The sequence below is a fragment of the Theobroma cacao genome, chromosome 8 (assembly GCF_053813885.1).
Source record: "Theobroma cacao isolate CCN51 chromosome 8, ASM5381388v1, whole genome shotgun sequence".
NCBI lineage: Eukaryota > Viridiplantae > Streptophyta > Magnoliopsida > Malvales > Malvaceae > Theobroma > Theobroma cacao.
The window spans coordinates 29,665,816-29,737,904 of record NC_142646.1 but is presented as its reverse complement, the minus strand read 5'-3'; the positions used below and the strand labels follow the sequence as shown (position 1 = coordinate 29,737,904).

The 72,089-nt window shown below is 31.9% G+C and overlaps 2 protein-coding genes across 2 annotated transcripts in view; both read right to left on the bottom strand.

Moving 5' to 3' along the window:
- The window catches only part of SMU1 (transducin family protein / WD-40 repeat family protein), a 22,319-nt gene extending 19,094 nt beyond the window's left edge, over positions 1-3,225 (bottom strand). Inside the window, exons 1-3 of the mRNA XM_018126056.2 lie at positions 3,058-3,225; positions 2,695-2,905; positions 824-976 (exon numbers count right to left, since the gene is read on the bottom strand). Coding sequence (XP_017981545.2) covers positions 824-976; positions 2,695-2,905; positions 3,058-3,083 — 390 coding nt within the window. The 5' untranslated portion in view covers positions 3,084-3,225. The remainder of the gene's footprint in view (positions 1-823; positions 977-2,694; positions 2,906-3,057) is intronic.
- A 37,118-nt stretch (positions 3,226-40,343) lies between these two features.
- Positions 40,344-54,233, bottom strand: AGL12 (AGAMOUS-like 12). Its single transcript, XM_018125434.2, has 7 exons — positions 53,910-54,233; positions 53,609-53,687; positions 47,323-47,384; positions 44,682-44,781; positions 44,544-44,585; positions 40,737-40,778; positions 40,344-40,660 (listed from the first exon to the last, which is right to left on the bottom strand). The coding sequence occupies exons 1-7, from the start codon at positions 54,089-54,091 to the stop codon at positions 40,574-40,576; spliced, it is 594 nt and encodes a 197-aa protein (XP_017980923.2). The 5' UTR covers positions 54,092-54,233; the 3' UTR covers positions 40,344-40,573.
- Between the last annotated feature and the right edge of the window lie 17,856 nt (positions 54,234-72,089).

The window sequence follows — 72,089 nt, the reverse complement described above, 5'->3', positions numbered from 1 at the left end:
AAAAGGGGATATACAAAAAGAACCAAAAGGAGTATTATCTTTCACTATACACAAATATAAGAATATAAAATTTTTCATACATAAATCTTTAAATAATAACAATGTTATTACAGAAAAAATTAAGATTCAAAAAACAAAAAGAAAATATTCAATGTAAAAACATTCCTTTACAATTATTACAATGAGTTTTCATATTTTGAAACTATTGTATATTGTTGCTTCATTATCAACATTTATCGAATACATCTTTTTCAATATTTCTAATCAAACAACTATGCCTCAAACTATCTCCCATTCGATTCAACTATAGATTCCGTATTATTTTGTACTCACAATTGGCAAAATCAAGACTAGTCTTAGTAGAAAAAAAACTAACAGATAATTAATTCTTCTTTGTAGGCACTAAATTTTTTGGCTAGCTCCTTTCGAAACAAAAGCCAAATATGCGGTCTCTTTCTCACTAACTATAAATCGATCCCTAAATTTCTTTTATATTATAAATGACCCTTAATTTTCTTTTTTAGTGGGGTCAAGTCAAAATTTACTTAAACTTATAAAAATATTATAAAGGAATTTAAAATTTTAGTAGGGTCAAGGGACCCTAATCCTCAAGCTGTAGCTATGCCCCTGCTCTTGGCAAGCATTGAGGTATAAATAACTTAAAAGAAAAAAAAGAAGTGGCAATCATGAATAAATGGTAATTTTTATATATATTTATTTTGACAGCAAACCACACTGCATGTACCAAAAACAAAAGTGAAGCATATCATCATAAAACAAACAATGAAACAGTAAAAAAGGACATCAAAAGTAGGTTTCTTACCTCATTTGGATCAAAATAAGTTCTGACAAGGAGATGCTCTAGCCTCAAGTATCTTTCAGGTTGCTCTTGCTTCATAACCCCCATTGCCTGGGTTTGCCTCAAAATAGCACGTGCAGTGTCCAACTCTCTCAGTTCAATCATTTCTAATACAATCTGCAGAACCCAACACAAAAATGAGGAAATATAATGTGGGTGGTAAATAAAAAGCAATGGAAACAGGATTACCACAAAATGAAGATAGCAGACATGGCCTAATAATTTAAAGGATAGGCATCTCAATTATGACAAAGATTCATCATGCTGAGCTCAAGTTCAAGGTACAGGAGGACTACGAAGGACCTTGAGGAGGTGAAACAATCAAACTTTTATAAGCATGGACAATACATCAAGGACCTATTCTTCTTTTGACATTACACGACACCCATGGGATCCCAGATGCAAGGAGCAAAACTAAAGAGAAAAAAATGTGCTGTTCGTAGGTTGTTGTCTAAGATGATGTAATGGTGGTAGAAGAAAGCAGGAGACCATCTAATTTTTGGAGGTAGGGCTTGGAGGCCCTCTTATTGATTAAGATGTCATAAGTTATTTTTACATGTATGATATATATTTATACATATTGTATCTATATATTTGATAGATACATTGACATATAGATGTTTGTCTATCTATATTTTGCACCTTGCATTGACTTTGCATTTAATAATAAAAGACTCAACTTCTTATTGATCAAATTAATCAAACCTCTATACTATTGCAAGAAACTCCACAAAAAGGTAAGGAAATTCATTTGCGAATATAAAGAGGGAAGTAAAAGAACCATACAACACTAAATTTAAGAATAGGGTAACCACACAACCAAGCTAAGGACTATTATGACAGGGCAGCACAAAATTAAGGAACTCCAAAAACAGATTAAACTATGAAGATCCTCTTAAAGAATGGAAGAAAGTGATATGCTATAGACCAACAACTTTCAAATCAGAGATCTGACAAAAGTATATATTATAAACCCCTGGAAACATCACATTCAAAAGGAAAGAAAGAGTAATCAACATGTCGGTTAGACATCACCTTACTCACAAGCAATCTCTGCAAAGTGCAAACTACAGCTCAAGATTCCTTTTACTAATAAAATAACATAAAGTAAAAGGCTCAATCTCAAGTAAAACACAAGTAATCACATATAACCATGACGGACATAAAGCTTCTTTGGTAATTTGTAATACCACAAGATTAGTTCTTAGCCTCTGTAAACAATATTCTCCCCCTAATCACACTGCACTGCAGCATCACAAACTCCTCATTCTAATCCTAAATGATTATCAGTAATTATTCAAATTCCCCTACTACACTGCACCATGGGAGCTCAAAAGGCATTTGATTTCTACAAAATAATTACAGGTAAATTCCAACCATTACTTTTGCCACACATTTTGTTACTTACTTGTTACCTGCTAAAAAGGTACTGTAAGGCTACAAAATAGTAAGAGCTCAGCTTGACTGTTGATATTGATACTTGATTTTTGCTATATACATTTTACTTGCTAAAATGTTGTTATAACTTATAAAGCAAAAGCACCAATAGATATCAAAATCACTTGAATTGATTAAAATGCAACACAAATTCTTACGTAATTGTCCTATATAGAAAAAACAATCATGCATATTGTTATTCAAAAAAAAAAATTAACTCTTCAAAACTATTTTTTGCTTTTCAATCAATACACACTTTTTTTTCTCATTACTTCTGGAAGCAAAAAAGCCAGTAGCAAAGAAAACAGCCAAATACCACCCTCTATTTATATGCTTATAAAGAATTACACAGTAATGGGTATCCAAAACTAGTTAAAGTTGTCTGATAGAGTCCAAACCTGCTCATACAAATCTTCTAATTTATTCCTTGGGAGCTTAAGTTGAGCCACCTGAGGCAATATGGCATCCCACCTCCCACTGTTAACATCAGCAACAAACGTTTCGATGCTGTCTACAGTATTCAGAGACACCTGACACTCATTTTGTAGAGTTTGAAACGTTTGGTGCAAGGAATTTTCTTTGCAAAATTGGAGCACAATCTTAATAACGCTGGAAAGGACAAAAGAAATGTGAAATAACCAAAACGAAAGTTAGAATTTCTCTCAATTTACAGGGCATTTTACCCAAAAGCAGAAAGCGGGGAAAACAGCATGATTACTGCAAATTTCGTGAAGAGAAAATGTATAGAGAAGGGAACGTACTCTCGAGCTTCGATTTCCAGAGTCATGTTGGTTGTCGCAGAGTTAACAGGGGAACAAAGCGGCCGGAGGGAAAGAGGGGAAACAGTGTTACTCAACGTTTATTAGAATTTAGAAAGGAAGGCCCTCCTCGGTTTTGCTATTTTTGTTTGGACCAGGTTCTCTAGGAGCTAGGGTTCAGTCTGTTCGGGGGGTTTTGGGTTTGGGTTAGACACTGCCTAGTTTCTGAGTCCATGCTCCCATTTTTGGCCGGTAGAGAAAGCATAATATATAAAAAAATTATTTACCTTGCATGTCATGTATAAAAATATTATTATATATTATATTAAAATAAAAATTATTATATGTTATATTAAAAAAAGTTATTATATGTCATATTAAAAAAAATTATAATACGTCATATTTAAAAAAAATTATTACACATCACGTTCAAAAAATATTACAGTCATCTCCTAAAGCTCTACAAACAATAGAGAATATCTTTCCAACAAAACTCTTAAAAATTTTTTTACGAAATCATTAGGAAATGACATAAAATTTTGCAATTCATCAACAAAATCATATGAGAAGGGTGTTTTTTAAATTTTTTTATGAAATTTTATCATATAAAAAAATAGATAGAAGTAACTAAAACACAAAAACCGTTTTCTTCCCTACAGTTCTTTTCATCTTCTTCTTCTTTCTTTTTTTCCACTTTCTCTTTATTTCAATTTTACACTAAATTTGAAAAAATTGAAACCTTTTGTTTATTTCAAGATGGATGAAAAATCTTGAACCATTCTTTTCCTTTCTTTTGTAACCAAAACGCAAAAACCGTTTTCTTCACTACAGTTCATTTTCACCCTCTTTTTCTTTCTTTTTTTCTACTTTCTCTTTATTTCAATTTTGCACCGAATTTGAAAAAATTGAAGTCTATTGTTTATTTCTAGACTATGAAAAATCTTGAACCATTCTTTTCTTTTCCTTTGTTTAAATTCTTTTTATTATTAAGATTTTTGGAAGGAAAAATAAGTAAACCAAAAACATCATTTTTGCACCCAAGCATTTGTTTCATTAGTTGGTGCATAATCCCCCTGCCTAAAGAGTAGGATTCGAATCCCTCATCTCACAATCATAAAAAAAAAAAATCATTTTGAATGGTTTAAAAGACATGAGAGAGCTGAGAAAGCTGAATGGGCATTGTTTTGGATGGTGTGAGAGAGAAATCGAGAGTTTTTAATTTGTTTGAAAGGGTTTTAAGGTCATTTTCGTCAAGCCATAGCATAAGTTAAGTAAAAACAATTAATTTTATATCTACGGTTATTTTTGAAATGAGCTTATGAGATTAGTTATTTCTCACAATTAGCTTTCAATTGTTGTTAATCAAATCGGCACTTGTTATTTCACATAATGATGACGTGATATGCTGATTTGCCGTAGTGGATGATGATATAACTATAGACATTTTCACCCTTAAACGTAAAATAATAAACGGTATTTTGACTAATAACCGGTAATTATAAAAACTTATTTGATCTAAAATAAAAATATAGAAATTTAATTAAATGTAATAAAAAATAAAGACTTATTTAAATTTTTTTAAATAATGTAAGAGCATTTTAAGTATTATGCCTTTTAGGAAAAAACAAAAAGTTGGTTATAAAGGTCAAATTTATTCTTTACTTTATTTTTTTTTCTTTTTATTTTTATTGCAACTTTTACAATGAAACCACAATTTTTACCGCAATTTAGGTCGCCATAATTTTTTGTTCTTTACAAGTGACATGGAAAAAAGTTGAAATAATTAGATTTTTTCTTAAAAAATACCAATTGAGAATTGAAATTATTTTTAAGAAAATAATTCCACCTAAACTAACTAATATGATCATTGAAGTAACGTAAAATGCCATTAAAACACTACAAAAAAACACAGTATTTCCGACGAAAATCAAACAAAAAATTTTAATGTTATTTTCAATGAAAAAATTCTGTTAGAAATTCGTTGGAAAATTTGTTTTAGGGAAAAAAAATTGTCGGACCAAAATTTTCAATGGATTTCCAACGGAAAATTTTTCGTTGGAAATCCGTTGGAAATTTGAAGAACAAAAAAATTTGAAAGCTTTCCAACATATTTGAAACGAATTTCCAACGAAATTTGAATAAACAATAAACTAATTTTCCGATGGATTTCCAACGAAAATTTTCCAATGGAATATTTCAATTGGAAATCCTTTAGAAAATTTGTTTCCCAGGGAAAAAAAAACTCCCACCAAAATTTCCAACAAAATTTTCAACGGATTTCCAACGAAAAATTTTTCGTTAGAAATTCGTTGGAAAATTGGAAGGAAAAAAATTTATGAAAGCTTTCCAACGGATTTTCAACGGAATTTGAATAAAAACAAAACTAATTTTTCAGACGGATTTCCAACGAATTTGCAACGGAAATTTTCCAACAGAATATTTCCGTTAGAAAATTTGTTAGCGAAAAAAAAAAATTCTCGGACCAAAATTTGCAACGGAATTTTCCAACGAAAAATTTTTTGTTGGAAATCTATTGGAAATCTGAAGAAGGAAAAAAATTTGAAATCTTTCCAACGAAATTTGAAAAAAAAATTCAAATAATTTTTTCGATGGATTTCCAACTGAAAAATTCCGTTGAACATCCGTTGGAAAATTATTTTCTAATCAAAAAAATTTTAGCCATCACCATTTCCGACGGAATTTTCAACGAAATTCTGTTGGAAATCGGTCGAAAAGTTAAAGCCCTAAAAAAATTAATGGGGCCTGCAAACTTTCCAACGGAATTTTTCGTTGGAAAATTCCGTTGGTAATAGTAATATTTTAATTTTGTTCCTTAAAATATTTTAGACTTTTTATAAATTTTATTAATATTTTATAAAAAAATATTAATAAAAGCAAATACATACATAATGAAGGTATAATATTTAAAAGTTTAAGTTTGTTTTCCTTTGATTAATTTTGTACATTTTTTTAAAAGTTTATTGAATTATACATTATAAATTAATAGTTCCAAATTCATTAATTTTATAACATTAAAAAATTTATGAAAAGAATAAAATAAATTTGTTAAATTTATAAAAATACATGATAATATATAATAATAAATTAAACAAAAAATATTAATACTTTATGTACGTTTTAATTGTAATTAGTTAATATATATAAAAATTAATAAGATATATTTATAATAAACGTAGTAATATAATATATTTAAACTATATTAATTAATTATATCTATGTGTACAAATTATAATCATAGCTATAGAATATATATATATATATAGCTAAACTTGCAGTATTCATAAAAAAATCTATATATATAACCTATTGTAAATTTATAAAAGTACAAGTTATATTCTTTAATTGATATAACTTTATAATTAAGTTAATATATATGTATGTATATGTTTACATACATATATGTATGCATACAACTTTTGTATATGAGTTAATATATATGTTTACATACATGTATATGAGTTAATACATATATGTTTACATACAACTTTATATAACTTTATAACTAAGTTAATATATATATATGTATGTATATGTTAAATACATATATGTATGCATACAACTTGATGTATATGAGTTAATATATATGTTTACATACATGTATATGAGTTAATACATATATGTTTACATACAACTTTATATAACTTTATAATTAAGTTAATATATATATGTATGCATTATTCACAAAAAAAACTATATATATATATATATATATATATATATAACCTATTGTATTAATATGTATGTATATGAGATATTAAAATTAATATATATATATATTAATTTATTTTATATATAAGCTTCTAGTAAATTTCATTTATATGATTACAGTTATTAATTTTATTAGTTATATATTATCATACTTGTTATAAAATTATATTGATAATTAATTATACAAATATTGTAATATATATCAAATAAGTATAACATATAATTTGGAAATAAAATATATGTATATAATTAATTTTGTAATATAACATTAAGTTTCAAGGTAAGTAATATTAATAAAAATAAAAATATTCACATTTGTGTCATTGTGAAGACTTGAACCTCTAACTACATGTTAAATGAAATAGACTTTAACCAATTCTACCACCTGCTTACAGTGTTTTAACTCACAATCGGCTCCTAAATATCCCATGTCCGCTGCTTAGTTAAGCCAAAAGCCCAAAACGACGCCATTTGATGGAGTTGGGAGGGATTTGGTAAGTCACAAAATGACGTCATTTTGTAACCTCCAAACCCTAAGTATAAAATGAAAATTTTCTTCTCTCTCCCTCATTTCCCTCTTCCATTTTCTATCTCTACCGGCTGGCGCTTTCAGCTCTCTCTAAAAGTCGGTCATTTTGCTGAGCTCTCCCACCCAGCGCTCTCACATCTCTCTAACATTCGGTCATTTTGCTAAGCTCTCTTGTGCCGCCGGCGTCTCTTCCTTCCAGACGACCCTCATTTCTTTTTTTTTTCTTTTCCTTCCTTCTCTTTTGGTCAGCTTTCTCCCTTACCGGCGGTAGCTCTCTTGTTCGGCATTCTCACCTTTCTATTCCACATCATTTAAGGTGCCAGATGTTTATGGTGTTTTTCAGTTCAAGGTTGAGTACCAAAAGCTTGGGTACACAAGTTTATCCCTTTCAAAGCAGGTATCTAATTTTGTTTTTCATGGTTCATGATATTGTCTATCAAATTTCTTGCTTGAGACCCAACTCTCATACTAGTAATCTGATTTTATTTTATGGAAACTTGTAATGGAAGTTAAAATTCATAAAAGATCGATAATGGCTTTTGTGGATATTTACTTCTTAATTAATTGGCCTTTGTGGATCCAATGCTTTTGAGGGTATTTCTATTCATGGAATTTCTTATTTTGCAAATTTGATTTCTGATTTTGTTGTGCCATTTATCAATACATTTTGATACATTGCATTGTAGATTCTAGTAAGGCCATATAGACACAATGAATATGAAAGATTCATACCAACTGCTTACCCCTACTATGGAGCTGCATTTTCTATGGTATGACTATCCTGCACTGTCTCCCTGTCTTGTTAACTTTATATAAGCAAATTGTTCATCTCCCATTGCAAGAACAAATCCTATGGATTAGAGGTTTTAAAGGGATAACTGTTTGAAATAACTGTCAAAAGTGTTTACTGCAAGTTATTTTTGTAGATAAAATTATCATCATCACTATCATTAATGTGCCTTTGTTTCTTTGAGAAGTGCATATAATAGTATTGTTAACTTTTGATATGGTTTTTTGATGCAGATGGCAGGATTCTTAATCTTCACCTTTGTCCATCTATACAGCAAGTAGACTGCAACATTCCTAGCATGCAGGCTCCGGACTGTTGGATTCGAAATTTTTGAGTGAACAATGATATGATGCAAATGTTTAGAGTTTTGATGCATTATGTTGTTGAGTTGTTAGAGAAGATGCCTTGACAAATATCATTGTCCCTGCATAACAAATTTTCAGATATGATTTTATATGATTCCCAAAGTGATTCCACTTATCTAGTTAGAAAGTTGTTTTTGGTAAAACCTACATGACAACAGTAGCATACTTAATTGGTGGATAAGCTGAAAACACCTAGAAGAATTGGTTTTCCAAATTTAGAGGCAATTGATCAATACGTGCATTAGAAAATGATTTAATTCTCCCGAAAAAAAAAATAAAAGCATGTGACATTTTTTGTCAATTAAATATAAAATACCGTTGGAAATTTTATAGGTTTTTCAGTTGGAAAAACATTTCCAACGAAAAAATTATCAACGGAATTTTTCCCCCTGAATCCTCTTTTCCAACGAAAATTACGTTGGAAATTTCCAACGGAATTTTTATCTGCAGTGTTTTCCAACAGATTTTCTTTCTGCATTGTATTCCAATTGAATTTTCGTTGAAAATCTATTGAAAATTTCTAACAAATTTTTAATGTGAAAGATGACACAAAGCAAATTTTTCCAACGAAATTTTTCAACGAAAATTTCCAATAGATTTCCAACGGAAAGTATTACTGACGAAGTTTCCAACGAATTTTTTCGTTGAAAATCTGAAATGCCCCATACTTTGATATGGTGATAAATAAAGTTGGTCGGATGCGAATTGAGGCATAATAAAGAACTTTGGGAACCAAAGGGACAAGATAAAATTTTTAGAATAAAATAATATTTTATTAATAAAATAATATTAAAATATTAATATTTAGTCGGATGTCGAAATCAGTCATGAAGAAGGATCATATGGTTGATCCAAGTGAGGGAGAAGATGTCAAGTCTGACTCTGTAAAATATTTGTCATGACATACATGTGATGGATAGCATGTTAGCATGCTAGGAGAGTCCCAAAAAAATTTATAAAAGTCGGTATTGTACCTAGAGGTACAACAAAGTTGATTTAAACCTCGAACTAGATCAAATAGAAAATTTAAGATGAAATTAAGAATTTTAAAGTCCCAGAATGGTTTAATATGGTGATTTGGAGTTCGAAGATCAATTTGGAGTCAAACTGAAAATTTCACTATCTAGGGGTAAAATGGTAATTTTGCCACTCGAGGATAAAATGGAAATTTTTTTTTTAAGATTTTGATCATATTTGACTTATTGGAGTATGATTTGAGGTTGAAAAGTGAAAAAAAGGTTATCTCCGTATTTTTCAGAGTATAGGGGTAAAATGGTAATTTTGTCACTTCAAGGGCAAAATTGTAATTTTCCACCACCAGAACACTTGTCTAGCACATGAATTTTACCCAATTTTATCATGGATAATTGAAGGAATTTATATGGTGGAGAGAGAAAGCTTAATAGTTAAAAAATAAAAATGGATCAATGAAATGGTGACACATGGCATATTTATAACCATTAAATATTTAGCTTTAAAATTTACACAAAATCAGCCCATTTCTCATTCATATGGCTGGCCAAAGAAGAACAAAGGAGGAAAGGAAAAAAAACAAGAACCCTAGGTGGGAAAATTGAAGAAAAAGTGTGGGATTTCAAGGGATTAAGCTAATAAAGGTAAAATTTCTTGATTTTGACTTGTGATTTACACCATGCTTTCTTTTTCATTTTCCATGGTTAGATTTCATATTTTCATGGTGAATTCATGGCTGGTTGGAATGGGTATGGAGAGAGAATGAAGTTGGATTGATTTGATTCTAAGTTATGTTAGTGTTTTCAGTTAGTTTAGCATATTTAGAAACAAAACAACAAGAAAAAGAATTCATTTTTCCCATCAACCATCATTGGCCGAATTTTCTAGGGAGGATATTGTGGCTGAAATTGATGATATTTCATGATATTTTGGTGATATTTGATGTTTGGTGAGGCTAGAAATTAAATGGGAAATTTTGGTGTGAAAATCTGAATTTTTGCTTAACGTATAGACATGTGTGATTATTGACCCGGGACTAATAAATTAAATCTCATTCATAGTCACTGAGGTAATTTAGGTATAATTGGAGTGTAGAAAGTGAGAAGAATTGATTTGGACTTAAATTGGAGATTTTAGCCGATTAGACTGAGTATAGTGTGACTTAGATTGAATATCACATTTAAGTGATTAATCGGACATGTTGCATCCCATCGCATGCATTCATTTAGATTTAGAGAGAACCTGAAATAGTTTATGATAAATTGACACAATTTATTGAAATTCGTGTCACGTATGATGTATAGGTGGTGAGCCCTCTTACAAGGGTAAAGAAATTGTGCCCGAAGATTGAGAGTATGAGTATATCGAACTCCTAGTACTGTGAGTAATCTTATCATCATTTTAATTATCTAAAGTATGATGGGTTTAGCTTGCTGCAGTAGGCGGATTCTGTGGATCAGCCTATTAGAGGGGCACGAAATCCGGATATTTATATATTTTACCTCGGTTGGAGAGGCGAGTAGGGTAACTCTCGAGGTATGACTTTAGAGTTCACTTCACGCTAAACCACCACGTGAGGGGGAACTGGGCCAACGCAAAGGAACGACTATATTTTCAAAATGAAAACATGTTTTATGCGTACATAACTTTTTAATAGCCTTGACGGACTCGGTTTGGGATAGCCCTCGGCCAAGGTATCCCTGATAATTGAGTATGATAATGGTTTCTGGCACTAGCCAAGCTTTTAAGGTACTCATAAGCCATATTAATGTTTTTAAATTAAATGAATATTTGTGTTCTGAAAAACATATTTGGATGAAATGTTTTACTAGTCTCCTGTTACTCGCCTTTAGATATTTTAAATGATATTTGTTTACTCACTGGGATTTTGTAATATCACCATCCTCCTTTCCACCCCTTTCAAGCATCAAGATAGTCAGTAAATAGCTCATTTCATCGAGGACTACAATTGGATTGGCATCCTCAAAATATGTAGGTTCAATTCTTTTGACACTTTTAGTCGTTCGTGGGCCCACGTGTCACTGCAAATTTAATTTTATACTTTGGTTATCTATATTACAATATATATGAATTTATTTTGCTTTTTTGCTGTAAAAATTATTTACGCAATGTTCTAAAAATATTGTTTTATGAAAAAATTGAATATTTTATTCTATATCTTTATTATATTCAAATAGTTATAATTTCATTTTAAATGAAAGTTTTAGACATTTAAATTTGTTTTTGATTATGAATTATGTGTTTTATACTTGCATACTACATTTTAACTAGTTTCGAAACTTTTGAGGAAAAATGACCAAAATGCCCCTGTGAGAAAGAAATCATCGTTTTTATTCATTTCAGTTGGAAAGAGTTTAAAATCTCTTAGAACGTGATATTTGGCAACGGTTACTCACAGGGGAAATGAGAAGCTGATATTAAAGCCTTGCGGGGTTTCGGTTGACATTTCGGGTAATAAATGTCGATTGAGACGTCGCGACAGTTGTCACGGGGTCGATGGGAGTTCCGGGTCGTGACAAAATCCGTTAGAAATAGACATTTCTAACAGAAATTTGTACATTTCCAATGAAAAATTTTCTATTTCCAACGAAAAATTTCGTTGGAAATAGGCTTTTTTTTTGTAGTGAAATTTACAAGGTATAATATTAAAAAAATCCCTAAACTATTTAAGAATATTCAAATAAACCCTTATTCTTTTATTGTGTTCAATTAAGCTCTTATACTTTTATTTTGAATCAAATAAACCATTATAACTAATGATTTACTAATTGTCATTAATCAAAATGTCACTTGTCATTTTATGTACACATGACACTAACATGGTATTTATGTAGATGGTGAAAAAGGTCACATAGTCATGTTATTTTGCCAAATTAGCATATCATGTTATTATCAATTATGATATATCAGTATGTCAATCATCATTAATTATGATACGTTAATATAACATGTTAGCATCACGCGACATGGAATGGCAAAATAGGATTCTGACTAAATCATTATTTATAAAGAGTTATTTGACTCAAAATAAAAGTATGAGAGTTTGATTAATTGCAATAAAAGTATAAGGGCTTATTTGAAATTTTTGAAAATAATTTAAGAGCTTTTTTAGATATTATTCCAATTTACAAAAATGTTAAACCATTTGTGGTAGAAAAATATCAAAAAATAAATTCTTTCTCATTTTTTTTCTTCATTTTCTCTCCTTTGGTGCTTTCATCCATTTTCCTTTTCCCCTTTATTTGACATTGGAAGGAATACCTTCATCAGAAATTAGAGAAAAAAAAGTATCAACCACTCAACCATGTTTAACTTATAATTTTAAGGTAACATCATCATAGCAATATTCACCTAAATCTTCGTTATAATTAGAACCAACACCATAAAAAGCATCTTGATTTCTTCTATACTATGGGTATGGGAATGGGAATGCACACTAAAGCAAGGCCTACCTAACTCATTAAGATCATATGAGTCAAAATCATCAATCATATGTACTTTATGCAATTCATTAACGAAAACAATGTAGTCATTAAAGCTAGACGAAGTTTTCTTATTTTCAAAAGGAGCAAGATTACCCTTGGACTTGCATAGAGACTTTTAATCATTGTTTGAAGAAAGGTAGTAAGGTAAAGTGTGAAACAAATGGAGAAGAGATGGAAGCTCAAAGGAAAAGAACTAGTAGAAAAATCATATGAACCTTTAACAAGTAATTCAGGTTTCATTGTTTGAGGGAGAATACACCTAGTGACCATCCAAAAAAGAGTCAACTTTAACACTATTCATGTTAATAGAGGAGTTTCTAGGACTAGAAGTTTCAATAGAAACATCATCCTTTTGCCTTCAAGAATCCTTGACAACCTCAGCATAAGTTCTATACCTATAAATAGCTTTAACACCAGACCCATTTACATCACTACGAGAGCTCTTATTAGAGGTTCTAAAATGTCATTTAACTTTGTAGAATTTGAGTTTGAATCCACCAATCCAAATCTAATTAAAAGAGCTTAACAAATTTTCAAGATTGATTGAATCAATGAATCACACAAAGCCAAATTTTTTACCTTTGAAATTTCTTTTAGTGGGGATATAAATATCAATAATTTTACCATAAGATTGAAAATATCCCAAAAATTATAGGCTCTCTAAAAGTTTTGGAAAATTAGTGAAGCAATATGAAATTGAAGCCAAATGAGATTCTAAGCCATGACAAGTAAAGGGATGTCTAAGCCTTGAAGAACCAAAAGCATATGGAGAAGGAGTGGAGCACTACTCAACGTTGATAGTGTTAGACATACGCCCTTAAAAACCAATTTTCTTTTTATTTATTAGATAAAAAAATTGCTACATCAATTATTATTTTCATATATGTTAGCTTTACAATTGATCTTAGTTTTGAAATAACATAATAAATTATAAAAATTGCTAAGTAACAGTCTTTAAAGAATGTTTGACAAAGCCTAAAACCCCCTTAAAACATAAAAAGTAAATGACTAAGGTGGCGTTTGGTAGATGGTTAGTGAGTGACATTCCCTATAATTAAATTACAAGGAAGCACATTGCAAGGTTTAGTTGATGTTTTGGGGATGGGAAAGCAATCCCTTAGCAATGTGATTGCAATGCCATTCCTTCCTTTCCTGGAGGGAAAGTTACTTTCCCTTCGCAAATGGCAAGTAAAAAAATTTTTATTCCCCAACTTAACCTCCCGACTAATCTCTTATCCTTTCCATCTTCTTCACTTTCTTCCTTATTGCCTTTTTCTCCTTCTTCCTTCCTACCTTTTTCTCATTCTTCTCACCTTGTCTTCTTTTCCTTCTTCTCACTGTCTGTAATAAAGGTAACTCGTCACCAGCACATTTGGGTCAAATTTCACCACAAAATCTGAAAATTGGTCAAATTAGTATTTAGGAGTAAAAATATCGATACATGGGCTAGCAATATTGATACATTCAAGACAAAACAGGGAATTGTATCTAAATTCTTGCTAATTACTAAAATTTGGCACCCTAAACTTATCCAAGTAAATCTAATTTGAAATTAATTAAAACTAAAATTAAAGTAACACAGCTAAGCTAATGAATTAATGCTAAGAAATTTCTAAAGGCTTAGATAGAGCTTAGGATTGTGAAATTGCTCTACTTTCCATTTGGATTGAACTTCACTCCTTATACTTATATCAATCGATTGGTTGTTAGCCTAGAGTTTAAATTTATCTACAAATCTCCGTGGAGATATTGTAAACATACCTATCATAATTAATTTTTCATATGTCTATGTAAATTAATTAAGGTAGGTTCACTAAGATTATGCTCTAAATTTGGTTGCATATGATATTTAGGTATATTTATATCCTAAATACTAATTAAATCACCTAAGCTCTAAGTGAAATGAACACATGCTATTCAAATCCTTAATCTATTCTAAATTCCCGTTATGAAGTTGTATCTAGAGACCCAACTCAATCTAATTGTTAATCAAGCAATTAGAAGCAAAAAGCATAGATTTGAAATAAATAACACAATACTCACTAATATTAAGTAAAAGAGAGTTAAAATATTCAAACTACAAGTAAGAGATTAACAATATTAGAAAAAGCTATTTAGTTCATCATATTCTCAACAAACATCACCTACAAGAATGAAACCATAAATACAACAAAAAAAAGTGAGAGAAAAACAAATCTAGAGAGATAAACTAATTTTTGCAGCTCTTTGACCCTTGATCTTTTTTTCTTTCTCTTCCTTTCTTCTTTTGTTTTCTGTTCTTTTTCCTCTGAAGAGCTGCTCTAACCTCCCCTCTATTGAAAACCCATTTAAAATGGCCTATATATACCTCATTTAAAGCCCTAGAGTCAAAAATTGAGAGTTAAAGATTTTAAAAACCTCGTGCTGGTGTTGCTGAGCTAGGTGACTAACGCTGCAGTGCCCAACTCTCTGTTTTGTGTGGGGGACATGTCTTCTTGGCTCTTCAAGCTGCCTAACACAAAACTGTTATGGTCTAGCTACTTTTAATGTGATTTTGACCATGTTCCGACTAGAAATGGATAAAGTGTAACAAGTAAGTTGTAGCCTATTTTCTTAGCCTTCTAATGGTCTAAGAATTACGTTGATTGGACTTTTGTAGCTTGAGTTATGTCTAAAATATCATAGCATGTTTGGTAAAGCTTGCACTTGGCTAACTTGTACAATTCATTGCCACTTGACCCATTTTTTTTTGAAGACCTTAAACACATAGAAACTAAATCAACCATAGCTAAAAATAGGCATTTTTACCACATAAATGAACTAAAATAACTTGAAGCAAGCTAGCTTAATTGTGCATTAACTAATTAAAGAAAAACGAAAAAAACTTCTTGAAATTTTGCCTAAACTCAAAGACTTTGCCATTTTATCATTCAAAATATGGCAAGGTAACTCTATACAATAGAGTTATCAATGATCGTTGGGCACCATATGTAAGCAACTAATAGCTATATTTTGCATTTAATGCTCATAACCGCTTCAAAATGCTCTAACATATATATAGAGGCTTCCCACCACATTTATGAATTAAAAACCTTTGGAATGAAATCAAAACAAGATAGCAAAACTTTAAGCATTAAAATCACTTTTCATTCTCTCTTGAGCATTTGTTGTCTTCATTATTGAGCTTGACTTCTTTATTCATCATTCGTAGCTTACTCAATACTTGTACTTACCTTGCTTACTAGCCTTAAAAAGGCATCTTAACTCTTTCATTTTCTCATTATTGTAATCATTATTGGTTATACCGTAATCATTTTAAAAGTAGTTATATTGGTTATATCTTAACCATTGAAAAGGTAGAGGGATTAAACCTTATCTTTGAAAATGTTTTTGTGAAGGTTATGCTTGCACCTTCAAAAAACGTTTATACTTAGTAGATTTAAGAACTCCTTAGCAAGTTAAAGTAGAAGGCTTAGGTAAGAGGTTGAACCTCTATAAAAACCCATTTGCAAGCTTTTCTCCTTACTCTTTAATTTGTGTTTTGACTAGTCTTAATCTCTGAAAAGAGTATTGTGTACAAGTTAATATATGGAATTTAGTTCTAAACTCATTTCCTACTCTCAAAGTCAACTTTTGCAAAAGGTTTCAATTATTTCCAATTTGCCCCCTTCTTGGAAACATTTTATAAAATGAGCTTTTACTCTAACAATATATATTATATTTTATTAGGTATTTTATTTATTTATGACATATATGATATGATTATAAATTATTTGGTAACATTGTAGAAAACCTATACTACTAGTTGATGAACTATTAAGCAAGGAGTTATAGTTATTTATTTCCTTATTTGCCAAAATTGTTCTAAGTTAAATGTGACAAAATGTTTAAAGCCTACACTTGTTATGCTTCTATGCAAAACATAAAATGTTTTAACTCCATCATTGGGGTAGTGTGATAATTCTATGAAATAGAATTATTTTTATCTCAAATTATTTTTAAAAGTTAGCTAAGTTAATGAATTTAGGTTAAAATTTAGTTATTTTTTATTTAGTTTATTTTTATTAAGTTAATTTAATTTTATGTTTATTTATCTTAATTTAGTTACTATTTATTCATTTTTATATTTTTGTAGGATTCAAGAAGAATACTACTTAATTGAGTGAAAAAAGGTGTTTAAGAAGTTCAGATCTTTTTCATCTATATCATGGTATTTTGAGTATAACTCTAGCTCCTGATGTCTAAGTGATACGATTTTTAGAGCATTAGGAAGCTAAGAGATAGAGCTACAACTTTTATGAAGATCACTTTGTTCAATTTTACCTTAAAGATGGAGAAAATCGCAATCAAAGTTGATGGAGTGTAGTAGTTGATAAGAAGAAGACATGAAGCAAAGGGAACGCTGCGGCTTAGATAGGGTGTACTACGGCCTCGGGCTGGAAAACTTGAAGAAACAAGGTGAAAAGGAGTAGGATACGAGTCAACTTAAGACTATTGGGCTCTACACTTATTCTAAGCCTAAATTAAGAGTTTTTAGGCTAAAATAATTTAGTTTAAGTAGAATTAGGTTAGGTTATAATAGTTAATTTATGGAAAAGTTAACCACACATGCATACACACACATATACAGGGGTAGAGCTAGCTAGTTTTTAATGAGGGGGCCAAAGACAAAGAGAAATAAAGATTAAAAATTTTGAAAACTAATATTTTGAACTTAACCAATAATCAAAATATTCATAATAGACAATAATTTTATATAACATGTAAATGAAAAGGAAGAGGAAAAGAAATACTTAGAATAGTTTTTTATGAAAATAGTGCTCGATAATATTTTTTAAATTCAAATTTATCAATTATTGACTTTGTACTGAAAAAGTTAACAATGCCTTTTTCAATATAGATAACTAAATTATTTATAAAAAATATATCATTTAATTTGTTTCAAAATCTTATTTTCACAACTTTTATTGTTGAAATGACTAACTCTGTAGTTGCTATAGAAACCGAAAAAGTCAAACCATGACAAATTAATATATCAATCAAAAATAATTTCTTGACTTTCCTATTTTTGCTAATCTCTTGCACAATTCGTATTCTTATAATAATGATATGAATTAATGTTTTAAATATATAATATATAAAATATTTTAAATTTTGGGGATTAAATATTTTCCTTATATATTCTCATAATGATGGTATTAATTAATGTTTTAAATGTATAATACATAAAATATTTAAAAAATTTTTGAAGCTAAATATTTTCCTTATCTATAATGATACGAATTAAGGTTACTTTTAAAAAAAAATTGGTATGAATTAATGTTATACATATATAATATATAAAATATTTTAAAAATTTTGGGGGGGCCATAACAACCCCACCCTCCTTCCTTCAACATATATACATATATAGACACATTGAGGAAAAATCTTAAGAGAGATTCAAGAAGCTAAAAGTTGAGGCTGATGATTGAAGGTCAAGGTTGCAAAAATATTTATTTATTTTCTTCCTTTGCTTTTATTATTCTTGTTACTCTTGATGGCTAAACTTCATATGTTTTTATTTACGTTTGCAATAATGTCTAGCTAAATTTATTTTTCTAGGATTGCAATTGAACTCACATGTAGTTTAAATTTTTAATCTCTTTCTTACTTATTTCAATAGAATTTGAATCGTCTATTCTAATTTTTTTAATGTTTTTAATTACCTGATCACTAATTAAATTGATTTAGGAATCTAAACAAACTTGGGAAAGGGAGTTTAGCTAGACTAAAATTGGAATAGCATACGATCATATTTATTTGATTGAATGAATAAATTGATTTGCGTATAAGATAGAGATATATCTACATATGGTATGCAGCCAGATTAGAGTTTAAACTTAATGAGTCTATTTTAATGTCAATTTACATAAAATATAGTGTTTTGGTTAAAGTAGATATTTTCATAAGAGACTCGGGAGAGCATTATTGTAAAACTCGACCCTATAAATACATGTCATGACATACATGCACTGAATAATATGTTATTACGCTAGGAAAATCCCTAAGAATAGACAAAACTCGTTATTGTACTTAAGGTACACTTGAGATGATTTAACTTCGAACTAGTACAAATAGGAATCGTAGGATAAAATTTAATATTTTATAGTCTAGGAATAACTAAAAAGGATTCTTTGGAGTTCGAAGGTTCATTTGGGGAAATTTGAAAATTTTGATGTTCAGGGGTAAAATCGTAATTTTTCCACTCGCAGACAAAATTTGAGATTTTGAGAGAATTTAGATCACATTTGACAAATTGGAGAAAGGTATGAGTATAAGGGATGAAAATATATGTCTATGGGCAATTTTTCAATTTTTTGGGCAAAAATGTAATTTTTCACTTTAACGGGGGCAAAAGTGTAAATTTCAAAAATTACTCCACCGAGACTTTGGATAAGTCTGAGAATTTTATCTAAGCTATGGATATGTGGGGTAAATGTATGGTGAAAATTTGGAAACAAATGGATGAAATTTTAAAAATGGGCCAATGGGAAAGTGACACGTGATATTTTTTTAATGATATAATATTATTTTAATGAAAAGTCAGCCCATTTAAATCCCATTTTAAGTGCTGGCTGGCCATAAGGGAGAACAAGAGAGAAAATAGAGAGGAAAGGAAGAAAAAAAGAAAAACCAAAGAGAAACAAGAAAATTCAAAAGGAAATTCACGTTTTTCGCCTGTTTATGCGTCTAACGGTAAGATTTTTTGATTTTAGCTTGATTTCTACCTTTCCTATGCCTTTATTTCCATTTAGCATGCTTGAGGAGAGAGATCTAAAAGTGACATCAAGGGCTGGATGAAATTCTAGGGGAGAGATTTTGAAATTTTTAGGTTTTGATTTTTAGTTAAATTGGTAGTTTTAGTTAGTTAAATGTATTTAGAAATTAAATTGGGCAAGAAAGCATTAAATTTTCACAATACCCACCCTTGGCCGAATCTGCAATGAGGTACAATGATGATGATCTGATTTTTATTCTAAGAGAAAAGAAGAGAAAATGATAAAAAATGGTTAAATGTGATAGAAAAACAAAGTAAAAAATTTACCGAGTTAATATCCCATTTTTGGCCGAATTTTCCAAGGAAGAGAGTGAGCTGATTTTGGTGATTTTAAAGGAATATTGGCTGATAATTAATGGTTAGAAAGGTTGGAGAGAGAATGGGACAATTTAGAGCTAAAATGGAGAGCGTTAGCAATTTATCGGGTAAAGTGTCAAAAATAGGTTAATATCGCGTTTAAGCCATTTTTGGCTATTGCATTTCATACCATGCATTAGTATAGGATTTAAGTAAAATATATAGTGATTTAGCATTAATGTGATGAATTGAGTAAATTTTTGCAATGTGTCTAAGAGGAGAGCCTTCCGGTAAAGGCAAGGAAATCGTACCCGACGAGTAGTTATCGGGGCACCTAGAAAGCTTTTAGTTTGTACAAACGGTGAGTAAACCTATTATTATTGTAAATTATCTAGAGTTTATTTTTAAATGCTCTTTATGTATTTTATGAAACGAAAATGAGATTAAAACGAGATTTTTGATGTTTTAGAAATAAATGTGACAAATAAAAATATATAGTGTTAATTATGAAATTGAGTAATTGGAGGCTGTTAACTGTCTTGAAAATTATATATTTTCTTATGAATGGCTTATGATATATGAGTATATGTGGCTATATTTTGTAAGTGCATTGGGAAATTTATGTAAGTTGTTTTTACTATGCAGGTTGGATAAATAAATAAAAGTCACGTTATACTGTCAAAATTTTATTAAAATTGGTGGGTTAGTCACTGCAGTGACGGGTTTTCGTGGACTGCCTATTAGAGGAGCACGGTAAACTTGGTTATATAGTTACTCCGGTTGTAAAGGCGAGGAGGGTAACTCCCGAGGTAGTATTAGAGCTCACTTCACGTTGAACCCCCGCGTGAATGTGTAACTCGGCCAACGCCAATGAACGGCTTGTTTTAAAAATAAAAATGTGTTTCACGTGTGAATATCTTAACAACCTTAGCGGACTCGGTTAGATGCCTCGGCCAAGGTATCCCCGAAGATTAGTTTTGGCTTGAGCCTTGTTTTTAATAAAAGACATAAGCCTTAACAACTATTTTGGTAAATTATAATTATTTTCTGGTTTATGGAATAAATTAAAAACCTTATGAAATGGTTTATAAATTGTTGTTTAAACTTGCCTCCATGTAACTCGCCTTTAGATATTTATGATAATGTCTGTTTACTCATTGGGATTGTAAAATCTCACCCACTTCCTTTCCAAACATTTCAGGCCTGTGGTAGCTTGTAGATACCCTATTTTGTTGAGAATTCCAGTTGACATCTCTACCACACAGACAGTAGGTTTCTAGCACCAACATTGGGTGTATTTTGGGCCACTTGTCATTGTAACCATTATTGTACATTATAACTTTGTAAATTTTTGTATGTATGAATTTATTTTACTTACACGTTACAAAAGATTTCTTACACGTGTTTCTATAAGTATTGTTTTATATAAAAATTCTATATTTTAATCAATATTTTGAATAGTGATATTTGTCTATAAATTTTTTTTTTTTAAAAAAATTGTCTTTTGATTTATTTGAGCTGGAAACGATCAGTAATTGTTTAAAATGGAATGTTTAACAACGATTGCTCACAGGAACGGAAAGAAACTGATATGTAAGCCTTGCAGGGTTCCGGTTGGTATTTCGGGTAATGAGTGTCAATCGGGACGTCGCAGCGGTTGTCATGGGCCCGAGGAAGGTTCCGGGTCGTGACAATTCAGTTGGTATCAGAGTTTTTGGTTTAAAAGCTTATGGTTTTGAAAGAAGTTTTTGATTTTTAAAGTTATTTTTTAAAAATAATTTACAATGTCAATGTGACCCAGTTAAGATTAGTTAGTTGTATGTAGTTGCATATAGAGTCTTAAGTTGTCTAAACCAATTTCGTTCTTTTTGTAGATCATTATGCCTCCTTGACGTGAGCTACCACCTATTACTAGATCTACCGGTAGGGGAAGAGGTCGCCTCAGACAGAGTCGGTCGGATTCCATAGAAGAGGAGTCGGCTACGTCTTCTTTTAGAGTAGTTCCTACTGCTGAGTCTATGGACATTCTTGTACCTCCTTCACCACCTGTTGCTATTCCTGACGTACTTGCCATGACACTCGAGGCAACTCAGTCATTAGCGGTTTTTCTCGCTGCTCTTGCAGGCCAGGCTCAGGCTGGTCCAGTTCCACCCGCTGGTTCCCCTGTAACAGCCCCAGTACCACCACCTTCTATTCCACCCTGGACACCGGACGTCTCCATTTCTAAGAAGTTGAAGGAAGCTAGATAGTTGGGTTGCGTCTCGTTTACTGGTGAGTTGGATGCGACCGTAGCTAAGGATTGGGTTAATCTAGTTTCGGAGACTCTTTTTGATATGAGATTAGATGACGATATGAAGCTAATGGTGGCTATTAGATTGCTAGAGAAGAAGGCTCGTACTTGGTGGAATTCGGTGAAGTCCCGTTCCACTATTCCTTAAACATGGTCTGACTTCCTCAAAGAATTTAATGGTCAGTATTTTACTTACTTTCATCAGAAAGAAAAGAAAAGAGAATTTATGAGCTTGAAACAAGAAAATCTAACTGTAAAGGAGTACGGGACTCGTTTTAACGAGTTGATGTTATATGTGCCGGATCTGGTGAAATCTGAGCAGGCTTAGGCAAATTATTCGAGGAAGGGCTTCGTAATGAGATTAGGGAACGGATGACAGTGACTAGTAGGGAGCCACATAAGAAAGTTGTGCAGATGGCCTTACGGGCTGAGAAGATCGCCATTGAGAATAGACGGATCTGAGCTGAGTTCGCAAAGAGTAGGAATTTGCCTATGTTCCTGGGTCAGTCTTCAATGAAAGGTATAGATTCGACATCTATTGCAGGAAGTACTACCTCAGCGTCTGTGGCATCCACTAGACCTCCATCTCAGCAGTCACAACTGAGATCTTCAAGATTTGATCGGCCAGTGATGAGTAGTCAGGGGAGGACTTTAGGAGGATTGGACAGATGCTGTAATTACGGAGGATTTCATGTTGGGTCATGTAGACAGCCTGTGAAGTGTTTTCAATGCGGCCAACAGGGGCATATCAGGAGAGATTGTCCTCAGTTGAGACGGGGTACAATAACTACTTCTACTCCTCCAACTCGTCCTAGTATACCGCGGAGAGACACTTCGGGATCACAGTCCAGACAGGGCCCAGTGATAAGGTCAGGCATGGGGAGTAATACCCCAGAGCAGCCATTTTCCAAACCGCAGCCCCAGATTTCGACCAGGGTCTTTGCAGTGACTGAGGATGAAGCTCGAGTTTGACCTAGCACAGTGACAGGTACTATGATTGTGTTTGATAGAGATGCACATGTTTTGATAGATTCAAGCTCCGATAGATCATACGTGAGCATATCATTTGCATCATTCTCAAATAGGAACCTGTCACCATTAGAGGAAGAGATTATAGTGCATACTCCTCTAGGCGAGCGGTTAGTAAGAAATACATATTATAGAGACTGTAGTATTAAAGTTGGGGAAGAAGAATTTATGGGTGATTTAATCCCTTTAGAGATTCGGGACTTTGATTTGATCTTGGGTATGGATTGATTGTCCACTCATCGAGTAAAGGTGGATTGTTTTAAGAAAGAAGTGATTCTCCAGAGTTTAGAGGAGCAGAAGTTGTATTTACGGGGGAGCGTCGAGTATTACCATTTTGTGTAATCTCGACCCTCAAAGCTTTGAAATTGGTGCGAAAAGGATATCCGACATACTTGGCTCACGTGATTGATATATCGAGGGAGGAACCTAAGTTAGAGAATATCCCTATAGTAAGTGAGTTCCCTGATGTATTTCTTGATGAATTACCAGGACTTCCTCCCGATCGTGAGTTCGAATTCACTATTGATTTACTTCCGGGTACCGCACCTGTCTCTATTCCTCCATATAGAATGGCTCCGGCAGAGTTGAAAGAGTTGAAAGTACAATTGCAAGAGTTGGTGGACAAGGGTTTTATACGCCCTAGTATATCTCCGTGGGGAGCACCGATTTTATTTGTGAAAAAGAAAGACGGTACACTTTGGTTATGTATCGATTACTGACAGCTTAACAGAATGACTATTAAGAACAAGTATCCGTTACCGAGGATTGATGATCTTTTCGATCAATTACAGGGAGCTACAGTGTTTTCTAAGGTTGATCTAAGATCTGGGTATCATCAGTTAAAGATTAAAGAACAGGATGTACCCAAGACAGCGTTTAGGACTCGGTACGGTCATTATGAGTTCTTGGTCATGCCTTTCGGGTTAACTAACGCACCGTCAGCTTTTATGGATCTCATGAACAAGGTGTTTCACCCTTACTTGGGCAAGTTTGTTATTGTGTTCATTGATGATATCCTGATTTACTTGAGAGATAATGATGAGCATGCTAACCACTTGTGTATAGTATTATAGACTTTGCGAGAAAGATAGTTGTATGCAAAGTTTTTGAAGTGTGAGTTTTGGTTATAGGAAGTGGTATTCTTGGGACACGTAGTATCGGGAGCTGGAATATATGTTGATTCCAAGAAGATAGAGGCAATTTTACAATGGGAGCAACCTAAGACAGTGACGGAGATTTGTAGTTTCCTCGGATTAGCCGGTTATTATCAGAGGTTTGTTCAGGGATTTTCCTTAATAGCAGCTCCTTTGACCCGTCTAACTCGTAAAGGAGTTAAGTTTGAGTGGGATGATGTTTGTGAGAATCGATTTCAGGAGCTAAAGAACTGGTTAACCTCAACTCCCGTTTTAACACTTCTTGTGAGTGGTAAGGGATTTGTGGTGTACAGTGATGCATCTAAGTTGGGGTTAGAGTGTGTGCTGATGCAGAATGAAAAAGTTGTGGCTTATGCTTCTAGACAGCTAAAGAAGCATGAAACAAATTACCCTACCCACGATTTAGAGTTAGCAGCAGTGGTGTTTGCTTTAAAAATCTGGAGGCATTACTTGTATGGTGAACATTGTCGGATATTTACGGATCACAAAAGTTTAAAATATTTGCTCACCCAAAAGGAGCTTAATTTGAGGCAAAGGCGATGGTTGGAGTTGATAAAAGATTATGACTTGGTGATAGACTATCATCCAGGAAAGGCGAACGTTGTAGCTGATGCCTTAAGTCGTAAGTCTTCATCGTCTTTAGCAGCACTTCAGAGTTATTATTTTCCAGCATTAATAGAGATGAAATCTCTAGGGGTCCAGTTGAGAAATGGTGAGGATGGATCCTTATTGGCAAGCTTCATTGTGCGACCTTCGTTACTTAATCAGATCAAGGACATTCAAAGATCTGATGATGAGTTAAGAAAAGAAATTCAAAAAATGACCGATGAGGGAGTTAGTGAGTTCATATTTGGAAAGGATAACGTCTTGATGTTTAGAGACCGAGTTTGTGTTCCTGAGGAAAACCAGTTGAGACAGGCAATCATGGAAGAAGCTCATTCATCTGCCTATGCATTACATCCCGGAAGCACCAAGATGTATAAGACTATCAGAGAGAATTATTGGTGGCCGGGTATGAAGCGAGATGTAGCAGAATTCGTAGCAAAATGTCTCGTATGTCAGCAAGTTAAGGTGGAGCATCAGAGGCTAGCAGGTACACTTCAGTCTTTACCTGTTCCGAGTGGAAATGTGAGCATGTAACTATGGATTTTGTTTTGGGACTGTCGCGAACACAGAGGGGAAAGGATGCGATCTAGGTGATCGTAGATCGGTTGACTAAGTCCGCTCACTTTTGAGCTGTCCATAGTACATACTCTATTGAGAAGCTAGCTCAGCTTTATATAGATGAGATTGTGAAGCTACATGAAGTTCCCATTTCTATAGTGTCAGACCGAGATCCTCGATTCACTTCTCGATTTTGGCCAACATTCCAAGAAGCTCTCGGAACTAAGTTGAGATTTAGTACTGCTTTTCACCCACAGACGGATGGTCAATCCGAAAGGACAATTCAGACTTTGGAGGATATGCTACGGGCTTGTGTCATTGACTTTACTGGGAGTTGGGATAGACATTTGCCGTTAGTCGAGTTTGCTTACGATAACAACTTCCAGTCTAGCATTGGTATGGCACCATATGAAGCTTTATATGGAAGGAAATGTCGTACTCCACTTTGTTGGGATGAAGTGGGTGAAAAAAAGTTAGTTAGTGTGGAATTGATCGATTTAACTAATGACAAAATCAAGGTTATATGCGAGAGGCTAAAAGTAGCCTAGGATAGGCAGAAGAGCTATGCAGATAAACAGAGAAAAGACTTGGAGTTTGAGATCGATGATAAAGTTTTTCTTAAGGTTTCTCCTTGGAAAGGTAATAATTTGAATACTTTGAAGTATTAAATCTTATTGATTATACTATCATGATAAATTATGATGTTTTATTGGATAATGAAAGGTGTGATTCGATTTGCGAAAAAAGGAAAGCTAAACTCGAGATATATTGGACCCTTTCGTATCATTGAAAGGATTAGGCCAGTGGCTTACAGACTTGAATTACCCCCGGAGTTAGATCGGATCCATAATGTCTTCCACGTCTCGATGTTGAAAAAGTATGTTCCCGATCCTTCCCACATTCTAGAGACACCACCAATTGAACTGCATGAAGATTTAAAGTTTGAGGTGCAGCCGATACGTATTCTAGATCGAAAGGATCGAGTGCTGAGGAACAAGAGCATTCCAATGGTGAAAGTATTGTGGAAGAATGCTCGAATGGAAGAAATGACATGGGAAGTAGAGCATCAGATGAGGAGCCAATACCCGCATCTATTTGTCGAATCTGGTAAGTAAAATTTTGAGGTCAAAATTTATTTTAAGGGGGGTAGAATTGTAAAACCCGACCCTATAAATACATGTCATGGCATACATACACTGAATAGCATGTTATTAAGTTAGGAAAGTCCCTAAGAATAGACGAAACCCGGTATTGTACCTAACGGTATACTTGAAATGATTTAACCTTGAACTAGTTCAAATGGGAATCGTAGGATGAAATTTAATATTTTATAGTCTAGGAATGACTAAAAAGGATTGTTTGGAGTTCGAGAGTTCATTTGGGGAAAATTGAAAATTTTGATGTTCAAGGGTAAAATCGTAATTTTTCCATCCGCGGACAAAATTTGAGATTTTGAGAGAATTTAGATCACATTTGACAAATTGGAGAATTGTATGAGTATAAGGGATGAAAAATATGTCTATGGGCAATTTTTCAATTTTTTGGGCAAAAATGTAATTTTCACTTTTACGGGGGCAAAAGTGTAAATTTCAAAAATTACTCCACCGAGACTTTGGATAAGTCTGAGAATTTTATCTAAGCTATGGATATGTGGGACAAGTGTATGGTGAAAATTTGAAAACAAATGGATGAAATTTTAAAAATGGGCCAATGGGAAAGTGCACGTAGCATTTTTGAATGATATAGTATTATTTTAATGAAAAGTTAGCCCATTTAAACCCCATTTTAAGTGCTGGCCGGCCATAAGGGAGAACAAGAGAGAAAATAGAGAGGAAAGGAAGAAAAAAAGAAAAACCAAAGAGAAACAAGAAAATTCAAAGGGGAATTTGCGTTTTTCGTCCGTTTACGCGTCTACCGGTAAGATTTTTCGATTTTAGCTTGATTTCTACCTTTCCTATGCCTTTATTTCCATTTAGCATGCTTGAGGAGAGAGATCTAAAAGTGACATCAAGGGCTGGATGAAATTTTAGGGGAGAGTTTTGAAATTTTTAGGTTTTGATTTTTAGTTAAATTGGTAGTTTTAGTTAGTTAAATGTATTTAGAAATTAAATTGGACAAGAAAGCATTAAATTTTCACAATACCACCCTTGGCCGAATCTGCAATGAGGTACAATGATGATGATCTGATTTTTATTCTAAGAGAAATGAAGAGAAAATGATGAAAAATGGTTCAATGTGATAGAAAAACAAAGTAGAAAATTTACCGAGTTAATGTCCCATTTTTGACCGAATTTTCCAAGGAAGAGAGTGAGCTGATTTTGGTGATTTAAAAGAATATTGGCTGATAATTAATGGTTAGAAAGGTTGGAGAGAGAATGAGACAATTTAGAGCTAAAATGGAGAACGTTAGCAATTTATCGGCTAAAGTGCCAAAAATAGGTTAATACCGCGTTTAAGCCATTTTTGGCTATTGCATTTCATACCATGCATTAGTATAGGATTTAAGTAAAATATATAGTGATTTAGCATTAATGTGATGAATTGAGTAAATTTTTGCAATGTGTCTAAGAGGAGAGCCTTCCAGTAAAGGTAAGAAAATCGTACCCGACGAGTAGTTATCGGGGCACCTAGAAAGCTTTTAGTTTGTACAAACGGTGAGTAAACCTATTATTATTGTAAATTATCTAGAGTTTATTTTTAAATGCTCTTTATGTATTTTATGAAACGAAAATGAGATTAAAACGGGATTTTTGATGTTTTAGAAATAAATGTGACAAATAAAAATATATAGTGTTAATTATGAAATTGAGTAATTGGAGGCTGTTAACTGTCTTGAAAATTATATATTTTCCTATGAATGGCTTATGATATATGAGTATATGTGGCTATATTTTGTAAGTGCATTGGGAAATTTATGTAAGTTGTTTTTACTATGCAGGCTAGATAAATAAATAAAAGCCACGTTATAGTGTCAAAATTTTATTAAAATTGGTGGGTTAGTCACTACAGTGACGGGTTTTCGTGGACTGCTTATTAAAGGGGCACGGTAAACTCGGTTATATAGTTACTCCGGTTGTAGAGGCGAGGAGGGTAACTCCTGGGGTAGTATTAGAGCTACTTCATGTCGAACCCCCACGTGAATATGTAACTCGACCAACGCCAAGGAATGACTTGTTTTAAAAATAAAAATGTGTTTCACGTGTGAATATCTTAACAACCTTGGCAGACTTGATTAGATGCCTCGGTCAAGGTATCCCCGAGGATTAGTTTTGGCTTGAGCCTTGTTTTTAATAAAAGACATAAGCTTTAACAATAATTTTGGTAAATTATAAATATTTTATGGTTTATGGAATAAATTAAAAACCTTATGAAATGGTTTATAAATTGTTGTTTAAACTTGCCTCCATATTACTCGCCTTTAGATATTTATGATAATGTCTGTTTACTCATTGGAATTGCAAAATCTCACCCACCTCTTTTCCAAACATTTCAGGCCTGTGGTAGCTTGTAGATACCCTATTTTGTCGAGGAATCCAGTTGACATCTCTACCACACAGATAGTAGGTTTTTAGCACCAACACTGGGTGTATTTTGGGCCACTTGTCTTTGTAACCATTATTGTACATTATAACTTTGTAAATTTTTGTATGTATGAATTTATTTTACTTACACGTTACAAAAGATTTCTTACACGTGTTTCTATAAATATTATTTTATATAAAAATGCTGAAATACCCCATATTTTGATATAGTGATAAATAAAGTTGAGCGAATGCAAATTGAGGTCAATTAAAATGTTTAAAAGTGATAAGAGACGAAAGGAGTAGTTTAGGATAAAATATTTCGCAAGTGAGAAAATAATAATAAAATAATAATAATTTTATCGGAGGAGAATTGGTGAGATAAAAGGCGATTCGGAAGTCAAGTGAGGCATAATAAGGTATTTAAGGTACTAAGGAGAGAAGATAAAATTTTTAAAATATTAATATTTAGCCAGATGTCGAAATCAGTCATGAAGAAAGATCATATGGTTGATCCAAGTGGGGGAGAAGATGACAAGCTCGACTGTATAAAAATATTTGTCATGACATACATGTGATGGATAACATGTTTGCATGCTAAGAGAGTCTCGAAAAAAAAATTTACAAAAGTCGATATTGTACCTAGAGATACAATAAAGTTGATTTAAACCTCGAACTAGATCAAATAGAGAATTTATAGTGAAATTAAGAATTTTAATGTCCCAGAATGGTTTAATATGGTAATTCGGAGTTCGAGGATCAATTTGGAGTCAAATCAAAATTTTCGCTATCTAGAGGCAAAATGGTCATTTGTCACTTGAGGACAAAATGGGAAATTTTAGAAAAGATTTTTGGCCCCATTTGACTTATTGGAGTAAGATTTGAGGTTTAGAAGTGAAAAATTTTAATTTCGATATAATTTGGAGTAAAAGGGTAAAATGGTAATTTTGCCACCCGGAATCAAAAATTTAATTTTTGAAAGGATTTTGATCAAATTTAATTATTTGGAGTGTGAAATGAGTATGAGGAGTGAAAATTATGCATTATGGCAAATTTTCAATTTTTGGGGTAAAAATGTAATTTTTGAAAAGTTCAGGGGCAAAAGTGTAATTTTGAAAAATTTGCTCCACCAAAACTTTGAAAAAATCTGGAAATTTCACTTAAGACTTGGATAAGTCAAAAGGAATGCATGGTGAGAAAAAAAAAGTAGGACAAGTGGATGGTTAGAAAAAAAAATGAATTAATAAAATATTCAAAATATGAATAAAATAATATTATTCATTAAACTAATAAAAAAAAGGCATAACAAAATCAGCCCATAACCCATTCTTCTTTTTCAACATTCGGCCAAGCAAGAAACAAGAGAGAGAAAGGAGAAAATAAAACCCTAGCCAAGAAATTTAAAGGGAAAATAGGTGGATATTCAAAAATCAAGTGAAAAAAGGTAACATTTCTTAAATTTGTCTTTTGCTTTACCTTTCCCATGCATTTCCCATCATTTTCCATGGTTGAATCATGTGATTTGAGGATGATTTCAATTCTGGTCATATAGGTTTAGAGAGAGAAAGTTGTTAGATAAATTTGATTTTGAGCTATGTTAGTGTTTAGTGTTAGTTTAGCATGTTTATGAGTAAAACAACAAGAAAAATATTTATCTTCTCCATGAATTTTCCTAGGCCGAATCTAGCCAATGGTATGTGAGGATGAGGTTGACTTTATTTTAAGAGAATTGGGTGGAAAAATGATGAATTATGAGGTTGGAAATTAAATGGAAATTTTTGGTGCAATAAATTGAAATTTTTACCCACTAGGGGTAAAAGCCTAATTTATAGTCCGAACTGATAAATTGGACCAAATTCACAGTAATTGAGGTATTGTGGATATAATTGGATAATTGAAATTGAAATGGATGGAATTGGAGTCGAATTGGGGATTTTAGGAATTTACACCGTGTATAGGCGAGTTAGGTCGGACACCGCAATTAAGCGATTGTTTTGACATTTCAAATCTTATCTAGTGCATACGCATGGATAAAAGCCTGAAATAATTTATGATAAATTGACACAATTTACTGAATTTTGTGTCATGGATTATGGATAGGTGGTGAGTCAATTGGTTCAGGTAAGAGACTGCACCCGAGGGCGGAAGATAGGAGTATTTCTACTCCTAATACTGTGAGTAAACTTATTATCGTCTTAATTATCTATAGTAGTTTTATACAATTGTGTGATTTTATAGAAAATGGGTTTAAATGGTAAATTGCTATGTTTTAAGAGAAATTTTGATTTTATAAATTTTCTGGAAAATCGAATATTGGTTTTAGAAATAGAGTAATTGGAGACTGTCTGCTTGTGTTGTAAATTTATGGTTTTAAATTGAATGGCTTATGACAATATATGAGCATGAATGGCTAAACTGATTTTGGTGTCAGAATTATTTATATTGTGTATTCAGCCTTAAGAGGCTAGATTGCGATAAATTGCCATGCCATGCTAGAATGAATTTTATTGAATTGGTGGAGTATATATTAATTATTTACTGCAGAGGGGGTTCTGTGGACCAGCCTATTAGAGGGGCACGGTAAACTCCATTATATTATTACCTCGAACGGAGAGGCGCGTAAGGTATCTCTTGGGGTAAAGCTTAGGGTTCACTTCACGCCAAACCACCACGTGAAGGGGAACTCAGCCAACGCCAAGGAACGATTGTATTTTTCTCAAACTAAAAATATATTTTAAGTGTATACAAAATTTTAACAGCCTTGACGGATTCGGTTGGATGCCCTGCGCAAGGTATCACCGAGTATGAGTTTTAGCATGAGCCAAAGTTTTAAGAAATTCATAAGCCAAGTTGATTACTCGATTTATATGGATTGATTTTATTTAGTTGAAATGAACTGAAAGGTAATGAAATTACGGTATGATGACTTATTTTAATTGTCTTCATTTACTCGGCTTTAGATACTTTAGATGGTATCTGTTTACTCACTGGGATTATAAAATCTCACCCCTTCTTCCTATACATTTTTCAGGCTCAAGACAGTTTGTAGATAGTCAAGTAGGACGAGAACTAAGCTCGGAACTGCATTATAGAAAGTAAGAGTTCACAATCTTACATCCTCTTAGTCAATTGGGGCCCACGTGTCATTGCAGATCAAAACTTATATTTTGGTTATCTGTATTTCTATTCATACAATTTTTACTTTACTTTCATGTGCGAAAAATTATTTACGAATATTTCTATAAAAATTTATTTTATGAGAAAATAGAATATTTTATTTATTATTTTTGAATAGTACTAGTTGTCAACAATTTGCTTTCAAATGAACGTTTTAGATACTTAATTGTTTTTAAATCATTAAATATATATTTTCTGCTTACCTACTACATTTTTAGCAAGTTTTGAGATTTTTGACGAAAAATTACGAAAATACCCCTGTGAGCCAGAAAATAATATTTTATTGTTCTTATTTGAAAATGACTTATGATTTTTTTGAAATGCGAGATTTAATAACTGTTGCTCACCGGGGAGATGCGAAAGTTGATGCTAAGCCTTGCGGGGTTTCAATCGACATTCGGGGTGAAGAATGTCTGTCGAGGCCTTACGGCTGTTGTCACGGGCTCGATGGGGAGTTCCGAGTAGTGACAAATGCTATATTTTAATCAATATTTTGAATAGTGATATTTGTCTATAAATCCTTTTAAAAAAAATTATCTTTTGATTTATTTGAGCCGAAAACGACCGCTAATTGTTTAAAATGGAATGTTTAACAACGATTGCTCACAAGAAAGGAAAGAAACTGATATGTAAGCCTTGCAGGGTTCCGGTTGGCATTCAAGATAATGAGTGTCAATCGGGACGTCGCGACGGTTGTCATGGGCCCGAGGGAGGTTCCGGGTCGTGAGAATTATAAATAATTGAGAACTCTAGGTTAGTAATTCAATCCATTGGAATAAATTAAGGAAGAAAAGTAAGATTTAAATGAAGTGTGTGAGGGATATTGTAATTCTAGGCTTGTTTAATTTGATTTTTATTTAATTATTTTCTTGCTTTTATTTTTAATTATTGGTTGGTTAGTTTTGGTTAATTAATTTCTAGCTTAATTAGATATCTGCGTTTGATTATTTGGATAAGATTAAATTGTTTTAATTTTAATACTTAAGGCCTAAACCCTAAACCCTAAACCTTAAATCCTAGTTTAATTAGATCTCTACGTTTGATTGTTTTGTCTTGAGGCATTAGGCTTAATGAATAGGCCCAAAGTCTAGGCCTGTTAATAAAAATAGAGCCACATGGTCAAAATGAGACTAAAATGGATTAAACTAATCAAATGAGACTAAACTTAACAAGCTAGGATTAAAACTAACTAAATTGAAGAACATTATGGAAAATGGAATAAGTATGAGAAAATAGAATTTTTTTTTTAAAAAAAAGGGAGTAACAAAAAGCCAGTTGGGCACAGGACAAACCCATGCCCAGCTCAACACGATGCGTTTGCACCTTGCTAGGCACGATTGTGCCTTACTAAATGCGAGAAATCCGTGTCTGGCGAGATTGCTCAGCAAGGTGTTGGGGGGAGGCACAAGTGGCACCCCTAGCACCCAAAAGGGCAACTATAAAAAGCTGCCTTCTTCCTAAATCGAAAATGGAGTCGATTTTGAAGAAACCTGAAAAATTCCTAGAAAGAAAAACCTAGAATCAACATAAAATTCCTAGCTTTTCCTTCTTGCTAGCCAGTGAGATACCACAACCAAATCAAAAATTCAAAACCAAAAAATATACCAAAAAATACAACAAAAATAATATATAGAAAACAGAGGGAAGTATAATAGAGGGGAGGTTTCTTTTCTATTTCTCATAGGATTTAGGGATTTTAGGGTTGTGACGATTTTTTTCGATCGAGGGAGAGAAAAAAGAGGGGATTTAGAAAAAGTGAGGAAAAGAGTAGTTTTTGAGGCTAAGTCGGCAGTGATAATGGCAGTGTTGGGAAGAAAAAGCAAGGTGAAGGTTTAGAGAGAAAGGAAGTAGGGTTTTGGTTAAAGAGAAGAGGGAGAAATTATGGCTAGAAAGAGAAGGGAAAGGAGGAAAATGAAGAGGGAAAATGAAAAAGAAGTTTTTATATGTAGGGTTAGTAGGGTTGTCGGTTGCCAAATGGCGTCGTTTTAGGGAGTGAGAGGAGAATGGGTTTTAGTCCAATGGACATGGTTTTGAGAGGAAAAGGAGCTACAAAAAAAAAAAAAAATTGATAGTGTGTTGGTGTGGACTTGCGTGGAGAAGGTTGACATGGGCTTGCAAGCCTTTATAGCCCATCTGACTTAAATCAATTTAAGATCAGACAAGGTATGGTTTATATCCTTTTATTTTGGGTTTGCTTTGTGAATATGGATCATTGTGATTTTTGGTGAATATTACATGAAGTTGAGCCCAATATAGCTAAAAAATAGACAAATAAAAGTAAGTGTTTTTATGAGATTAGGATGAGGCAAAAAATATAAAAAAAAGATGTTTATTTTTTGTGGTATGAATATTGAAAGAAGAGAAGCAAAAAATTATAGATTGATAAAAACTAAAATAATATTAATAAATAAATATTTAGATATAATATATATACATACATATTTAGGTAAGAAAATGTAGAAAGTAATTAAATATTTAGTTACAAGCAAAAAATATTTAAGTACAAAAATGGGAAATATTTAGTTATAAAGAAATATATTTAAATGAAAGAAAATATAGAATAAATAAAATATATTTAGTCATAAAAATAGGTTAGGTAGACAAGAAAAATAGGAAAGAAATTCAGTATAAACAAAAAAGGGTTAGATTAGGAAAAAATATATGTATAAATAATAATTATAAAATAAAATTTTTGGTTATAAAAAAATGTAAATGTAGGAAACTTATGTAGTAAAAATAAATAAATACTTAAATTCGAAAAAAATAGCTAGGCATAAATAATAATAATAATAAAATATCTATTTATTTCATATATACATATAAAGATGAAATAATAAAAGAGAAAAGTTTCAAAAAATATAATAAAAGAGTTATAGGAAATGAATGTCCTTATTTCAAGCATTGTAATACTTATTAGTAGAATACTTGTAAAATCTCATAAACTCTTTATAGGGGATGAATAATCGGTGGATTATTAGGCTGCCTCACTAGTAAAGGTATGTTTGTAGCGAATCATCTAGGGCTGCCCCTATAACCCAACAATGGTGTGCCTTAGTCCCTTTGTACTCATTTTCATAAAACATTTTCTCTTATTTGGTCCCAGTGGTTGCATATATAGCATTCGGCATGCCCTATGATTTCGATGTGTGTTGCCTTAGTCTAATTTATTACTATTGTTGATGTTTGATAAGATATAAACGAGTTATTGGCTGACTTACGTGGAAGCGTTCACTCAAGCGTCACATAAGTTATCACATACTTAAGCGAAGGAGCGTAGTTCGTGACACCGCGAACACTCTTCCTTTTATCTTATGGCCTAACTACTTAATATTCAATTTAAAAAGGCCATACTTAGTTTCGAAAGCCTGCCATTGTCATTAAATTGTTTAATTAATTTAATAATACCTTAATTAATTTAAATCATTTTAATTTTCACTAAATTTACTAATTTACTAAAACCCTAATTTCACTAAATTAAGGGGTCTTAGCTCAAAGTAACTTAGGCATAGACTCATAGATTATTGTGAATCTTTATGTACTCATAGCTTGAGTTTATGAAGGAACAACAAAAATGACAACAACAGAACAAAAATGTATAAGTCCAAAGCATAAATAATTGGCTCAAACACTTTCAATAATGATAAAAGTTGCAATACCAATATTATAATACCACATTTCTATGCAGTATGCCTTTTCTTAAAATCTATCACTAGAATTAGAATTATCTTTAGCAAAAATCACATGACTACACTTTTTCAGGAAAGATGAAAGGAAACTCAAAAGAGATATGTAAGAAAGAACCATTACCTTTATAATTACAAATAATCAGTTCATGATCGTCAAACTTCACAAATCATCATTCTATATCAACTGTAAAAATCATACAAACTTCAAGCAATACAATTAAAAAACTAGTTGATTAAAGCAACTATAGTTAGCAGCAAGGGAAACAATAAGTTAACAAATCGTGCTAATTAACAAACGAATTAATAGTAGCCAATACCTAAACAAATATGTCCATTGCTATCAATGTGAGAATGCAGCAGAGTAAGAGGGACAAAAATCACTTACCTAATCAGCAAAAGAATACCATAATATTCATTCAATTGTTAATTATCTTTTCACTTTCACTACTTAATTAATAAGAAAACAATGTAAAATGAAAACGAAAAAAGAAGGAGTACTTGGGGTGCCTCTAAAGGGTAATGCTCATGAAAATCAACTTGAAGCTAATATGTTTCATTGGCATAAAGTGTTCTAGGGGCTTTGTTGACTTCAATTGTCCATCTTTTCACATCAAATAAACAACTTAAAGATTGAAAACTCAAATTAATCCCTTGATTAAAAGTTTAATTCTCCCAAAAAATAGAAAGAAATTGATTAAAAGAGTGTTAGCTTTGAAATTGGTTTTATTTTTGAAATGAAAAAAATTCTATGATTTAAAAAATATGGTTGTGAGTCTAAAAGAAAAATCCTTGAAATGGAAGAACTTTCCCCAAAGAGTTTTGAAAGCTATTTGTGAAGATAAAATTATTTAAATTCTTTAAAAACAAGTTCCAGTAAAGAAGAATCAACTTCTAAAAATGATGTATTGATTCCTTGAAATATAGAAATCTATATTTCTTATTTGTAACAGGAAGGAATCAACTTGTCAAGGAGTGAACTATCGATTCTCACAAAATAGAAAGTACTAGTTCAAAAGAATTAAGCACTCAATAAGCGAAAGGTTGATTATTGTGAAAGTAGACGTATAAGATAGAAGCACTGGATGACAAGAATTGAATTCTCTCAAGTTTCCCAAGATTGATTTCTTAAAGTCAAAAAGAGAAAGATAGGAAACTTGTTAAGGAAGCCAAAGAAAAGAGAGAAACTTGTTAGAGAAGAAAAATGGGGGAAATTTGAGCAGGAAAACCAAAGTTTAAAATTTCAAAACAACACTCAAAAGTCATGAAGAATCGATTTATTAGGAAATGAATGCTCGTTTCTTGCGAGATAGAATGTATCAACCTTGAAGCAGGATGGAAGAATCGACTTCTTTATAGGTGAATGCTTGATTCTTGAGGAACAAAGAGCATCCGAAGACTAACAATTTTGATTCAAGTTGTCTTAATGGTTTGAATTTTAAAATCTCTTTTCTCTCTAACTGCTAAATTGTGTGAAAGGCTATATAAATCTCCAGAAGCTTCATTCCAAGGATGGGAGAAAGCTAAGAAAAAAAGAGGAAAAAGAGCTTTATTCCAAGAAGAGATAAAGGTTTCATTTCTTAAGATCATATCTTTCTCATTCTACAAAATCCTCTAAAATTGAGCATTAGCTTATAGCTTAAATTCCTTGGTCTTTACTTCATTCCCTTGTACTTAAAGCCTTCAATCAACCTAGCTAGAGGCATTACATCTTGTGATCCATTATTGTAAAAGTTATACCTCCTTGAAAAGGTAGATAAGTTATACTTGAATCTTGAAAAGTAAGCTTAATTATACCTTTATTGCAAAAGGTAGAGAGGTTGTGCTTTAATCTTGAAATGGTACTGATTTGTGATAAGTTATGCTTTACCTTTGAAAAGGTAGTGATTTGTGATATGTTATGATTTATCCTTGAAAAGGCAGTGATTGTAAAAGTTATGTCTAAACCTATTTGAGAAAGCTAGTGATTTAGTGAATTCAAACTCCTTGTAATGTCAAGGGAGAGGACATAGGCATTGTCAATGTCAATGTCAAACCTCTATAAAAATTGTGGCTAAGTGTTATTCTTTTTTCCCTTCTCTTTTTATCTGCTATGATCATCTTTATTTTTTTTTCTCCTTGATTTATGCTTACAAGTTTTATGCTTTATCTGTTATTGAGGGAAAGGTGAAAGCTTTAGCTTGAAAATCCAATACACCCCCCCCCCCCGGTGGGTATTTTATACAAGTTTTTTCATCTAACAAAAAGTAAAAGGAAAAAGAACCTTTAGAGATTATTAGTAACTTTGTGCTTGAACTTAGACATTGACTTTCAGACGACAGCTTCAATGGAGGTCGGGGGTGGGTAGATGGGAGAAGTGTGAGGAAGGGGACCTGAATGATTAGGAGGGTTGGGTCGAATTGATGGACGGTTGGGTTTATGGTCGGCGAAAGGCGCCATCAAGTCAAGCATAAGTTCGGGTGACAAGATCAAGTGGTAAGAGAGTGAAGGAGACATAGAGGTGAAGGGAAAAGGGAGAAGGGGAAATGGAGAGAAAACTGTTGCATTGGGATTTTAATTTTAATTTACCGACGAAAAATTCTGTCTATAATTAAAAATAAATCATCGATGAAATATTTCGTTGGTAATTTTGTTGATACTATTATAAGTCGTTTCAATTGTCTCACTGACCGAATTTCCATAAGCAATCATTGACCAATTAATGTATCGGCAATATAGTCAATAAATTTTGTTGGTAATAGCGTTACCAATGGAATAATTTTGTTGGTAAAAACGATGCCATCTTACTTTATTGCGTGCCATTTTATTACCAACTGAATGAGTTCCGTCAATATTTCGTCGCTGTTCTATTCAACAATTAGTGACAAATTTATTGATGAAAAATTTTTCGTCAATAAAATCCTATTTTTTGGTAGTGACCATTACTTATTGGGAAAGATATTTAAGCGATTTCATAAGATTGTTGGACTCAAAAAATCCAGTCGGTATGTTTTCTACAAGTGTTTTGGAAATTAATATTATATAAAAGTGTTTTTGAAGAAAAATATTTTTCAAAGTCTAGCAATAATGAAAATAAAAAATTGGTATTACATGGGTTGGATGTGATAGTGGAATCCATAAATCTCATGTGGAATATGATATGGTGAAAAGACTGCTTAGTAATGATTGTAATGCAAGGGACTATTTTGATTTTATTGTGGAGGTCAATTGATAGACATTATTACAATTAGTGAGTAAAAAAGGTTTCTTAATTACTATAAGAAACTAAATGATAATATTAAATTAAATGAAATTTCAAGTAAAATATTAGTCATGAGATAACATGAACTTAAGTCAATAATGATAGAATGAATGCATTCTTCTTTTGGGTTTTATATATGAATCTTGTTAGACTATGGATTGGGCCAAGTGGATCCAAGTCTATTAGTATATCTATATAAGCGAAGGTTGCAACTTAGTTGGCCATGAGAATTAATGAACAATAGTTTTTCCTAAAAAATTGTAAATCTTGTTGAAGGTGAGGCACTTAAATTACTTTTTGAAATATCTTCATTTTGACTTATATTTTTCTTGTGGTAGATTGTGGCTCTTATATTAAATAACAATTGTTTTGATTGATTCAAAAAATTAAAATCCTGCATTCATAGAAACTTTCAGATAATATAAGAGAAAGGCTGATTATATCTTTGTTGGATGGATGGTTGTTTAGAAAAATGAGAAAGATGGTGGAGTCTCTAAGGTGGCTTTCATGATTTCCACGGATTAATATTCTACTGATTCACTTTTTGGTTATGCGTTTGTGTTTCAAAATCTCTGCATCAATTTATATTCCATTGATTCACTCTTGGTTATGCGTCTGGGTTCTGAAATCTCGATTACTATAATCATGTCAATAGGTAGCACTAGAATTGTCCATTGCTAGGTTCCTTCTTGGGCTTCCATGACTGAAACGATTGAGTGAGCACTTAGAACAAGCAATAATAACACTTCCTCCTTTCCCCAACCGTTGGCCTAATCGAAACCCAGTGGCATTCATCTCATTTTTGTCTCCTATCTCCCTATGCTTTCTCCTGCCCTCCCTGACCTACTTCGATTGACATATACAACAAAGGGATAAGCTACAACAATTAACAACTATAATTTTTTTTTTGAAAAAAAAGTTTAATTAGTTTGTAGGTACAAATAAGAAAGAAAAATATACATTCTTGTAATTGTTAGTGTATATACACACTTCCACACCTGCAAATGAGAGAGAGAGAGAGAGAGAGAAAGGGATCCAAATTAATTTATTTAACGTCAAATCATATTTTTATTGAAAATTTTAAAACTAAAGTAACACTACTAGTTTCACAGTACATTTTTCAATTTAACTTACACACTTTTTCACATGAAAGACAACATTTCATTGTTTATTTATTAAGTGTATCACATCTATACCACACAATAATACTATATATTTTTACAATACAAATAACTCTATCATTGATAATATAAAGATAGATAAAATTTTAACTTCAAAATATATTATTTGCTATGGTTAGTGGATGCGGCATATTAGTGTTGATTGTAGTAAAGTCAGTGTTGCTGCTATTCTCTTCTATCTGCATTAACAAACAATTTATATGAGTTAGTTGCATGTATGATAATGATAAAATACTAATAATGTGTAATTGTTACCTTATCTTGAAGATACTTATTTGCAGCATTCAGTATCCCTTCCTTTAACAAAAAATTAAAAAAAAAAAACTATTAAACATAAATATAACCATTCAATTCATATTTAAAATCATGAAAAGTTAACTATATTTTTACATTTTAAAATTATAATATTAAATTATTTATTTGAATTCAAATTTTTATTATATTAGACAATTAAGAGTTTCCTAATTGAGCCAACTCTAGAAACTTAATAAAACATTTATATATGAAATAAAATTCCTACATTATTATATATGAAAGCAACTACAATAAGAATAAGTTTATTTTAATAATTAACACTATTTTGAAAATACTACCACTAAATGATTTAAACAACATCCATAAAATTGCATATAAAGGCAAAAGAAATTACAAAGGATAAAAGAAGATAAGGAAAGTGAGATGGGAAGCAGTTTGTAGGCCCAAGGTTAGAGGAGGGTCATAAAAGAAAAATATGAGGACGAGATGGAGTGAGTCCCTTCAGCCAAAAAGAGCAATACAATATCAAAGATGTTGAAGGACGTGATGAATTTAAAGAAAGCCAACAGATTATCGAGTTACATTGGGATAGAGGGTCATAGGTGGTTACTTGGAAAAGACAAAAAAAAATTCTTGTTTTGGTTGGATGAATGGTTGGAGAATAAACCTTTGAAAGTCCTATTTCCATGACTTTTCTTTTTGGTATGCAATAAGAGAGTGATGGTGAGCGTCTACTTTAGAAATGAGGAAACATGAGAAAGAGAGTGGGTGATTGAGTTTTGTAGATCACTGTATGAGTGGGAGAAAGGTCTAGAGACACAATTTTGAGAAAAATTAGAGGGAATTAGAGTGAGAGAAGGAGTGGAGGATCGTCTTATTTGGGAGTTAGACAATCACGGTAGTTTTTGGGTAAAAAAACTCACCCATTTGATGGGCAATCTTTTGGAGGTTACCAATGACAATTTTTTGGGGTTGATATGGAAAGCAAAAGTGCCTTCAAAGGTACAATGTTTTATGTCGTTAGCTTACTATACCCATGGTGCAAGGAGGTTGAAGAGGATTGCAATCATGTCATTTTGTGCTGTAAGTGGCGTTGTCAATTTTGTGGTAAGATAGTGAGTTGGTGGGGAATAGTGAGGTGTTTCCCTAATGTTGTCCATCTTTCATGGAGAGGAAAGGATGAGAGGAATGCTAATGTGAGGGGCAGCACTATGGTCCTTGTGGGGGTGCTAGAAATGAAATGGTGTTTGAGGGAAAGAAATGGGAAATAGGAACTTTGGTGGACTTGGTGAAATTAATATCATTCTATTGGGTGAAATCTGCTCAGGAAGATCAAAATATCATTAAGTCAACATGGTGATAAAGTCCATAAGAGGGGGTTGCTAAAGGAAAACCGAGCACACAAAACGAGTAGTGAGGGATGACCAACGGAAGATGTTAGTGCTATTTTCCAAGCCAATAAGGGAAGCTGACTTAAATTATGCGGAGATTAAAGCCATTGAGAGAGCTATGGAAAATTTTTGCCAAATGGTATGGTTGGGCCCTGAATCTTTGATTATTGAAACTGACTATGAATCTTTGATTATTGAAACTGACTATTAAAATGCTGCTACTTGGTTTGTTATTGTGTAGGTTAGACCATGGAAGTGGTGGAGGGAATTCTAGAGGTAAGACGAACTAAACGACATGATTGGTGCGGTCAAGGTGGTGACTGTCCTTAGAGAGGCAAGTGAGGGTGCCCATCATTTGGCCAAACAGGCATTTCGAGGCAGGACATACTGGTGGTGTGGATTTGAAGAGGAGAAGGCCTTGTTTACATTGATTGTTGAGCAGCTAAAAGGTGCGAAGGTTGTCTTATTGTACCCCTAGGAAGCCTCTGCATTGATTCCACATGGGATTGTGATATGTGACCTAACTAGCTGCTGTCTAATGTTGTGCAATTTCCCTCTCCTATATTTGTGTTTGATGTTGTTCTGTGCATGTTTGTTATGGGTTAACTCTATGCTTGTGGTTCGTAGCTGATGTTTGAAAATCTGCATTATGATACCTATGCTTGGAGACTGGCAAGAGATTACCGTTGCTGCTGGCTGATTTTAAGCTTTGTTGAGCACTGAATGGTCTTTGTGCATTGTTCTTTGCTTAGGGAATTTGAATGGCCTTAGGCAGTGTATTAACTCTGTTCCCAGGTGATCTTTTTGGGACTTGTACATGGTGGTTTCCGACTTTTGTAAAGGGTTAATTAAGGCTAAAATATGTATAGGGTGATTGGGTAAACTTGTGTTCCTCTATGGAGGATTACGAATTTAAAGTAACCTCATTTGCTAATGAAATTTTTGAATGGCTTATAAATAAATAGATAAAAACTTCACAATTAGTATCATTAAAAAGTAGAAAAGATATCTAGATTTATCCTTTAATTACTTTATAGATATTAGTAATCACAAAATAAAGTATCCTAATACTCAAAAATCATTTTTGAATGACTAATTTTCAGCTACTACAAAATAACAATCTCTAATAATAACATCAATGGGGTATAGTGTAAATGAGCAAGCTACTCAGACTTGACTTAATGAATTCTTGAACTTGACCCGTTGAGCCACTCAAGTAATGAGTTGAGTCAATTTCAAATTTCTTAATACTCGACTCAAGTGGCTCGCGAGTCTTACCAAGTTTTTACATTTAGTTATTAATACGATGCTTTTTACATTGTAATTTAATTATTAATACTCTTTTTTTTTAATAAAAACCAGGATTTGCATTTCTATATAAATAAATTTTAGAAAGAGAATGTATGCACTAAGCATATACAAATGTTTCATATTTATATTTAAATTCTCTTTTTCGTACTCTGTTTATTTGACTTTTATATAATTAAACTATTATGTTCTTTTTCAAGAATAAATAAAATTGATTGAGGAATTTATGTTGGGCAAGGTTTAAGTACAATTTTTTAGATCAAATTTCATCCTAAAACAATTAAATAAAAACTAAAATTAAAATTAAAAAAAATAGCTGGATAAAAAAATTTAGTAAATGGATAGGAATATGTGAAGAATTAATTAAAAATGGTATTCATACACAAAATTTACCCGTAGTTGTTGTTGAATGCTGAAATTTTTGTCAAATTTGTTAATAAAAGTAGTATTTTCTCCATGCTACTCAGTGGCATTTGTGATTTAAAAAAAACAAATTAATTAATCCAATTTTATATTCATGTATTATTTTAAATTATAATTTTTAAAGAAAATATCTAAAAAAGACATATGAAAACTAAAGATGGGTAGCAAAATGAATTAAGAGAAAAATTATGTTCACAAAAAAATTCATTTTCCTATTTTTCCTTTTTATTTTTTTCTTCTTTGTCATATGTCGCTTTCTCTCTCTTTTTTTTTTCTCACCTAAAGACACAAATTATTCTAAGTTATAATAAATTTTTTTGTATACAATTTAATCAAAAGTAAAGAAAAGAAAAAAAAGGCCCATCATTGCATTTTTATTTTTATTCTTTTTTCTTTCCTTTAATGTACGTTTATCACTATTATTTAAATTTAATTTTTTAATTATTTGTTTAATTTATATTTTTATATTTGAAGTTACAATTTATATGATTTTAATTTAAACTGACTATCATATAAAAATAATAGTAATCAAAATATTTATATTCTTTTTTTTTCTGATCATCTACCTACTCATAAAATAATTAATAATTAATTAAAAAAATAAAAGTATATGTAACCTTGTAGCACGTTTCAGCATATTTCAATCTTACTTATTTTGTCTATATATGATATTAATCATACTAACCTTGTTCCTCAACATTTGAATTTCTTGAAACAAAATGTCCATCTGCATTTCAAGTGCCAAATACAAAAAATTATGAACTAAAATTGTGGTATTAATTGGAAATTAATTCAAGTAAATTATAATGAAAATGAATTATACCTTTGCTGATCGAATATGATAGATCCAAATTTCTAAATGCTTTTCAAGCACAACGAGTTCATCTAATGTCATAATTTCTGATCCCCCTCCAAACATATACCTGTGAAAAATCCATATAAGATTTTAATATACATGATATATATATTTGAGTAATATACATGGCTATCAATACAATAAGATTTGTTTTGTTGTGTTGAAGAATTTAGTCATATGATGTAATTTAAGTTAATGTATTAGTGGCAATTAAGTAAATAGTGTTAACAGCTATACAATTCAATTAGTGTCAATTTTGTAAGTACTAGAAACTTAGTGGTCAATATAAACCAACATTGTAATTTACAAACACTTCATGTTTGGATTCAATAGAGAACTCAAGATCAAAACCCATTTTCTCTCTCATTATTCGTTGGCATTCATACTTTCTATATGGTATCAGCGCGCTTATCGCTTTTTGTTGTATTTTTTCTTGAAATCTATTGTTCATTTTCCGATTATCTTTAATTCTATCAATTGATTCTTGCATTTTTTCTATTTTTTCTTTGAAATTTCTAGAAATGTCAAATCTTTGTGTTAAAATCCTACGCAATGGTTTTCCTCGTTTCACTTTACTTTTTCCACCACTCTAACCATCAAGGCTCGATGGTCATTGCTCCTAAGTTAACTTCCACCAATTACATGGCTTGAACTCGTCCTTTTCGTTCTAGCCTTGGTGATTAGGAACAAAGTTGGATTTGTTGATGGAACAATTATGGAGCCACAAACCATTGGTGAGATATTTGTGTCATGGAGCTGCTGTAACAACCTTTTAGTCGCTTGGCTATTGGAGTCCATTTTGCTGTAAGTGGTAGCTATTGTGTTTTATATGAACACTACTCCTTCGATATGGGAAACCTTGAAAAGGAGGTTTAGTCAATCGGATGATGCATGGACATGTAATTTACAATTATCTCTTTGTTAATTTACACTGGGAATTAGGTCAATTGATGCGTATTTTTTCTAAGTTGAATGCGTTATGGGAGGAGCTTAGAAATTATAGGCTTTTTCCTCATTGTAAGTGTGAAAATTTTAAATCAGAATGTTTCTAGGAATTCATTAGTCAGTCCTGAAAAGATAATGTTTTCTGTTTCTTGAATGGTCTCAATGATTGTCCTACAAAAAGGATGAAACTAACAAAAACAAAGTTGAGTGTGCTTTCATTGCTAACGATGAAGATTGTGATGTCCTTACAATCATAAAAAACATGGATGCAAATTTTGGTTGGTATTTAGATTTTGCTTTTGCTACTCACATATGCTATTAAAAGGATTATTTTGATTTACTTCAGGAAAGGGTGATCAAGAATTTGACTTTTGACAATAAGTCAATAATGAAGGTTATGGGTTTAGGAGTGGTGAAAATCAAAATGTTTGATAGAGTTGTGTGCTATTTGGGTAATGTGACATATGTCCTAGAGATGTGTAAGAATTTAATATCATTGGGCTTCTTAGACTCTAAAAGGTATGGACATTCTACTTGTGATGGAGTGATAAAAGTCACACAAGACAACATGGTCCTGATGAAGGGGAATTTGCATAATGTTTTGTATAATCTAGAAAGTAAGGCTTCAAAGGGATGGGAATAGTGCACATGAGATAATAGCTACCATAGTGAGATTTCATTTACCAAGAAGGTGATGAAAGGGACCCATGGTGTAGAAAAGAGTGAAAAGATGAAAAATCTTACTAACGGTGAATTAGAAGAGTCATTGAGATCCCTTTTCAAAGTTAATTAGTGTTATTTACTTGATGGCTACACAAGTGCATTGGCTCTTTTGTGGAATCGAGTATTGGACCATACTTGATTCGGTTTGTGTAGTTGTGTTAATTTTAAAGGTCAATGGTTTGAAAAGTCTTGTGCTTGGAAAGTTATTCAAGGTATTAGAAAGTCTTATGCTTGGAGAGTTGTTCAACGTGTTGGAAAGTAGGTGGAGTTAGGAAATTGTAGTTGGATGCAACTAATGAGTTTAAGGAGTTTGAGCTCATGTCAAAGATGGAGATTTGTTGAAGTTTTAGGTTAGCTAGAATTCTAAATCTTATTGACTAGGATTCTTGTTTATTTACAACATTGAATAGTTGTATGGTTTTAAACTTTTTATTCCACATCAAGTTTGAATCCCATTTTTCTTTAGACTTTTATATTATAAAAGTGGATCTCTAGGTTTTAGAATTATGAGTATGCTTTTGGAGCTATAGAGAAGAAACACCTTATAACTCTATCTTTTGCTTTAAGTGACGTTAGAGTGATTTAGGTGAGTGTTCTTGAGAGGTTATTGAGAGAGGGTGTGCAAGGGATTTTAGGTTTATTGTACTTTAATTTCTCAATAGTAAAAGAATGGTTTCACTTCGTAGACGTAACTAAGAGGTCGAACCATGTAAATTCTTATGTTTTTCTGTTTGCTTGATTTTTTTAGGTTTTATATTTGTTGTTTCTTGGACAATTTCAAAACAGTACCTTTATGAGAAAGATAAAACTTTTAGTATAACAATATGCAAGGATGAATATATTAACTTTTTCTAGCAAACTCTGATAAACAAATAAATAAGATAAAGAACCTACAAGAAACTATATGTGATAATGTCAAAAGTAAATGAATTTCTATTACCTGAGACCTTTCTGAAGTATTTCAATCTCTTGCTTCAGCATGTCAATCTCCTTTTTTGCTTCCTGGATATATTTAATAAAATTTTCATAAATAAAAAAATAAAAATTGGAAACTTTTTTAATTTGTGCATAAGACACATGAATATTATGTTAGATTTTTTCGAATAATAAAATGTGGACTTACATTATTTAATTTATTTTACTTTTTATATAAAAACAGGCTAAGCTTATTTGGTCTTGATAAAGTGACAACATTGTAGTCCATAATATGAGCTAATAGTTTGCTTTTCCAAAAAAAAAAAATGATCTAATAAAGTGGTTACTCTCCAATATTAAATGTGGTTTAAGAATGTAGGCTTATGTAGGAAACCCTAAATCCTATGATAGGAAGGACTAGGGACTAACTACATAAAAGTATGGCTAGGTCTCCTCTCCTTCTACACAACAACATTAAAGTCTCATTCATTAGAGAGTTATTAGAAAAGGAGGAAGAAGATCTAGTACACTGAATCTCAACAGTTAAACTAGTCAATATTGCTTTCGTTATCAAATCACATATAAGAAATCATGTATGCTTTTGTGTTCGAAATTCTTGCTATAGTAGATCTTAGATTAGTATAAATTAATTATACATAAGGTTTTTCAAATTATATTAGAGCCACCATGATTAGGATTTAGAAACCTAAAGAATTATATTTTTTATTTGATTAAAATGACTGCATGTTAAGGTCTTGTGTTGTTTTGAATTTGTATGATTACACTATTAAAATTCATAATTTCCTTATAAATAGTGTAATTAAATTCCGAGCATGCTTAATTGATGATATATTATCGATCATATGGTTGTTAGGTTGGATTATATTCATGTAATTGAATGAAATGTGTTTGAGAAATTGGGTTTTTCAAGGGTTGCAAGTTTTAACAATTTTAAGCCAAGAATAACTTGATTCTATGTAATTTTGTTAAATTACATTGATTATTTATTCTTAATGAGTTAAAATTGTTATTAAGGTAAAACTTGATTAAACCTATAGATTTCGTCAAATTAGGCACTACCATTTTTAGATATTATACTTGTGGGAATGGATCTTCCGGTATGGTTTGAATTTGTTGAAAATAGACCCCAATTGGTGCATTTTAATTTGAATTAACATATATCTTTTGTTTCTCTTAATACAAAGGCTAAATTTAAAATCCAGTTCATGAATCGGTTAAAACCTTGGTATTTTATTTGTTTTCGTTTGAATTTATCTTTTTATAAATAAGTTGGTTTATTTTATAGAGATAAAACATAAGTTTTGATTGCATAAATATAAGATTTAAAGGATCAAATAATTAGAAAACCAAAATTGGTCAAGAATGGGTATGAAAGCCAAAATCATTAGGCCGTTAATCTTGATTTATGTTGCTTTAAAAGATTTTGATGAATGGGATTTATAAGAAAGGTGTTTTAATTGAGCTTGAATGGAAAAGTTCAAATCGAGTTTGACCTTTTGTTTTTGGAAATTCTATCCACTCTCTTATCATTACTTGTTTGGGTAATTTTTCTGATTTTTAGTGCATGTTTGGTATTTATCTATTTATTTATTATGTGCACTTCATTGATTATTCCATATATTTTGGTGAGATATTTCTAGAATGCATGAGACAAAACTAACATGCATATTTCGAGTTTAATGGTGGCATGTATTCTCCCTAGATATTTATACATTTTATATACTTTCAAATAAAGTTATAGAGTACAAATTGATAATTAAAACCTTATAAAGTGATATTTTCCAATTTTTCAATGTAACAAGTTTATTTAATGACATGGCTAGAGATATAATGATTGAATATCTCATAGGGTTATGTCACATATGTAGGTAAAATTTTTTGAGTATAATGCCCCATGCTTATTAAGTTAATGACAAAATAAAGAAAATCATACTGTGAAGTTTGTATGAGTACATATTATAAAGCAATATCCTATTATGGAAGAAGTTTCCATATACGCTAGTTGAATTGTAGTCACCAAAGTGACCAACTAGCTAGTGTTGTGGAATTATCATTCTCATATGTTTTAGGGATGTCTTTAGTTTTGGTGTACATTCATTCACCCAAAGGTGATATTTTTATATTAAAATTAAAGGGTAGTACATTAAAACATGTTTATGGAGATGGCTAGCTCTAGTAGTTTATTCACCCAAACATGGTAAGTTACAGAGTTGTGTTATATTCTCACAATTGCTTTTATGTTAAAAGGTTCTTAATTACATGTCATGCATTCAACCCAAAGGTGGATCTACATTCATAGAAGTAGTGTCACGTGACGCCACTCACTTACAAGAAAATATTTACTTGTTATACAAGTTATCTAAAATTTTATATAGTTAATATACTAATTAACCTTCTAATTTGTTTGCAATTTATAAGGAATGGGATCAAAGACTCCAAGTAAAAGTAGATTTATCAAAAGTAACTTATATATTATTATTTAAATACTACATGGAAATACAAAAAATTTCCTTCTATAATTTAAGATGTTATTAAAAACGTCAAAACTTAAACTGCTCTTCCACACAAAAAATTCAAGTCTTACTCTTGAGACCCACAGTAATGCTTCCTTTTTCTTGGTCCCTGGTTGTGTTTTGTACTCTCCCAAAACAATTAATCTAGGTTTCAATTGTAAGTAATTTTCAATCCAAATTAAGTTTTTAAATACTTCATGTCTAAATTTTTTTTGATTAATTTGATAGCCCAGTGACATGCATTGAAACAGATGTATTTGATAGTGTTTCAATTGATGTTATCTTGCACCGTTTTCAAAATATGAAAAATTGTTGTGGATAATTATAGTTATCTTAGATATTTTTACTTTAAAGTATTAAATAAATGTACTAAATTTACATTCTTTTAATTTAATGTTAAAACTTCTACTTTATAGATTTTAACTTATTTATATTTTTTAATTATTATTATTATTTTAGTTATGACACCATTCAGAAAATTTCTAGATCCGTCCTGGATTCAAGCCAAAGGTGTTTACATGATGATAACCTATATCTTTTGGATATATTAATTTATGATTTGGAGTATTTTGATTATCCTAGTTTTTCAAATTAAGTTACATTGTTTAAATTTTCAATTACCTTTTTCGTCTATAATAATATAGCCATCATTGAGATTTTGACTAGGTAAAACTTTAAGAATTAAAAATGTAGATCCATCTACAAAAGTCATAGGTCTAGCTATGAATGTAGATATACCTACAAAACACTTTCTTGAAAGTTTTGAGAATGATAGGAAAGCCTTTGATACATGAAAGAGATCCAATAATTTTACTTGCTTTTTTTTTTTTTTTGTTTTGTTAAGCCATTTCTTCATTAAAAAAATGAAAAAGACCCTCCATTAGTAAGCTCCCATTTAATTGCTCAAAACACTAATGGCTGGTCAAGTTACAATAGTTACTTGTTGTTAAGAGGGCAATTCTTCTACACATGTTAAGTGGATTTCCTAATATCATTAAAATAAAGGAGTTCTTAATTGTAGTAACGTAAAGGTATAGGGTGTCATCAAATGTTGAAATTGACATTTTTTCAAAAAGATTTTATTCCATAAATTAAGATGAAATAGGAAAAGTTAGGAAGTGCATCATTAAGATGGTTTATTAAATCTATTACGCCTAAAAAGTTCAGGATAAAAGGAAAGAATCTGGTCAATCAATTAGCCAGTGTAAAAGGTCTTAAAGTTGTCATCAAGAAGGAACATAAGTGTTTGTTTTGTAAGAAAAAGGGACATAAGAAACAAAATTGTCTCAAATACAAAGCTTGACTAGTGAATTACGAACATGAAGAGATTCATAAGTAAGATGAAGTCAAATAAGGATGAGTTTAGAGTCATGATCGGCAACAAAGTAGAGGTGAAAGTCGAGTTAGTAGGAATAGTTTTCCTTAAAATTAGTTTCAATTTTTTTATTAGACATTGCTAGTTAAGTTTTGAAATGAAGGATTCAATTATTAGGATAAGTAATGATTCAAAAAATATTGACTTGTATTCTTTGACTCGTAATTATATAGACTACGTGTAGCTTACTAATTAATACTTATGTCACGTCATATTAAGTTGAAAGAGTTGCCAAAAGACCCTACATAAGAGAAACATCTTCTATATTGTGGCATGAAAAACTAATTACATTTCTAAGGAAATTGTAGAATAGTTGATAAAGTATAACATCATGCCTAGTTTTATTTTGATGACGTGGGGGCAAATGCTAACTGTTGTAGGGGTAAGATGACTGAGATAAAAGAAAGAGATCAAATAGAACATTTGATTTATTTGAACTCATTTACATTGACATAAGTGGACCATATACCCCTACTATCTACAATAGTAGATAATTTGTAATATTTATTAATGATTTTTCTCGTTGTGGTTACATGTTATTTATTAAAAAAAAATTTGAAGCTCTTGATAAATTTAAGATCTTTAAGACTAAAGTTGGGAAATAGTTAAGAAAAACCATTAAAATTGTCAACTCTTCTAAGGGTGGTGAATATTATGGTGGACACTACACAACAGGGTAGCAAAAGGGTTCATTTGCAAAATTTTTAAAAAATTGTGAATAGTGCCCCAATATACTACTTGGTAATCTTGAACAAAATGATATGGTTGAAAGTCGGAATCATACCTTGAAGGATACGATGAGTAAGGTTAATTTACCAAAATTTTGAAGCAATCAAAATAGATGTGTATATCTAAAATAGAATTCCTACCAATCTATACCTAAATTCTCTTTCTAGCTTTGGACTTGATGGAAACCTACTTTTAGTCATTTATATGTTTAGGGATGTTCTTCAGAAGTTTGCCTTTATGATCCATAAAAACTAAGATACAGTATTGTTTCAGTCATTGCTATTTTATCAAGAACTCAGATCATTATAAAGTCTATAAATTTTATTGCTCACGTAGACATAATAAAATTGTTAAAGTAAAGATAACTAAGTTTCTAGAGTTACATATGGCTGATAGTAGTCGCTCTCATGATAGAGATAGAAAAGAGCATATTAGGACTTAAGTACTCTTATACCTATACAAAAGGATACTGTGCCACATACACTAGTTAGGGAACATAAAAAAGATTAACTAGCTTTTGATGATGTCACTTAACATTAGAATGTTGTAGGACAGATGCCACAAATAAGAACAGATGCCATAAAGAAGATTCATAAGGATATGGAAGTCTGCTCTTTTTTTAGACATTTATAAATTCAATCTAGCAGACAATGATTATGATATTGACCATGTAGTTGATCTAGTAACTTTCTTAGAAGTGTTCTAGTTCTAAATTAGATCTATGGTGAGATGCAATGAGGGATAAGGTGCAATCTATTTCACACAATGGTGTGTGGGAGATTGTTTGAGCTAAATAAAGGTTGCAATCCCATTGGTTGTAAATGGGCTTACAAGACCAAGAAAGATTCCAAAGAGAAGATTGAAAGATTTAAAGTCAAATTGGTTACTAAAGATTTTACTCAAAAAGAAGGTATTGATTAATTAAGGATGTTGTTTAGAGTGGTTATGACACTGGTAACTTCTATGATTTAGAACTAATCCATATGGATGTAAGGTTGTCTTTTTGAATGGGAATCTTGTTGAATAAGTTTATACGTTGCAACTTGAAGGATTTAAGAAGAATGGTGAAGATTTTCTTGTGTGTAGACTCAAAAGTATATTCATGGGTTTAAACAAGCTTCTCGTTAGCAGTATCTTAAATTTGATTAAGTAATCATCTCTTTTGGTTTAATTGAGAACAAGGTAAACTAACACATATATCTCAAGTTTATCTTTTTTCGTTTGTGAAAATTGTAATCTTGGAAGTTTGTTAGTGAAATTGTAGAGTCTATCCCTGATAAAAATTGTGTATTCTTTGTGTTTGGTTATTTGCTTCCACTTGTGTCAAAACAATTTCTGTATTTTCTGCATCATCACGAGCAAGTTAATCTCATGGAAAGCATTTTTTAAACAAAGAAAAATATGACTTTGATTATTCAACATTTATTCTCCTCATCAGCATTTATACAATCTAAAGAATTTCTTAAGTGGTTAGAACTTGGGATATTTTCGGGCATCTTGAGTAATAATAGGGATAATATTTCCATAGATAAGTTGAATAAGAAGAATCTGATTCAACAGCCACTTTGCCAATACCAATATAGATAGTGATAATATTCGTTTTTGTACTTTATGTAATATATACAGAAGAATTCGTATGAGACAAGAATATGAGACGTGAAGATTTCACTTACAATAGGTTCCGCTATGGCTTCATCAGGCGGAGTTCCTCCGTTGTAGTTGGTATACCTCTCAATAAGCCCTTGCATGGTCCTTGCAAAAGACAAATCAAGAAAGATTAATAAACTTTCACATGCAGCAAAGAAATTGTGCTTAAACTATTGAAGAATTAAGAGTTGGTCTCTAAGGATTGTTATCCCTCTCTATCTCCTTGACAAGACTAAGGCTTGTTTGTTTGTCATGCTACATTAAGTCTGTCTATAGGTGTGTATTTATACAATGAACGTAATTTATCTAAAAAGGGAGAGAACAAACCCTTTGGTGGCTAGCTCATAGAGCTTTCCATGGGCAGAGAAAATGACAACTCCAATTTCAGCATCGCATAGCACAGAGAGCTCCCTAGCCTTCTTAAGCAGGCCAGCTCGCCGCTTGCAGAAGGTAACCTGCCTGTGCACCGGGTTCTCAATGCGCTTCATCTGAACTCTACCACGGGCCATCTGATTAACCTTTGATTAAATCTGTTTTCTCTTTATTTTCTTTTGTAAGAGTGTGTGTTGTGCTAGCTCTCCTGTGCACACAACCTCCCACTAGTTTGGACTAGCTTCGAGGTTGTTGCAAAACTACTCCCCTCCCCAAGAACTTGTCTAACAGTGGCTTCTCTTGCGTTAGAGTTTCAGCCCTTATATTGTTCCCTTGGATTCTCCTCAATCGCTTTGACAGAATAATTACTCGACAGCCTTCCTATATACACTTTCACTAATAATCTTTCTTTAATAATTTAATCTCTCTCACACCAACTAGCTTTTTGATTAATCTTTCTCCCTTTTCAGTTTCCATCCTGTAGCGAATCACCTTCTACAGCTGCATGGTGACAAAAAGAGACACAGTGATTTTTCGTTTAACTTTACTATATATCTAGTGTCACGCCCAATTCTTCATAGAAAATAGATTGAAGTACTTCAATCCGATATCGGATAAGGAGAGAGATCTTAAGACATTTAAACGTGGGTTCTGTACATTTTATGAGGTTAGTTTCTCGGAAAGAAGATAATGACTCTATGACAAGATTATAGATATATATCAAAAGGTATATTAATAGAAGTCGTCCACTTGAAAGGGAGTGGTTTCGTAGGAGGAAAGTAGACAGTTTAGTCAGCAGAAAATAACTTTTTCATGTGCAACCCAACTCCATCGCCAGCCAATGAGCCACCCCATATTAGATTCCATGGCTTTTTTCCCATCACTTTTTCCATGTATCTTGGCCTTCACGCGTTGCCCTCTGTTTTAGTGACAAATTCTTAAGTCATTATAAGGTCTTTAAAGCATTGGCTGCTTTTCTGAGCAAAGTATAAGTATTTATAAACCAAAACCCCTTAAAGGCAGGTTAGCAATCCTCCCACCATCCTAATTAAAAAAATTTAATTAGACAAAGAATCTTGTCAAATCACATACATTCAAAAAAAACCCTAAAAGAGATTTTTACCTTTGATATCTCAAGATCATAGGTTTGCTTCAGATTTGCTTAATCATTCGACACATGGATATTCTCTCTAAAGCTGCCACGTGGACGTGTTCCTTTTTTAGAGTGATATAAAGTTTAGATTCCAATTCCGTAATAACTTTTTTTGGAGTGATTAAATTAGCTTGTCCAAAGATTGCTTTTAGAGAGTTGTCATTTGTAGTGGGCTTAGCATGCGGGGAGTGGACAACTTTCACAATATAAATCCAAGGGTTGTCTTTTTATCCATAGCTTCTCATTAGTCATAATTAATAAGTGGCATGGATAACGTAATCTAGAATTTTGAAAAATGTTAAAACTATACAATAATTCAATTCTCAGAAGATTATTCATATAAATAAATTCTCGATATATTTATTAACTCTATATTATTTTTGAGTAATAGGATAGTACCCTAACTATTGAATTCAAAAAATAGCATTACACTACAATTATGTTATAAGTAAATAAAAATAAGCATAGAAAGAAAGGGTTGTTAAAAAAATGAGTAAGCTGCGATGGAGAGAGGGAAGCGGGAAAAGGCCTAACAACGAGACAATTGAATCGAAGATTATTAGATAGACATCATACTGTATTCGTGGATAACCTTAGTAAGAGAGTGACTTGGTCTACCCTGAAAGAGTTCTTTGAGAGGTTCAGCGAGGTGGTGAACGTTTTTATCTCATGGAGAAACATCGAGATTAAGAAGAGAGGTACAAACTTTGCCTTCTTTAGATATGGAGAGGTAAGAAATATGGAAAAAAGCCACAAAGTAGGGCTAATTGATAAGAGGAGGATAATAGTCACCAAAGCTAAAACAGTGAGAACAAAAAGGAAAAAGCAAGTGAAAGTGTAAAGCTAAGACAATAGGTGGAAAAAGTAGAGCAAAGACAATCGGTGCAAATAGGAAACATGGAGAAGGGGCTAGACAATAGAATGTACAGTGAGGTGCTCAAAAGGGTAGGCAATAGTGATAAAGAAAATGAAGGTAGCAAATGGAATATAAGGAGGTCAAAGGCAGGTTAATGGTAGAATAAGGTAGTAGCGAAAAGCCTAGTATAGGAGAAATAATGCAACAAGGCAAAGGTGCAAAGGCCAAAGGTGAGGTAAAGGTGTGTCTGACCACCAACATTCTGGATGAAGACATGGCATGGCTTATATGCATTATGGTAGGGAAGTTAAAGGCATGGATGAGCTGTACAACGATCTAAACAAGATTATCCATGGAGGGAGTCTCGGTCAAAGCTTGTCTTGTTGAAGGTTTCTTTATCATTTTAACTTTCTTTGACAGAGAAGAAATGGAAGCTTTAGTCGAACACTATTCAAAAATATTTTTGAACTGGTTTGAGAAAATTATCCTTATCCAAATTTTGAGAGCTTAAGGAATATAAGGATATGAATGAAGGTATATGAACTTCCAATCATTCTCCGACATAAGAACATTTTCACTACCATTGGTGAAAACCAATGACAACTAGTGGTAATGGATAAATCCACTCACGAGAAAGAGAGATTTGACAGAGCCTTTATCTTGGTAAAAGTAAAAAGCAAGAATATCATTTTGACGAGGGTGAGGATCGAGGCAAATGGCAAGACATATGCAGTCTACTTATCAATTGTCGACCCAAAGGATTAGTGTGGCCTTTCCATGTATGATGAGAATGAAAAGGAGAAGTGAGAGGAGGAGTCCACATCAAAAGGACTCTAATAAACAGAAAACTGGAGAACTCATGATGTTGAGTTGTCAACAAGTAATGAGGGCTAGATAGACCCAAGACCTGAGGTAAGGGATGTTGTATGGGTAGGAAAAGAGGAGTCAAGGAAGTTTTAATTGGCTTGTGAGAATGAGAAAGTCGTTGCTAAACGTATGCAAGTAAAAAAAGGGTGACAAAGAGCAAGTGGAGACAACCCAAGCAATTCTAGTCAACATTAAGCTCTGTTCCTAACCTAAAACTCTTGTTCTCATGAACCTACATTAATATGCTAGCAAGACTAGCGTCAAGAACGACATCACATTAAATTGTAGAAATGATATATGAAATTTTATATTACATGATAGTTGGCACAAATTAGCCTATGTTTTGTGATGAGTCATCATTCCATCCAGAAAAAGTGCACTACACCAAACGCATCTCGTCATTTTATCATTTTTTGAAGAGTAGGTTTTTTAAGTAGTGACGTGTTTTTTGGATAATACAAAAAATTAAATATAGAGTACTAACAAAAATTACATTATTAATCTAATTTCATCAAAAAATTGATTGCAAAAAGTTTGAATAATAGACAAAAAAAGAAAAAGGGAAAAAGAAAAAAAAGGCTACAAAAAAGGTGAGAAAGATGGATGGATTATTTAAAAAAAATGAAAAGGTTGACTCATTCGAAACGGTGTAATGGCAAAAGATGGATGAGTGATGAACAAGATTGGAAAGTATTGTTGGGACATCGTTAGACACCTCGAACCAACATAAATTGAAGGAAGAAGAGAAAGCCCAAGTTATATAAATGGGACTTCAAAACATATCAAACAAACCCATCCAATACCAAGCCAATGTGAGCAATTAAAGGCTTATAGAAGGGAGCTCATCGATAAAGGAATTGAATGGAGAAAATAGAAACCACACAGATGAAATCGAGCTAGATAATGCTGGGGAGAAAATGGATCTAGTAATTATAACTGTCATAAAGGGTAAGAGCCTAAATGTGGAAGTCAACCACCATTGAGTTGATGGTTCGAAGGATGATAAGTTGAGGGCCTATTTTCCAATTAAGGATGGAATGATAAATTAATGTCTAGGCTTTAAAGAGAACAAAGATAGCATCGATAATAGAGATAAAGGAGAACATTGAAAGTGTAGAAAGACAGAAAAAAAAAACACACAGCAAAACACACATCAAACACTTAAAATGGAAAAGTTGGCTTGTTAAGTGATTAGGAATGATGTTTGTAGCATGGTAGTCTCAGGTAACATAGGAATAGAACAAAGAAAAATAATCGAGTGGAGGTGAAAGGAATGTTTCGTAAAGTGAAAAGAAAGTGGTTTTGATAATCGAGTATTCGATGGATTCTAAAAAGTATGACAATATAGCGAGTGAGAGTATTGTTTTGAGGGTATTTGATTTGAGGTAAAAAGGAAATGGATCAAGGGTTTTTTATAATGATTTGAAAAAGGATGAAGAAACTAATTTAGGGGATTGAGGAAGATGTCGATTTAGTGGAGTGTAAAGAAATTGAGGCAATTAGATAAATCAAAAGAAAGAGAGGTAGACTGTCGTATTTACAAGAAGATAAAATCAGAATCAAACTTAAAGAGAAGAAGGCGTTTGAAGAGGAAAATCAATCAAGTGCTAATTGATGGGAATAAAGAAGTGCAGCAGAGTAAAAAGGACTCAATCTCGAGCAGAGACAACCAACATCACAATTCAATGTTAAAAAAAAAAAAAGCTAGGGTGATTTGGGAATTGAGCAATTAATTGGGCGTGGTTTTCTAGTGGGATAGAGAGAAGATTGTATTGGATTTTGAGCAACTAGAGAAAACAGATCATCACTAGGGGCGAAGCAAATCATGACTCATCAATAAGGTACACACTATTGTCTTTTTTTTAGTGGTTTTTAATTTTAATTATGTAATTCATAATTGGAATGTCAAAGGCTTAGGTTGTAAGGAAAAAAAAAGGTGGTTACGAGTTTAGTGTGTAGGGAGGACTTGACTTTATCATGTTATAGGAGACCAAATTGGAAAATATGAATAAAACGTAGTCTAGGGACGCTTAAGGAAGTAACAAGTTTAAAGGACATTATATTGGATCAGTAGGCATTTTACAGGGTTTGGATAGTATTTATGAAAAGGATTGTTTCGTCTTGGATTAAAAGGTTGAATATTTGAGATATATGTTATTGATAGACAGATTTAAAAGGGACAATTTAAGATGTGGAATGGGAAATATTTACATACCTAACTCTAACAATGGAGACAAAGATTATGGGAGGAATTGGGAACCAAATTAAAGGAGAACAAGGTTCTATAGATTTTTGGGAAGGGGGATTTTAATGTCACTAGAATATTAGATGAACAGATAAGAAACTATGTGATTAGAACAACCATGGAAAAATTTAGGGTTTTATAGAAGAGATGCAACTAGTAGACTTCCCCATGATAAGTGGTAAATGTTGGAGATATTTTTGGGAGATAGTTGCCTTCAACGTACTAGATAGGTTCTTGGTTACTGGAGAGATTTTGGAGATTCATTAGAAAATCATCCAATAATGTCGAATAGCGTTGTTATTTGACCATAATCTTATGGTAATAGATGAGATGGAGGTTGACTGAAGCCCAAAACTCTTCAAATTTTTAAATCATTGGTTGGAGAAGGAGAGTTTTTCAAAAATGTTTTGTCAAGTGTGGTAAAGTATGGAAGGGAAAGGGCAAACACGAAGGGCGTATAGGGAAGTTAAAGGCATCAAAACTCTATTTAAGAAGTTGGCAATAAAAAATATTTGGGGACATGAAAGAAAAAATAAAATTATGGAGTAGGATATCCATAATCTTGAATTAGAGTTAGAGAATGGAAAGGAATAGGGTAGAAATGGAAGCTATAAAGGGATGAAAAGAGGTTATGGCAACAAAAATCAAAGGTGAAATGGTATTTGGAAAGGGACAAGAATACAAAGTTTTTCCATGTTGTTGCATATACTAGAAGGATAAGGAATTTTCCATAAAAAGTGAAATATGTCACCAAAAGGTCGAAGATCTTAAGCTAATTAAAGAAAGAATTTTCAACTACTTTGAAAAAGGATACTGATCCTAGAAGGTGATAAGTTTGAGAAGTTTCAACGGGGTCTTCAAGAAATTAAGTCCTAGGTCAACGAGAAAATTGGATAGACATTTTTTAAAAGGCAAAGTTTAAATGGCCATTGAATCATGTGATGGGAACAAGGTACTTTGATGTAACGGATTCAATCTTAATTTCTTTAAAAGTAAACGAAATCGGTTGAACGGGAAATAATGAGTTTCATGCAAGAGCTCTTTTACACACGATACATGGATAGGAAAGTCAACTCCACATTCATTACCTTGATCCCAAAATGCAAAAACCTAGAGAGCATCAAGGGTTATCGCCCAATGAATCAGGTAAGGAGCTTTTATAAGACAACGACAAAAGTTTTAGCCAATAGATTAAGAAAAATGACAGGAGAAATAGTAGGGAATAAATAGTTCACTTTCATCAAAGGTGGACAACTCATGGACTATGCTCTAATTGCAAATGAAGTGGTAGGCATCACGAAGTAGAACGATGATGGTGGTCTCTTATTGAAAATAGACTTTGAGAAGGCCTATGACACAATGAGTTAAGAATGGTTAGAGTTGGTACTCTCTAAGAAGGATTGTTGAGAGGTGGAAGAGGTGAATAAAAAGGTGTGTGGTGATAGTTAGAATATTAATTTTAGTGAATGAGACTTTTACAAGATAATTCCAAATAGGTAGAAGGTTAAGGCAAGGGTAACCCTTATCACCTTTCCTATTTAACTATATAGCTAAAGGGTTTAGTGTATTGATGAGCAAGGCAATCTAGTTAGGAGAATGTATTGGGATTGATATATGTAATAGAGGTTTGGCGATTACTCATCTTTAATTCCTAGATGACACGGTTGTCTTATGCGAGCCTAACTTGAGATTTTTTATTACCATTAAAAGGATTCTAAGTTGTTATCAAGGAATCTCAAGACTCAAGATCAACTTTTAAAAGAGTAGTTTGCTCGGAGTGGGTATAGAAAATGAGGTCTTGGAGAAATAGGCTTGTAGAATTTGGTGTTGAGTGAACTCATTCCCTATGACTTATTTGAGATTTTCCCTTAGAGCAAAGTCTGATTCTAAACAGATGTGAAGATCAATGATCGAGAAATTTTAAGATAAATTGGTAGGGTGGATAGGTAAGTTGCTCTCAAGTGGTGGTAATATCACATTTATGAAATGAGTCTTGTCAAGCTTACCAATTTTTTTCATGTTTGTTTTTAGATCCTTACTAATGTAAAAAAACTTCTTGATAGAATCCATAGAAGATTTCTTTAGGGCAGTTCCTCTAAAAGTAGGAAAATCCATTATGTGGACTAAGAGACAATGTATAGGACCAAGAAGCAAGGTGGACTAAGCATTAGTACACCTACATTTGAAGAATAGAGCTTTACTATTAAAGTGGATCTAGAGATTTGAAAATGAAAAGGACAATCTTTGGCACAAAAATATTTTGGATAAGGAGAATGGAGGTTTCCTAGCAATGTTACCAATGATAGCCTCCAGTTAAAAGAGATCTTTGGTGTGGAGAAATATTATAAATGTCCTTGACCCAACAAACAAATTCTATGACTATATTTCAAAGGGTTTGGGAACTTTGGTGGGAGATGGGTCTAGTGTAGCTTTTTAGGAGGATGAATGGATACTAGAAACCATTTTAAAGAAGGATTTCCTTAAGATCGACGTAGTAGCTACTAAAAAGTTAGGGAGTGTCACAGATTTCAATTCTTAGGTCAATAATGAGTGGAGATGGAAGGTTGAATGAAGAAAAACTCTTCAGGTGGGAAATAAGCTGGTGGGAGAATTTCTTTAAAACACTTGAAAGGAATATGATAATGGATAACAATCAAGATAGAGTCATTTGAAAACGGACGCTTAGGGGAAAGTATACAGTAAATCTTTTTGTAGAGGTGTGATGACTATGAGTGGTGGAATCAACAAGTGTTGGCAACACGTTACGAATGGAGATCCAATGAGGTTCTTGCACTTACTTATGGTAGTCTAGTTTCCTTGTGTTGGCTACATGTATGCTAGGATAATTGGTTAGTAGGTTTCTTTGGCCATTACTATTGTTAATGAGTTTTGTCTTGGTTTATTTATCTTTGTTCTTTTGGATTGCTTGAGTATAACAAGGTTTAGATTAACTCTTGGGCCAAGTTTTTCATTACTTTTAATTTTTTGTAAGCCTCTAAAACCTAGTTTAGAGGCAAATGGACATCACACTATGATCTAGAAATGGGTGTTTCTCAAGTGTGCAAATATGAAAGCCCTCAAACTAGGTTTTTGCTATGCCATTAGCAATTTTTTGTCATTAAGGCTAAAGACTATCAATAGCATCCTAGAGGGAGTAATCAATAAGAATTGATATGCTTTTCAAAAAAGAAAACAAAAATAAGCATAATGCTTTAACAAATTCTTAAATTATTTTAAAAAGTTCAAATAAATCTTTATTTTTCTAATTCATTTAATCGAATTCTTATATTTTTATTTTAAGTTAAATAGTCATTTATGATTAACTATCATTAGTTAAAAATGCTACTTGTCATTTCTATACTCAAGAGACACCAATGTGGAGAGTGAAAATTTTACATAACTATGCCATCATGCTACATAAGAATGCCAGTAACCATCCACGGTGATATGTCAAAATGCCATGTTAGCACTATGTTTTATAAAATAACAATTGACATTTTAATTAATGATAGTTGATTTACCATTAGTCGTAAAGACCTATTTGTTTCAAAATAAAAATATAAAAATTTAATTGAACACAATAAAAGAATTTATACAGAAAAAATCACGATTAATCACTTATTTTTGCGATTTATGCAGCTTTATATAAAATTATTTTACTCATTGGATGTCAAATTCTGTGCATTGAAAGAGAATGAATACCACACCAAAATAAAAAGAAAAAATTAATTGCTGTCTGTTTGGTCATGGTTTTATCGCTTATTTACTTGATAAATAATATTCTTTTACTAGTATAAAATATATTTTCCAACAACTAATTATTCATTGATTTTAATAAGTTCAAGTATCTCTATATATATCTTCCAGCCTAAACCTGGAATACGCATATGTATTATTTTGTGAAGAAAACAGTTGATGACCAATGAACTTGAACCAGGCTTAACACAAGATCTCCCTTTGCTTTGCATCATCTTCCTAGTAACATTCGGGTCGAAAGCAACCACAGATGAGGGCACCAATGTGGGAGTGGTATATTTAAAGGAAAGCAAAATAGGTTTGATTCCAGATTTAAGTAGCATTGACTTCTGCAAGAGCTCTTTAGAAAAAAGGTTTCAACATTATTCCTAATGGAAAAATATTTATATTAATGCATTTGAGCATTTGGGTTCGAATTATTTCCCTTCTCCCAATCGTACTTGCTTTAAAAAGTTAAGGCCATGTGATTCAATGTGTAACTTCAAAATTGAAGTCTTTTGCCAAAATATATTTTTCATGGCAATAATCTCTGGACATTTATGGGATAGATTATCATATGCATATCATTATGACTTTCACTCAAACCTAGATATAAAAACAATCATTTGCAAATACATATAATAAGTTACAAAAAATAGAAAATTGGATTAATAACTAAAAAGATATTATATACAAGTGACAGTAATGGACTCATGATTTTGCATGTAAGGTGACTAAAAGGTAAATATCATACAAAAGTGATGATATTATATATCTCAAATTATATATATATATATATAAAATAAAAAATTTAAAATTTGAGGGTTGATGACCACCACTTTCATCACCACCTTCGGTTTGTCCTGCAAGTGCATGAGAATAATTAAAGCCACCTAAATTCGGCTTTCACATTACAAAAATTTTCCCATTCAGCACATTAAAGTCAAAATTATTTGACAGATCAAGGAGTAAAGGAGATTCTATCTATAAATAAGACTAAAAGTAATTAAAAGAAAATTTTAATTATATTATTTAATGAATATGAACATTTGATTTAATGATAAGTATATGTAGTTTTTAATTCAAAAAGTTAGTTTAAATCCGTTTTCCTTAAAATAAAAATAACAATATTTAACTATATCAACGATCATCTCAAAAAGAACATTAACGGTTAGAACTTACTTCATCTTATATATAAAACATAATTGCATTTATAAAATGAAGATATCTGCCTTCCATTTTGTAATTCGATATTCACTACATGAAAAAATTTCTACATCAATCTTTCTTCAAAATTAGAACTTGCCTTTGGCTTTGTGTCGGAGTATACATGAGGGATTTCCACATTTTTTTTTTATTTCCCAGAGGAAAACCCTGGTTTAGATGCAACTTAAGGCTAGTAATATAGTTTATGAAGTTTCAACTATTTTAAAATAAAGGTTGTGCCAATATGCTCATTTCCGAATTGTTGTGGGTAAGAAAGTTATCCTTCAAATTGCAGTGTTCTAATAAAGGTTATAAGAAAGCAATGAACATAATCTTGTTCAAAACAAAGTATTCATGAGCATCCGAGCATTTGACTCATTGGTTGGTATGTGATTTTTTATTAAAAAGTAAGATTCAAATCTCCTTTCTTCCAATTAAAAAAAAAGTATCTATGATAATCTTCAAAAAAAAAAAAAGTGAGAAAGAATGGAATGAGCCAATGAGCACCATGCTAGTTGCATTTTTTTTCCTTTTGACTATCCATTACCGTTAGTCAAACCGTTCGTAAAAATTTTTTCCTTTTTTTTCATGATTATGTGTTTCTTTATTTATTTATAAATTGATAAATGTTTAAAATTATTGTTACTATTTAATTAAATTAGATCACACGATATCTTTGAATTTTTCATAATTTTTATTATTTTTTGATTTTTTAAAAGGGCAATTATGACTTATAGTACTTATCAGGTACTGTTGATTATAGCATTGTATGGTTTAGAGGGACACCATGCACCATGCATTTTAAAAGAATAGAAAGTGTATTTCACTCCATCTTTGACTGCAAGACGTGTTTGGAAGAATGGGAATAGTGAAGATATCAAGAATTAGAGACCCATTAGACAATTGTTTGAGTTGAAAAGGTGAGTTCATTCATTGAATTGAACTAATTTGAAGTTGGAAGCCTGAATTGCTTATGAAATGAATGTTCTGGCAAAAGTAATTAGTCCCTTTTTTAATTATTTTAGACAGTTAAATACTAGTAGCCATTAATCAGGTATAAGTGAAAATTGGTTAAACTTACATGATAGGAGGTAGCTAAATCCCCTATCCTATAAGTCCCAAAGCTCTTTGGAATAAATATACAAGTTCAAGTTTTATCCATTACAGTGTTATCTCAAGGAACAACAATTAATTAAATAGCTTAATTAGAACTTCAATTCTTAATTTGGAATAAATATAGTTTGGTGTGGAAGGAATCATTGGCCCAACTGCTTAGCATAAAGAAAATTATTCCACAAGACATGATGCGCCTTTGAAGCACCACATTATTAATTAGAGGATTATTTAGAAAGTTGGAATAACACCGGCCACTATTTCCGAGTTGTGTATTTTAATGAAAAACAAGGATTCGTTTAAGTGGCTTCTACTCAATTCAGTCAAGAAGAAAATCCTTTAACATGGGATATATATAAAATTAATTTATACTTAATCTAAAATTCATCATAATTGAATTTAAAACACAAAAGATGTACTTGATTTTCAATCCATGATTTGACCGTGAAAATAATATTAGCTAGATTAGCTATTGAAATTTAATGCATTAGGATCTTTCTCCTGCTTTATATATAACTTTCTAATGTATAAGATTCTTAATGTTTTTGTAGAGAGAAAAGAAGACCTAGCCTTACTTTTATATAATGAATCCACCGTCGCAATCTTTATAGGATTTAGGGTTTTTGACACAAACCTATATTATTAGACCCACATATAATATTGGAGTCCGGCTCCTTTTTTTTTTAAATCATATTATGAATTATGATATTGTCTCTTATCAAGGCAAATTAACTTAACCCGATTTGATAAAAAGTAAAAAATAAATTAAATAATGTAAGTCCATACTTTAATTATTTGAAAAAATTTAACAATCTCCCATTAAAACTATATTATTTAAATTCAAAACTTGAAAATAATGTTTCTTAAAAATGACTCACAAGCTAAGACAACAAATCTTTATAAGCTCAATTTAAAATAAATTGATTTTAAGACTACTCTAAATATTCTTTTGTCCAATAAAATTTGTGATATAGAAAAACAGTATTTGTTTAATAATATGCAAATTTTATTTGCTTTAGGTCAATGTCAAATCGACTTGAACTTTATAATTACATGAAAATAAAAATAAAAATAAAAATAAAAAAAGCTAAAAACAACCCCAATCCAAAAATCATCCTAACTTTGGGAAATTGGATGCCTAAACCCAACTTGACTTCACAAAACCGGAGCTGCGCAATGAAACGGGGTACATGAAAACCAGTAATTACAACCTGTTATCTGAACATAATAGACCAAAGAATTGTTTGATGGGACTCCCACGGTTTAATGTCCAAATTTGAACAACGTTGTGCACTGGTCCCAATTAATGCTGTCCTAAAACGTCATTCACACTAAATTCTTTAAAGCTGTCCGCATGCCTCGAAATAGCTGTCCAACTGTTTCCAGCCCGCGTCTCATGTACACCGAGTGAAATGAGAGTCAAATTTGAACTCAAAGCCGTGTCCAACTCCATCACATCAATGCCTCGAAAGCCCATTTTAACTGTTACAAATTCATTCATGCATACCCAAGCCATATTCGTTTCCAAAGTTCATCACATTCAGAGTTGGAAGAAAATATACTACTACGTGTAGCTTTCCATACGATTTCATCCTTGAATCCCTCACCTAACGTACATTCCCTCAAGTAGCTCCATAATCGTGCCCACTGCTCGAATTCCTATCCAAATAATTGCCTTTTAAGTTTAATTTACCATTACCAACCATCATCTGTCCATTGACCATATTCTCTTAACCTTCTATCTTTATTCACTACTAAATCCAATAATCTTGGGAATTCTTCTTTTAGTCTTAAATCTTCCAACCATGCATCATGCCAGAATGAAATAGATGATCCATCACCTATAACAACTCCCAAATTAGCCTTAACCTACAAGAAAATGTTATTAGTAGGGAACAGAGGAGAAATAATATTTTTTCAAATTTTGTAACATTTACAAGTCTCAGCAACTTTGGGTAACGGGGCATGCGGATTATATTCATTCTTGACTGCCACCAACTGTCTCCAGAAACTTTCTTTCTCATTGCCGTACCTCCATAACCATTTTAAAAGAAGTCCCCTAATCTTGATTTCCAAATCCACAGATCCCAAGCCCCCTTCCTCCTTAGGCCGACATACTTTATCTTAGGAAACGTAATGAATTCCCCTGTTATGATTAATTCCCTCTCATAAAAACCTATGCTTTATTTTTTTTATCTCATCTTTAATCCCTTTTGGCATTTGAAAAAGAGACACAAAAAATATGGACAGAATGTTAATGACTGATTTTAACAAGGTGACTCTACCACTTCTGGATAGAAATTTGGATTTCCAACCTTCCAATTTCTCCTCTACTTTATCAATAAAAGGTTTTGAAATCTTAAGAGATGATAAACAAGAACGAAGAGGTAGCCATAAATATGTTGTTGGGAGATTTCCAACATTGCAATGAATTTGATCAATCAAAGATTCAAAATCATAATCATATATATCGTACGATCAACTACATCTACAAGGATACAATACCAGCTATAATAATATATATCATCAATCCTATTGACTTGATGTCAATATGGTAGTGTAGCAATGAACAATAACACTTTCATGATAATCTATTTTATGTGTAGTATTCATTTGGTATTTGCTTTATTTTCTACTTTATGTAACCTAAGGTTGCAAGACAAATATTTTATGATTTATTCAAAGCATAATGCCCTAGAACTATTAAAGAAAATTCATTCAAGCCTTTATTTTTCTATTGAGTTTAATTAAGTCCTTTTATTTTTATCTTGGGCCAGATAAGCCTTTATGACTAACGGTTGATGAATTGCCATGAGTCAAAATGTTACTTGCTATTTTATGCTTACATGGTGTTGACATGACTCTAAATGCCCAAGAAAAAGAAGGAAAAAAAAGTACAACTAGAAGTCTTTACAAATCATAAATGATTATAAGCAAGCTCAAACACATTTTCTGTAATAGGAGTGAAGAACAAGTGTTTTTTGTGAATGATATTTGGCATTTTGCTTAAAATAGCTCTTTTCTTATTCAATCTCATTTTTTTGACCGTTGGAGCTTCTTTTTATACTTTAGGAGGTAGATTTCACTGTTTAAGACAAACTTTAGTCGTCAAGGATAACTCTGATGCCATTCTAGCCATTATTTTACCTTCTAGTGTTTAAATTCAAAAAGATAGATAAACTTCAACTAATTGGTTACAGGTAGCTTTAACCGATTACAACTTCTCTGCCTTGCACTGTCTTGTTGTTGTGTTATCTGTGTTAACCGATTATAGGAAATTCTAACCGATTAAGAGATTTCTATCTTCAAGCTTTTCTACTTCACCAGACTTCCTTTAATTGATTAACTCTTCCTTTGACTGATTAGAGCTTCACTTCCCTCAGTCTTAACCGATTAATAAAAGCTCTAATCAATTAGAAAATTTTTCAATTTGAATTTCTTCATTTTGGCTCCCTTCAACAGTCAAACTTACTTTGAATATGAATTTTGGTGCTTAGAGGTTCTTCAAGTTGTCGTATCGTGCGGGTCTAGAAACCCGTCCGCCAGACGCGGGCGAAAATTAAATGGTTTAGGAGTCGCCACCAATCTTTTTTTATCTAGGTGTGATTGGTCACCTATTAACCTAATTCTAATCGACGAAGTCCTAAATTAATTTTAGGTCCGTCAAAAGAACGAGAACTGATCCACGTCTTTTTAGAGATGGGTTCGGGAGTGCGGTTACGCATAGAGAAAGGGTAGCACCTCCGTGGCGCCCGTTTCATGAACAGTACCATTTAATCTTAAGTTATCTTATTATAGCCTACTTTTGATTTAATCCCTACTTATTAACTAAATTTTTATTAAACTGACTGCCTGAGTCTTTTATTTGGTTTTACGTATACACATGATGCAAACGTAAAATGATGTCATGACTCGTTTCTTTTAAATAATGGGGTCGGTAATCTTTTATTGAAAAATTATTCGAAGACCATCCCAATGCTTTGGTGAAGTCTCGAAATTTTCCTTACCTAGAGATATCCCCGAAAGAACTCGTCTCTACAAGTTCTTCGGGGAAATCCCATCATCGGAATTCCTGCACCATTTGCAAGATAAATGTGGCGTGCTATGACATGATAAAGTGATGATGTCTACATGCACGCGTTTATTGACTGAAGCGGTTCATAATTTATCCAATTATGTGTTTAATAATTTATCACCTTATTTATATATTTATTTTGTCATTTTTTATGGATTATTTATTTATTTTATTATTATTATTTTTTTGTTTTTTTTGTTTTCTATTTAGATCCATATCTTTTAATTAACGTTATTGATTAATATTTTACTTAATTATATAACTTATCAAATGAACAATTAATTAATTTTTTCAAACGATTAAATTAACTTTATTTAGTAATATTTTATTCTGCTAACTAATCAATTTAAGTTCGGATGCAACATTATGTAAATTTATTTTTTTTAACAACTACTATTTGGCTTAATGGGTATTGTAATTTAGAGTTCGGATTTATCCAGACGCTTCGGTAAAAATCCGTCTCAAACTTTGCACAAAAAAAAATCCACTTAAAAGAGGTAATTCTTTGCCTTTCTTAGGTGGAATTTCTCAAACAATCGTCTCATTTTTCTTATAATTTTTTTATATTTGTATCATGTCGTTATTTTTTGTTTTTTTTGGTTTATATATATATATATTATATTTACAAGTATCTAAATATGAATATTGATCCCAATTATATATATATATATTTACTGTTACAACCATTATCATCTTTTTAGTATTTTTTTATATTTTTTTTGTTCGAATATTTGTTTATATCTATTTTTTTATCAAATATTTACCCATATTTTCATTTACCACTTTATATTTTGTTGTTATTTTTCTACTTTAAAATATCACATAATCTCTACATAATATATTTTTTTGTCTTAATTAAATTATCCTTATGCTCCTAATAATATGTTTTTAACATGAATAATTGAGCCACCACAATGAATAAAAAAATAAAAAATGTCAAAGTACAAAGGCATGCAAATTAGATCTTACCTTGTGTAAGTTTAGATTAGCACAAAAAGGACAAAACTATGTGGGCCAAGGCAAGCCACCAAAGTACAACAACATGCAAAGATTTCTCCAAAAAATATCGTGAAGAGCCCCCTATCTCCTTTCTCCTTTTTCTTTTTTTTTTCTTTCTTTCCTTCTCTCTCTTTTTTCCTTCTCCCTTTCCTTTCTCTCTCCCTGCCGGCTTCTTCTTTCTTTTTCTTTTTCTCTTTTTTTTCTTCTCTTTCTCTCATTTCCTTTCTCTCTCCCCACTGGCTTCTTTTTTCTTTTTCCTCTTTCTTTCTTTCTCCTTCTCTTTCTTTCCTTTCTCCCTGCCGGCGTCGCACCCTTATTCTCTTCTCTCTACTGCCACAGATCAGCAGATCTATTCCTTTTCACCCAAAAAAAAAACAACGAAAAGAAAAAAAGGGAACTAAAAATCAACCGATCTGCCTACTGCCCTTCCTCATTTTGTTGATTTTTGTTTCTTTTTGGTTTCATTTTTTTTTATTTTGGCTAAGGTAGAATGGTTGCTAGAAAGTTAGGATTTTTGATTTGCCTTTGAGTTTGGCTTTTTTGGTTTGAAAATTTTTTGTTTGCAGATTGGCTCTCTATTTTTTGAATAGTTTTTTTTTTCTTTCTTTTGCTTTTTTTTTTTTTCAAAATCTACCCCTATCGGTTTAAAACCCCTCCTTTTAAGAAACTGGATTGTCCAAAAATTTGGACAATCCAGAAGTGAAATCATGCTCTTCTGAGCATGATTTCACAAGGCTCTGGCAAACAGGAGGGGTTGGTAGCCGGAGGTGACCATTCCCCCCCAAATCCGACTACCTTTCAGGGGCTTCCATATCTTGCAATGATGGACTAGGGAAGGGGCTGAGCACACGCTCAGTCCCTTCCTGTTCATTCATCATTTCATTTTTTTTATTTAGTTTATTTAATATTTAATATTTTATATTTCAAAGGTGTCTACACAAGTCTAATGCTTTAACCGAGTAGCACACCTCTGTTTTCCTTTGTCTAGCAAAAACTGATTAAGATTTTTCTATTTTGCTACAACTTGTCACCCAATCATGCCTTAACTAATTAAGGCTTATTGTTAATCATTTACAAGGGCTTTGTCTTCATTAACCTTTTTTATTTGTCTCCTTTTAACTAATTAACCTATCTATTATGTGATTTTTCCTTTAAACATTAATTTTATTGAGGGAATTAACTTTATCCTATACATTTAAATAGTAAAGTTAGACATTAATGAATAGGGAATATTTTGTTACCATAAAAAACATATGGAGTCAACATTCTCTCCATTTTTTGATGATGACAAAACACTCTTAGATTAAGAGTGCAATGTCTATATAAAAAATATTTATGTGCAGATTTGGGAATCGCTCCCCCTGTATATGTGCTCCTTCTAAATATGTGTACTATGAACAATAAAATTATCCAATATCAAAGCATGAAAAATAAAAACATTCAATCATAAGAATCATAAGAACATGCATATATATATATATATGTGTGTGTGTGTGTGTGTGTGTGTGTGTGTATGTGTTTGTGTGTATGTGTGTGTGTGTATGTGTGTGTGTGTGAGCATTGTTCAGCCATTCAACACAATTCCATCATAACAACATAAACATAAACTTTAACACAACAACACAGCATAAAACACATAAGCGTTGTTCAACATAAAACACATCATAAAAACACAGTTAAAAACTGTGTTTGTTTTGTCTAACACATTACCTCCTACCTCTACTCTCTAATCTTATCTCCTTTTTTTTGTCATCATCCAAAAAAGATCCTAATCAAACTTTGAGGAGGATGAGGATTCATCAATGCCAAAATGCACTTTCAGAGGCTTAGGAGAAGAGCTAGATGAAGAATTAGATGATGAGGATGAAGGGATAAAGAAAGATGAA

Coding starts and splice junctions, on each gene's coding strand:
- AGL12 (XM_018125434.2), bottom strand. CDS start 54,091: ATGGCCCGTGGTAGAGTTCAGATGAAGCGCATTGAGAACCCGGTGCAC. Junction 53,688..53,909: donor TATGAGCTAGCCACCAAAGG/GTTTGTTCTCTC, acceptor GTCTTTTGCAAG/GACCATGCAAGGGCTTATTG. Junction 40,779..44,543: donor TTCAAATGTTGAGGAACAAG/GTTAGTATGATT, acceptor TTTTTGTTAAAG/GAAGGGATACTGAATGCTGC.